The sequence below is a fragment of the Cetorhinus maximus genome, chromosome 8, assembly GCF_964194155.1.
Source record: "Cetorhinus maximus chromosome 8, sCetMax3.hap1.1, whole genome shotgun sequence".
In the NCBI taxonomy this organism is placed as follows: Eukaryota; Metazoa; Chordata; class Chondrichthyes; order Lamniformes; family Cetorhinidae; genus Cetorhinus; species Cetorhinus maximus.
Genome location: NC_135886.1, coordinates 45,200,215 through 45,272,303, shown reverse-complemented (window position 1 = coordinate 45,272,303; position 72,089 = coordinate 45,200,215). Strand labels below are relative to the sequence as shown.

General features: G+C 45.2%; 1 protein-coding gene across 4 annotated transcripts; it reads left to right on the top strand.

The window, feature by feature from the left end:
• Positions 1-21,536: 21,536 nt before the first annotated feature.
• On the top strand, positions 21,537-46,123 carry dclre1b (DNA cross-link repair 1B). Of its 4 annotated transcripts, none has more exons than XM_078546767.1 (5): positions 21,537-21,785; positions 23,084-23,298; positions 35,541-35,706; positions 38,703-38,885; positions 43,410-46,123. In XM_078546767.1, the coding sequence occupies exons 2-5, from the start codon at positions 23,110-23,112 to the stop codon at positions 44,654-44,656; spliced, it is 1,785 nt and encodes a 594-aa protein (XP_078402893.1). In that variant the 5' UTR covers positions 21,537-21,785; positions 23,084-23,109; the 3' UTR covers positions 44,657-46,123. The 4 variants fall into 4 exon arrangements, with proteins under 4 accessions (XP_078402893.1, XP_078402896.1, XP_078402894.1 ...); XM_078546770.1 differs by having other exon boundaries at positions 23,084-23,311; XM_078546768.1 differs by lacking the exon at positions 21,537-21,785 and having other exon boundaries at positions 22,966-23,298; positions 38,706-38,885.
• The last annotated feature ends 25,966 nt before the right edge of the window (positions 46,124-72,089 follow it).

Below are 72,089 nucleotides of genomic sequence, written 5' to 3'. Positions count from 1 at the left end.
GGGAAGTGGGATGCGGTAGGGTGGATGGATAAGGGTATGGGCATGGCAGGTGTAGTTCTCATTGGGAAGATCATTGAGGAGGACAAGAATAGTGGCATGGATAACAGGAGTTGGAAGGATCAGGGTGGACATAGGCACTGTGGCTGGTGTGGGCTCATCGAGGAGGGAAGGCATGTTGATGGTTATGGGATCCAGGGTGATGCGGGGAGGTTCAAGAGTTACAGAGAGGAGAGTAAACATCACATGGGGTGGGGTGGGGCGGGGGGGTGGTGTCAATGGTTTTTTGTTATTCATTTACGGGATGTGGGTGTTGCTGGCTAGGCCAGCATTTATTGCCCATCCCTAATTGCCTTTGAGGAGGTGGTAATGAGCTGCTTTCTTGAACCGCTGCAGTCCATATGGTGTAGGTACACCTACAGTGCTGTTAGGAAAGGAGTTCCAGAATTTTGACCCAGCGACATTGAAGGAAAAGCGATATATTTTCAATCCAGGGTGGTGAGTAGCTGCCGAAGGAGCCTTGGTGAGTTTCTGCAGTGCATCTTATAGATGGTACACACTACTGCCACTGTTCATCAGCGATGTTCATCAGCGCTCAGTGGTGGTAATGCCATTGAATGTCAAGGGGTGATGGTTAAATTCTCTCTTGTTGGAGATGGTCATGGCCTGGCATTTGTGTGGCACAAATAATACTTGCCACTTCAGTCCAAGCCAGGATATTGGCCAGGTCTTGCTGCATTTGGACGTGGACTCCTTCTGTATCTGAGGAGTCGCTGAACATTATGCAATCATCAGCGAACATCCCCACTTCTGACCTTATGATGGAGGGAAGGTCTTTGATGAAGCAGCTCAAAATTGTTTGAACCAAGGCTGTAATGAGGTCAGGAGCTGAGTGGCCCTGGCAGAACCCAAACTGAGCATCAGTGAGCAGGTTATTGCTAAGCAAATACTGCTTGATGGCACTGTTGATGACCCTTTCCATCATTTTACTGATGATGGAGAGTACACTGGTAATTGGTTGGGTTGGATTTGTCCTGCTTTTTGTGTACAGGACATACCTGGGCAATTTTCTAGCCAGGTAGATGCCAGTGTTGTACTGGAACAGCTTGGATAAGGGTGCGGCAAGTTCTGGAGCACAAGTCTTCAGTACTATTGCCGGAATATTGTCAAGGCCCAAAGCCTTTGCAGTATCCAGTGCCTTCAGCCGTTTCTTGATATCACGTGGGGTGAATCGAATTGGCTGAAGACTGGCATCTGTGATGCTGGGGAACTCTGGAGGAGGCCGAGATGGGTTATCCACTTGGCACTTCTGGCTGAAGATTGTTGCGAATGCAGCCTTAACTTTTGCACTGATGTGCTGGGTTCCTCCATCATTGAGGATGGGGATATTTGTGGAGCCTCCTTCTCCAGTGAGTTGTTTAATTGACCACCACTATTCGCGACTGGATGTGGCAAGACTGCAGAGCTTAAACCTGATCTGTTGGTTATGGGATCGCTTAGATCTGTCTATCACTTGCTGCTTATGCTGTTTGGCATGCAATTAGTCCTGTGTTACAGCATCACCAGGTTGATACCTCATTTTTATGTATGCCTGCTGCTGCTCCTGGCATGCCCTCCTGCACTCTGGTACTGGGTGGGAAGTTGGTGGATGACAGGAGGAGGGTAAAAGCTTGTGGAGAGAGTTTGAAAAGTGATACGAACCATCACGACAGAAAGGCTGCTCAGTAGTAAGGCAACACCCTCGATGTCCAACTGCGAAACACCGAGGTGGGAGGAGGGCCTTCTTGGGGGGTGGAGCTGAAGGTCAGCACAGCTGGACAACTAAAGGGAATAATCATGGGGGGACTGTATCAGAGCTTTGTGCTTTGCAAATCCTCGCTGTCTGGTGAAGGACACATGACAGCAGGTCTGGCCCAGAGAGTTCTCATTATAATGAGATGCCAGCAAGGTGTAGAGCTGCTGTTCACTCTGAGCCATTGGCCATCAGCTCTCGGCAGGGTTAGGGAAGAAGGGAGGGAGGGAGAGGAATGTCTACAAGGGGCATGCAGGTTAATGGCAACCAGCTCGCGACTACAAACCTCCATCCTCCGGGGGGAATGGACGTGCCTGACCAGGACTCATGTGGTTCGTCTTTCTATTAAGACAAGGTGAAGGTCTCTCTATAGAGTCTTGAGGGCAGTGGATGCAAGTGGAACTGTGTGAGAGGGAGGCCTCTCGCACATGGCTTTCATCACCCTTGTCAAAGAGCGATGTCTCCATGTGCAGGCATATATTAGGGAGAGGAACACCCATCCTTGGTCTCCCAGGATGTCCTTCACCTGAAAGGGGTGGAACGTGAGTGACCATTAAAACAACTAGCAGCAAGAATGAATCCAGGAGACTTTCAATCAGTGCAATCTAACATATATTTACAAGTACCAAAACTATATACAATGATTATACACCCATGCCACCGGTGTTCATTCAAAACTCCTAAATTTTTTTAACTCTACCATTCATCTGAGTGTGTTCCCGACATCTGCAGCAGAGGTGGAGGCAGCCTGCTGACTACTGTGCCCTTTTCTCTGTGATGACTTTGGTGGGCGTCCTCTTGAGGCCTGAGGCCTGGAGGGCCCCAGCCTACTTTGGGTTTCCTGGTCAGAGGCAGGTGCTCTCTCCACAGTCTAAGCAGCTGGAGCTGATGGGATCACAGGCAGGGGGAATTAGGAACACCTCTATACCCTTGGAGTGTCCAGGTCGGATGCCCCCGGGGTGTTCCCTTGATGCTCCTCCTTCCTTTGCGTACCCAAGGGCCCTTCCCTGACTCTTTGAGGAGAAGGAGCTCCTGGAGGGAGGACATGGTGCCCTGTCCCCCTCTCGCCCAGCCACTGCTGAAAAGCACCCATGGCTAGGATAATGGAGTGCAGACCGAAGCGCATATCTGGCAGAAACTGCACATTCTGTTGCACCAGGGTCTCCATGGCATCCACCATCCTCCCATGGAGTCTTCCATGCACTTGCATGCCAGAGCCACAACAACTCAGAGCATGTGAACACACTCCTCCGTCTCTCGTGCTGCTCTGTTGAGGGCCTCTGACAGCTCTGCCTGATGTTCCCCTGCGTCTCTTTGATGCTCCAGCATCTTTTCCATGGCCGCTTCCACAGGCTCATCATCTGACTCAGACTTAGCAGGAGCCTCGTCTCCAGCAGTGCTCCGAGTGCCAGAGACCTCGGCTCTCACTGCCTCTGCCTGCTGCGGACACGTGTCTGTGAGATGACCACAAGAGTGTGAGCCTGAGCCTAAATTAGATATATGACCCACCGAGGCGTGTATCTGTAAGCTGGTGGAGGGTGATGGCTGTGCAGCTGTGAAGTCTCATTATCTTCTTTCTCCAAGGTGTTCTGGAGGCTGGGGCTTACTTTTGGGGCAGAGGCTGCCCTCCCCCTCTTCCTGCTGGCACCTAGAATGGAGAGAAGAGAGAATGAGTGACTGCCCAGGCTGGCTCAATATTGAAAACATCAATCACCTTGATTTTCTGAAGTTCTCGGAATAATGATGCTTCCTCACTAGATTCTTGGGAGGGGCTGATTTCGCCTTCGGCACAGGCATGGTCTCAACCTCACCTGCCAACTCAGCAGCCTACTGCTCAAATAGCGTGAAGGGTCAGAGCTCAGGCATCCCACCTCCTGTCTTCTCTCTATCTCTGTCCTGTTGTGGGCTGTCTTCTTCTGCATAAAGACAGGCAGATGGATTGTGAACACGTATGATGAAAGAGCAGGTCATAGGCTGCTAATTCTGTGGCTAATAGCTGACCTCCCTGACTCCCCAAAGCTGGACCACCATGTACAAGGCGCAAATCAGGAGTGTGATGGAATACTCTCCACTTGCCTGGATGAGTGCAGCTCCATGAACATTCAAGAAGCTCAACACCATCCAGGACAAAACAGCCCATTTGTTTGGCACCCCATCCACCATTTTCAACATTCACCCCCTCCACCACCAAGGCACAATGGCAGTAGTGTGTACCATCTACAAAATGCACTGTGGCAAGTCACCAACGCTCCTTCAATAGCACCCTCCAACCCCGCGAGCTCTATGAGCTCGAAGGACAAGGGCAGCAGGCACATAGGAACAGCACCACCTGCAAGTTGCCCTCCACTCTGCACCCCATGGCTATGCCTTCACTGTGTCTGGGTCAACACCCTTTCTAACAACACACACATGGACTGAAACTGTTCAATGAAGCAGCACCCCATCACTTTCTCAAGGGCATTGAGGGATGGGCAACAAAAAATGCTGGCCTTTACAGTGACACCCACATCCCATGACAGAATCACAAAATGAGTGCTGATGTCAGATTGGAGTGAGCAGATGGTTCATTTATCCTAGCGGAGCGGATAAGGCCATTGACCCATTTCCTGCATAAGGTGGTCCTCCTATGGGCCCCACAGGCACTGACCATCATGGCGATCTCCTCCCAGACCACTGTGGTCAGGCGAGAGGGCCACCTGCTGCCACCCTATGGAAAGAGGATGTCCTGCCTTTCCTCGACAACCTGGAGGAGATTCTCCAGGGAGGCATCACTGAACCGTGGAGCTGGAGGTTCCTGCCTTTTGCTGCGCATCTTTCTGCAAGGGTCCTGGCACCGTTAATGAAGGGCTGTCCTTTTAAATATGGCCCGGACATGACAAAAGGGCAGTTGTCTATGTCCGCCCTGCCACGAGACTCAACGCGAACTGCACTAATGCATAAATAATGAGGCAGGAAGCACACGATTGCTTGTAATCACCCAATCTGTTCATCAGCAGAAGGCACTCCAACTTCCCGCTCCCGCCATGGAGTTTAGGCCCAGAGCGGAAGATTCCGCCTATGACGTACGTTTATTATCTACTATTCCATCATTGTACATTTAGGTTTGCAGTAGAAGGAATGCATTGGTTTGATGGGCCAAATGGCCTCCTTCCATGCTGTAACTATTCAATGATTCTAAAGCAGATTTCTTGGTGTGAGTGTGCTTTCGCTGGCGGCAATGTGAGTTAAGACATTGGGCAGAATTTTACGTCCCGCAGGCAGACATGCGCCCGGTCTGACCGGGCGTAAAATAACTTGTGATGATGTCGGGTGAGCATCCTGAAGTCATTTCGCACTCACACGATATTTCAGTCGTTCGGGGTGCACAAGAGTTGGCAGCGCGCCCGCCAACAATTAAGGCCATTAATGTATTAATTAAGAGCGATTTTTTGTTGCCCATCCAACCTTACAGGTTGGCAGGTGGGAGAATCGGCCAGGCGGCCTTTGGATTTTTGAGGAAACTACATCCATGGGCGGGATGAGGTTTCCGAGATTAATTTTAAAAATTAATTTAAAAAATTAATTTAAAGAAAATGTTTTGACAGAATTTTTATCATCTATATGTTCATCTATATGGAGCGAATCCTATGTGGGGACATTTTTTTCGCATTTTTTCACAATTTCATAATCTTTATTTTTGTTTTTAAAATTCTTCAGCTCCCTGAGGTAGCTCTCTGCCTCCAGGGAGCTTTTATTCTGCGTTCCCTGCGCCTGCGCTGATGTCAGCGCTCACCCTCTTCCCGGCAGCGCTGAGTTTTTCAGCGCGCCTTTCATGCTGGCCATTAATTGGCCAGCCAGTTTAAAAGCGTGGGCGGCGACCCATTTCCAGACCACACCTGCACCCGCCCACCGCGCCCGCCCGACGACCTGAAAATTCGGCCCATGGCGATAATTTGGTTGCCTTTGGATTCTGGGGATGAGTTAGGTTTGTGGTACAGGGCTTGAGGACAAGCTCTGTTTGTCATTGGTTAGGATTGTTGCTCTTCATCCTCAGTGGGTGGTCTGCTAAGTCAGGGGATGGGGTCTGCTACTTTTAGGTATTGAATCACTGTGCTTAATCATGTTTTGCTGGTCACTCTGGACAACTGTTAGCTCCTCTAATGTATCCCATAAGCTTTTGGGGGCAATATCCCTCCCTATGCATTGCAGTTGCTTTTATTCTGGCCCAGGCAGAAACATCTGGCTGGCAGATGTTGCTGGAAAGTACAATTCTCTAGTACATATACCAGCACATTTATAGAGGAATTGAGGGAGGCAACACCTTCTTCTTATCTTGCATTAGTACCCTGGGGTCTCCTGCCTCACAATTCCAAACTTCAGCTTGTTTTCTCCAGAGCACTTTACATTTATTGGCAGGAAGTTTGCATACCAGTTATGGCATTCAAAGAGGCTACCAAGTTCTTTGAGACTCCAGAGGTATTTGTCTTTTGTGGAGCAGCAGCTGCTTTATTTTTGACTCACAACTGTGGAGAAGAAACTGATTCTTGTTAATTTAGAAAAAAACTAACTACAGCCCCTTCTGCAAGTGATTACTCAGATATGAATGCAAATTTGCAAATAGCAGGACTGGTCTTGTGTTTCTTGTATTTCCATATAAAGTCAGTCCGTGGTGTTTGATAGTTGATTGAGACTTTGGCACACTTGCCCAAACTGTGCGTCATGTTTAACAAGCTACAAATGGAATACATTTACTACTTGTTTTCGTAGGATTGGGCCAAGAGCTATATTTGTGCAAAATACAAAGCAGACTTTGCTTCTTGCCGAAAACCTTGACTTTTTTTTTACATCAAAACTGCATTACTGCTTCTTAAATTTTGCTCCCTACTTTCTTCACTCCTTTTCTGCTGGAACCAACTCTCACTGGATGGCTACCGGTAGTATGAATACAACTCAACAAGATGGCCATTCCCAATTTGTGATACTGCGCAGTGACAGTAGGTGAATCACAGTTTTATTGCCCTGTCAATTCTCGCCCACTATGGTTCAATAAACCTCTGGCTTAGTTTCCCCTTTATACAATAGAAGAACCATCATAGATTTCAGCAATAAAATGAGATGAGGCTGCTAGCATTTGTGACAGTCAACCAGCACAATTTCAGAATGAAGGAAAGGTGCAGAACTTCCAGAGTGTCAGCTGTGAAAGGTTCTCAAAATTCCCACATTTTTCATATCATCAACAAGGATATGACTTTTGGACTTTTACCTGAAACCAGACAACGAGAGGAGACAGAATACGCATTCTTCCCTGTTAAAACAATCAATCCAGAGAAAGACACAAAACTAAAGCCCATCAAAATCTTGCATAAATAATCGCTACTAACTACTGAGGCAGGAAGACAACAATCAATGCAATTATACGAACCCATCAATACTCCATACATACAATGGCTTTCAGTTCAAGACTAGTTACGGGGGCAGGAAGACAATGATAAACATCATGCGAGCCTATTAAAAACAACGAGACAACAATCACCTGGGGAAGCTCACTAAAATCAAACAAAGAACTAACCTTGATTTGGATTGAGATAAGAAATTCAAAAATAAACAGTATAACTGGACCAGCAGATCTGAAGTGAGCAGTTTTTTTTTGGGCAGTGAGCAGGAGGGTGAGCGGTTTTGCAGAGTTTAAGCAGGGAGCTGAGCCAAGCGGAGGAAAGAGATCTGGAGGTTTGTAGGCCTGCAGGCAACATCACGGCGAGGGGCACGGGGTGGCAGGCTCAACCGAAGACAAACAAGGCCACAACCGCAGCCCTCCATGAAGATCGACCACCCACAACCGCGTCCTCCACCCAACTGAAGAACTTTCACAGATTCTACAGACCAGGACCACGTGAGGACGGCAGGCCCCAGAGGACACAAAGAGCGTACCCCAAAACTGCAACTGGCTTACCTGGCTGGATTTCGAACTGTCAAGGAACCCTGATTGGTGAGCATGATCTCTCCTAGTACAATTTAGTTAGGTTTTTGGGGTGGGACAAGGGTAAGGGGATTAGTAGCGTGATTTTCCCTCATTATGCCGTGTGTTCCCCATTCTTAACTAAGTGTATTTTGTAGGTCTGTATAATCTCAGTGTAATCCTAATGTTATAAGTTCATTTGTGACTTCAATAAACTCAGTTTTTTTTCTTACACCAAAACCAGTTGTCTGCTGCACTTTGTCACAACCCCCAAATAAGTCCAAGGTCTAGAACCCAGGGAGTGGGAGCGATTCAAACCGCTCAGAAGTCAGAGGTGAAGCTGACACACACACCACCACCCCCTACATAAAGCTGACAACTTTCTGTAAGCTCAGTTGATGAATTCACTGTAGGCTGAGTAGTACAGCTCTCCAAGGCCCCAGATTCCATTCCCAGTCTGTGTTCTTCTTAACCAGGCAATGGTAATGCTGAAAGAGTTAGTGCCAGTACCCTTGGCTCCGAAGAGGAAAAGAATAACCAGGGTTCCTGCTCCCGATTCCTCTTCAGTGACCCCTGTGTAGATGTTGGGTTACAGACAGGATCAAACTTGACTGTGGCACCTTCATGGTTTATAAGACTTTTTGGACTCTAAATAATCCCTCATATGAAAGCTATCATTTGGGTGAGGCATTAGGGAACATCCAACAACTCTACAACATACCCATCACAAATCACCACCTTCAGGAGACAAGTAGAAGGAATATGTCTTAGCTAAAGTCTTAGTAAACAAATGCAGAGTCTTTGGAAAATTGGGCATGCAAAGTAAATTTGAAAATTTACCTTTGAAACACTTTGGGAATGTGGTTTGAATAGACGCTCAGCCAAATATGTTACCATAAATCTTACATTTACAAGAATGATGGTGCACCTTCAGACTTATGATGGTTACACTTTATCTGTTCAAGAGGAAATTCCCAGGTGAAAGAAAATGAAAAATGCACTGATTGTACGCAGATATCTGGTTGCATGATTTGAGGAGGAGGACTACAATCTTCGCCAGGGTGGAATACGGGCAATTAGAGTATCTGCAGCCTGGTAGAGCCTGTCAGCCGTGGGATTAGCATTCCTTTGATGTCAATTTCAACTGAAAGCAATGGAGCCTTCTCATTCCCTTGGGACTGTACCAGGCCACCTGCCAAAATTGTGATGGGAAATTGGCTGCATATCCATAGAAAATCAAAACCTTTACCTCGATAAACATTAAGATATAATTCTTGCAGCTTGATTCATAATGGTTGACATTTAATTCATTAATTGCTAAGAGAAATAAAAAGGCAGAGAAGTCTGTTAGTAGCACTGCTATTTTGTTTATCCACCAATGTGGACATAAAAACAGCTTAGTTAAAAAGGGTTTGGGATTCTTTCAATTAAAGCTGGAGGAAGACACTTCTTACTGATATTAAAACAGAAAATGTTGGAAATGCTGAGCAGGTCAAGAAGCATTTTTGGGAAGAGAAACAATTCATGGCCCAGTTTTTCAGAATCGAAAATGGGAAGTCCTGACCCCATTTTTGATAGATCCCATTTTAGCCAGTAGGGGAAAGAGGGCAGGGTGTGACTTATGCATGACAGAAACCTAAACGCATCAGGGCTATTTGAACTCAATGCTGAGTTCAAACAGACCCCATTTTCACTGTAGTGAGGGTCTTAACCGCAAGGTGAGAGTTGCAGATTTTTAGAGTAGTCATAAATGCCATAGAAAGGTGGGTAACGTCTGTACAACTGTCAAGCTGTTAAGTTATTTAAATTCACAGCCCTTTAGAATTTAGAAGAACAGCCTGCTTGTGTCAGTGAGACGTAAAAATTTAAGCCATGAAGTTATTTAAATTGCCAGCCCTTTAATTAAAAAAAGGCCATCTGTGTAAGTGAGAGCTGAAAAAATCTAGCCTAGCAGTTACAATAGCTGTTTGTTGACAATATCCCAAAAGTAATCATTATGTTATGATTAACACTTGGGCCTTTCCACGAACTATCATTATCTCAGTAGGGGATCTTAAGTTCACAGTTTGATTGACAGCTCAAAAAGGTGACTAGAAAAGCTAGTAGAATGTTATCATTTACTGTGAGGGGAATAGAATACAAAAGTAGAAATGCTATTCTTCAGAAATACAGGGCTTTGGTGAGACCACATCTGGAGTACTGTATACAATATTTGTCTCCTTATTTAAGGAAGTGAATTGGAAGCAGTTCAGAGAAGTTTTACTAGACTATTAGCTGGAATGGGTAGGTTGTTTTATGAGGAAAGGTTGGGCAAGCTATGCCTTTATCCACTGGAGTTTAGAAGAGTAAGCGGCAAATTGATTAACACATATTTAATCCTGAGGGGTCTTGACAGGGTGGATGTGGAAGGCATGCGGTCCAGAAGACAGGGAGGAAAATATATATACCTACATCACCCTGGCTACACTATAAAATTATTATTTTTAAAAATGGACATAGACTTTTCCCTGACTAGCCATCACTCATGCCAGAGGAATACCTAGCCTTCAGGAAACAGCAGAGACCTCATTATCTTTAAAGAGGCACTAATGCCCTGTGACTGCAGAAAATCAAATTCCAAAGAAATGCACCCACACCATTTACATTTCTAAAGCAGAGCTGGCCAATGGAAACTGTGTGACTGAAAGGACAAAATGGACTCTGGCTCCTCTATTGAACACCTCTAGATTCCAGACCTGGGAATATACATCTTTTGTCCAATGCCCAGGAGAAGAAGTGGGAGGTATGTCACATGACCTCCACAAGCTGCTAGAACCTATAATATTGTTTTGTGGAACTGAACCCAGGCAATCTACTATTTTACCATCCAACAGGTAAAGAGCCTGGCCCTAATCTATACTCTGAACTATTGGAACATCATAACTCCTGTATCTGTGCCTATAAGAGTCATCCATCTCTACGTGCCTTCTTTCATTGGGGAAGTCATCACTTCTGGGAAGATGGATCACCCTGCAACAGTTTCAGCCTGATAACCTCTGAAGAAATACCCCATTGAACATTTGATTCTGGACTCTGGACTCATATGAAACTATAACTCTTATTTTTACTGTGGTCTTTCCCTGTGCCCCTTTCTTTCCCTTATCCCTAATTTATTGGGCAAAGGTATGAGGGCAAATGGGGCGGACATTGTGAAACCCCTTCCCGTGTTTTGTGCACAGCAGGCTTAAGGGTGGCCTACTCCTGCTCCTAATTCGCATATTTGTATGAAAGGTTACTAAAGGATTAGTTGTCTTTGATGTGCAGAAGGCCATAATAGCTATTTAGAACTTTACAGTGTTTCATCTTAAAATGGTTCCTGAGCCTATGGTGGATACTAGTGAGTTGGCAAGGAGGGTGTAAAGCCAAAGGGTGGTGGGTGGGTTGGCATGAGTTGGCTTGAGTAGGTGGTAAACTGGTATAGGGCTGTAAGGGGCCATTGGGGTGGGTGACGGGACATTAATCTGGCATGGAGGGTATGAGGGGCCATTAGGGTGGGTGGGGGAGCATGATGGCACGGAGGGTATGAGGGACCATTGGGGTGGGTGGAGGCCATGGGGAGTGGGTGGGAGCATGGTTGACATGCAGGGTATGAGGCGAAATTGGGTTGGGGGTGTAGTAGTAGGGTCTGGTACCTAAAGGGTTAACGTGGGACTGAAGACGGTACCCCCCATACAGTGATGTAAGAAGGCACATGACCCAGACCTTGGGTCAGTTTACACATGGATAGTGATGTGTAAAGGCCTAGTATGGTGTCCCCTCCATACCTTACCTTCTACTGTAAATATGTATATAGGTAAGTGTTGTTAATAAAGACTTGCTGGTAATATACTAAAGACTACAAAGACTGCTTCATGATGTCCAAGCAGCATCCTTTCAAGGTAGTGATGATAGAATACATCAGGTGGGGGGCATGAGTTGGCAAGGATGGGGCATGTGTCAGGGTTGGGTGTGTGAGGGGTGAGGGCTAGAGGGCCTGATATTTAGCAGAACAACTGGGATGAAATTCCAGAGAATCAAGGTGTGCCTTGGCACTCTGCCTCCCCTGTGGCCATCTCCGATCTGCATCTAGGAACAGCAGGCCTGACTCCATGCTGCCACCCCCCTCCCCCCACCACCACTCCCAGAGGGAAGATCCTGCCATTCAGGTGAGTTTCCCCTGAGGCAGGTGTGGTGTGCCAGGAAATTTCCCGACTCCCACTACCAGACTCAGGAGCAAAAATCCAGGCCAATATTTCAGGTCGATGGCATTTTGCCAGAACTGGAAAGTGTTAGAGATGTAGCAGGTTTTAAGAAAGTACAGTGACAGGAAACCAAGAGAGGGGAGGAAAGAGCAAAAGGGAAGGTCTGTGATAGGGTGGAAGGCTAGAAAGAATCAAAATGAAGGTGGTGCAACCCAAAATGAGATGATAATGGGACAAGTAAAGAAACAAATGAGGGTCTTTGGGAAAACAGAATCATTACCAAAAGCTAAAAGCAAAATACTGCAGATGCTGGAAATCTGAAACAAAAACAAAAAATAGCTGGAAAAACTCAGCAGGTCTGACAGCATCTGTGGAGAGGAAGACAGAGTTAACGTTTCGAGTCCGCATGACTCTTCATCAGAACTGAAGAGAGATAGAAATGAGGTGAAATATAAGCTGTTTAAGTGGGGAGGTGGGGGGAACAGGTGGAGCTGGATAGAGGGCCAGTGATAGGTGGAGGCAAAGGAGAGATTGTCAAAGGCGTCATAGACAAAAGGGTGTTGATGGTGGTGATATTAGCTGAGGGATGTGCTAATGGTGACATTAAGGGTAGAATGCAGGATGAGCAAGTGACAAATAGCCCTAGTGGGGGTGGGGTGGGGGAAGGGATCGAAATAGGCTAAAAGGTAGAGATAAAACAATGGATGGAAATAAATTTTAAAATAATAATAGAAATAGGTGGGAAAAGAAAAATATATTGAAAAAAATATATAATAATTATTAGAAAAAAGGGGATCGGAAAGGTGGTGAGGATGGAGGAGAGATTTCATGATCTGAAGTTGTTGAACTTCAACAAATTCAGATCATGAACTCTCTCCTCCATCCCCACCCCCTTTCCAATCCCCTTTTTAAAAATAATTATTATATATTTTTTAAAATATATTTTTCTTTTCCCTTTTGTCTATGACATCTTTGGCAATCTCTGCTTTGCCTCCACCTATCACTGGCCATCTATCCAGCTCCACCTGTTCCACCCCCCTTAAACAGCTTATATTTCATCTCCTTTCTATTTCTCTTCAGTTCTGATGAAGAGTCATACGGACTCGAAACGCTAACTCTGTCTTCCTCTCCACAGATGCTGTCAGACCTGCTGAGCATTACCAAAAGCTGCTGTTTGAAAAAAATGGGGGGATTGGTTATGATCTGAAATTGTTGAACTTAGTGTTTAGCCTGGAAGGCAGTAAACAAAGTATCTCAGCAAAAGCTGAGGTACTGTTCCTCAAGCTTACATTGATTTTCATTGGAACAGTGTTGGAGGCCAAGGACAGAAAGGTCAGAATGGCGGATTGGGAGTGGGAAGAAAAATTAAATTGACAGGTGATGGGAAGCTTTGCATCATGCTTGCAGATTGAATGGAGGTTTTCAGCATTGCGGTCACCCAATCCATGTTTGGTCTCTCCTGTTTAAATATGGACTCAATGTAACTGATTAATTTAGAACTGCATGCCATGACTATAGTTATGCCTGCTGTGCTATGAGAATGTACATAAGGGATGAGCTATTAAGTTGAGTTGGTCATTGTTGAATTTGCTACCTTGATCTTTGTGGGAACACAAAGGTTAAAGGGGTGGAAGATAGAAAGGAAAACTTGGGCAATTCACTCAGTATGGAATGTCCTGTGTCCTGTGTATGCTGCATTCCTAAGACAGGATATAGACAATAAAATGACCAAAAGCTTGTACTATAAAAGATCAGGTACGGGGTCTGTTCTTATTGCAAACATTTCAATAGTACAAATACCTATGATTATAAAACAAAAACTGCAGGATGAACATCATCAAAGGAACCCTGAAACAGTGTGAAGGATACACCTGGGTGATTGTCAACGTATGGAATGCTAGGCTTCTTTGGAAGCTTGTAAGTCAATAAAGGACATTTTGAAACAGGTTATAGGGACTCTGACCATGAAGAGTAACACCTCTCTTGACTACTCACAGAGCTGACCATTCACGGAGTAACCAATCCCTGATCATCACAGGTTCTGAACAGAGGCCTCCAAGATCATCTTCCGGTCCAGAGTCCGCTCCGTGGAGCAGGATGAGATGTGCTCACATTTCTTCTTCCAAAAGGTACACAGAGAGAGCTCTGTGATCAGCAGCTTGAAGGAAGAAGACGGCTCAGTAAAGTCATCGCAGTCTGACATTTTGAGGATCAGCAAATCCTTTTATGCCGGATTGTATGACGTGAAGCCCACAGACAGTGCGGCCTCCCAGTCCTTCCTATCCTCTATCACAGAGGTCTTAGACAACAGTACACGGGAGGGTCTGGATAAACTGTTAACTCCTGATGAACTGACTAAGGCCCTTGAGTCCTTCGAGAAGAGCAAGACTCCTGGAAGCGAAGGCTTGCTGGCTGAGTTGTATTCGGCTCTCTGGGACTGGATTGGCCCAGATCTGCTAGAAGTGTACAGGAGTATGCTTCTGGACGGCAGCATGTCAGAATCCATGAGGAAAGGCATCATCACCCTCATCGACAAGCATAAGGGGGAAAGGGAGGAAATTAGAAATTGGCGACCCATTTCACCGTTGAATATGGACCATAAAATTCTGTCCAAAGTCATCGCCAATCGGGTCACGTCTGCTCTGGAATTGGTGATCCACCCTGACCAGACCTGCACTGTGCCTGGCAGGAAGGTCTCTGACAGCCTTGCGCTACTCAGGGATACGATTGCCTATGTGCAGGACATGGGTGTGGACACCTACCTCATCAGCCTGGATCAGGAGAAGGCCTTTGACAGAATATCGCACACCTACATGGTGGATGTGCTCTCCAAAATGGGGTTTGGGGAGGGAATCCGCATCTGGATCCAATTGCTCTACACTAACACCTCAATCAATGGGTGGGAATCAGATAGCTTTCCTATTAAATCTGGAGTCAGGCAGGGCTGCCCTCTCTCCCCTGTCCTGTTTGTGTGTTGCATAGAACCTTTTGCTGAATCCATCAGGAACGATCCGGGCATAAGAGGAGTGACGATCCCAGGCAGTGGAGGCACTCAGGTCAAAGCCTCCCTGTACATGGACGATGTCGCTGTCTTCTGCTCAGATCAGCTGTCGGTGCGCAGACTGATCCACATCTGCGACCAGCTCGAACTGGCCTCAGGAGCCAAGGTAAATCGTGGGAAGAGCGTGGCCATATTCTTTGGGAACTGGGCTGACCGATCCTTTGTCCCCTTCACCGTCAGGGCTGACGGCCTGAAGGTGATGGGGATATGGTTCAGAGGGACCGGGGCATGCGTTAGAAACTGGAAGGAGCGAGTGGCTATGGTGGAATGAAAACTGGGTATGTGGGAGCGACGCTCCCTCTCCATTGCAGGTAAGAATCTGGTCATCAGGTGTGAGGCACTCTCGCTGTTGCTGTACATGGCGCAGGTCTGGCCCATTCCACACTCCTGCATGATGGCGATCACCCGGGCCATCTTTCGCTTTATCTGGAGGTCAAAAATGGATCGTGTCCACAGGGACACGACGTACAAGCCTCTAGATAAAGAGGGAAAAAAACTTGCCCAACATCGCCTTCATCCTGATGGCCACCTTTGTGTACGGCTGCATCAAGCTGTATGTAGACCCTCGGTACACAAACACCAAGTGTCACTACGTGCTGAGATTCCACCTGTCCCTGGTGTAGTGAAGGATGGGTCTGGCCATGCTGCCATGGAACGCTCCAAGTAGTTGGACCATGCCGTACCACCTGTTCCTCGTGGAAAAATTTATACAGAGAAACGCCTTTGACCACAAGTCCATCAGGCTGTGGTTGGCACGTAACATCTTAGAGGCCCTGCGGGAAAAGGGGATGGTGGATCCTGTCGGATGGTTCCCTGAGCCGACTGTCAAAGTCATCTGGCAGAATGCCTCATAACCAGAACTTTCCAACAAGCACCAAGATGTAGCTTGGCTGGTGGTGAGAAAGGCCCTCCCCGTCAGATCCTTCCAACACACCAGGAGTCTCACCCTCTCTGCATGTTGACCTCGAGGTGGCTGTGGAGGGGACGAGACCATTGTTCACCTCCTTGTGGAATGTGCCTTTGCAAAGAAGGTCTGGAGAGAGATGCAGTGGTTTCTGTCGAGGTTCTTCCCAAGCAGTTCTGTGGCACAGGCTGCGTGCTCTACAGGCTGTTCCCAGGGACACACACCAAGACAAACATCAGCTGCAGCTGGAGGGTCATCAACTCGGTGAAAGACGCTCTTTGGTCTGCCCGAAACTTGTTGGTTTTCCAGTGCAAAGAGTTGTCCCCAACCGAGTGTTGCAGACTGGCACATTCCAAGGTCCAGGACTACATGCTGAGGGATGCACTAAAGCTTGGGGCAGCCGCCGCAAAGGCCCAATGGGGAAAGGTCGCTGTCTAAGACCTTTCTGCCATAGTGCATTGAGGGGCTGGGAAAAGTATAGACCCCTCGGGCTGTACCGCTCACAATGAATGTATTCATTGAACACTAATTGTATTATAATTGTATTGAAGCACCTCAGAGTGCAACATGATGTATGTCGATAACTCCAATACTATTGCACTGTCTGACTGTCTGTAATGACCATATTGAAATGATTGTAATATTCATTGATTGTATTGAAGCATCTCATGATCCGTAAAAGTTGAATCTGATTGCACCTTTTGTGATGGCGATTTAGAAATGTTTTGTAATGTTCTTCCAGATATTTTATGAATAAAGTATATTTTTAAAAAAATGTATAGAGGGTATAAGAAAGGGGTACCTTCCGTTATTCCTCAGTGTATAGTTGGACATTGACCAAAATGTCAGGAGTTACATTTTTTTCCCGTGGGCATCTGATCAGTGCTCCAGATATGAACGGAGAGTAGAGGGGAGCAGCATGTCTGGGTTAGAGGAAAGCTGGTGAGTATCGTGCAGGGAACGTGTAACTCTTCAGCATCCTAGTTGAGTTGAAGTGGAGAGCTGAAGGGAAAGTGCCAGTTTTTCTATAGTTGAGTTAAAGGCAGAATGCCTGGGCGAAAGAGACCAGTTTTTCCATGGGTCGAAGTAAAGAGATTGAAGGGAAAGGCTGGGGACTGTGTGGGAGATTCAGCTCTGTGGATGTCATCCAGACAACTGGATGTGTTAACCTTTGATCTCACAGTTTAAAGACAGGGCAGTTGTCCTGTGGACTGGGAGGATTCAGCTCCTGTGGGGTACTTATAAGATGAGGACACAGCTGAATCGAAAGTGATCAGTTTGTGAGTTTTGTTTTTCATTAGTGGGTCCGACATGGTGTTATTCACCTGTTCATCAGCTATCAGTGTGCTATTCATGTTCTTGTGATTTTGAAACACACTGTAATAAAATTAATCGGAGAATTTTGTAATCCTATGCCTTTGCCAGTGTTGTTATTTATTCTATTCACGTCTGAATTGTAGTAACAGCTCACTTGTTACACCAGTGCAGAGGAGACTGCAAAATGAGCAGCAAATATGCACACTGAATTGAAAAAAAGTACAATTAAATTATTGTTTCACCTGGTAGGAGTGTTTGGGGCCCTGGACAGTGGGAAGGGCGGAGGTAAAAGAACAGGTGCTGTAACTCCTATGCTTGCATGAGAAGGTGCTGTGGGGATGGGAGGGGGTGTTGAGGGTGATTGAGGATTGAACTACGGTGTCGCACAGGAAAAGTTCCCTTTGAATGTTGAAGGGGGAGGGGAAGACATGTTTGGTGGTGAGAGAAGAAGTGTGGGAATTGGGACAGGTGGCCGAGGTCCCTGTCAACCATCGTTGGGGGGAATCCTCAGTTGAGGAAAAAGCAGGACATATCAGAAGTAGGTTTGTGGAACATGACCTCATCTGAACATATGAGATGCAGGTGAAAAAACTGGGAAGAGAGAAGAGAATCCTTACATGAAGCAGGGTGGGGGAAAGTATACACAAGATACAAAATGCATGGAGTCAGTAGGATGATGGTTAATATTGACCAACAGTCCATCCCTACAAATGGAGACAGAGAAGTTAAGGAAAGGGAAGGAAAGAGTTGGTGATGGACCATGTGAAGGCAAGGGAAAGGTTGAAATTGGAAGCAAAGTTGATGACATTTTCCAGTTCAGGGTGACCACAGGAGATGGCATCAACAAGGTCATCGATATATTGGAAAAAGATGCGGGGGAGAGGCTGCCTGAATGGAACCAAGGATGTTCCACATATCCCACAATTAAGACCCAAATAAAAACAGAAAACGCTGGAAATAGCAGGTCTGGCATCATCTGTGGAAAAAGAAAGTATCAACCTGATAACCCAGGGATAGGTAGGAAAGTAAGTTGTGAAGATGACATAAGGAGCTTACAAAGGGATATAGATAGGTTAAGTGGGTGGGCAAAAATTTGGCAGATGTGGGAAAATGTGAACTTCACTTCAGCAGGAAGAATAGAAAAGCAATATATTATTTAAATAGAGAGAGATTGCAGAACTCTGAGGTGCAGAGGAATCTGGGCTTCCTGATACATGAACCACAAAAAGTTCGTATGCCGATACAGCAAGTGATTAGAAAGGCAAATGGAATCTTGTCGTTTATTGCAAGGGGAATGGAATATAAAAGTAAGGATGTTTTGCTACATTTGCATAGGGTGCTGGTGAGACCACACCTGGAGTATTGTGTACAGTTTTGGGCTCCTTATTAAGAGAGGATATAAATACATTAGAAGCAGTTCAGAGAATGTTCACTTGACTGATAGCCGGAATGGGAGGGTATTTTATGAGGAAAGGTTGAACAGGCAGGACTTGTATTCATTGGAGTTTAGAAAAATGTGAAGTGATCTTATTGAGACTTATAAGATCCTGAGTGGACTTGACAAGGTGGAAGCTGAAAGGATGTTTTCCCTTGTGGGAGAGAATAGAACTAGGGGGCCCAGTTTAAAAATAAGGGGTCTCCCATTCAAGACTGATGAGGAGTATTATTTTCTCTCAGAGGATTTTAGTCTTTGGAACTCTCATCCCCAGAGAATGGTGGAGGCAGGGTCATTGAATATTTTAAGGCAGAGGCAGATAAATTCTCTAGTAACAAGGGAGTCATTGAGTATTGGGGGTAGGCAGGAATGTGGAGTTGAGGCCACAATCAGATCAGCCATGATCTTATTGAATGGTGGAACAGGCTTGAGAGGCCAAATGGCCTACTACTGCTCCTGATTCATATGTTCAAACCATCATAGAAAAGTTGAATAAGAATAAAACTAGCACTATGGATTACCTACTCCATGTAGGTCCAAGAAGGCGGCTCACCGCCACCTACTCAAGGGTAATTAGGGATGGACAATAAATGCTAGCCTTGCCAACTATGCTCACATCCCATGAGTAAATTTTAAAAAGCCAGTTATATCTTCATGGATGAAAGCATAATCTTTGGGATTTCACTTGCTAACATGGTGAGGTTGGCAGCATTCTGATGGGATTGGGAATGGGGCCAACATAGTGGAACCAGCAGATGTGTAGATAGTCCATGAGGCAGCAATGTCTTTGACAGGAGACTCAAGGAGTCTGGCAGTATTCTTATGGATACTGGTGGTGAACTCAAGGACATTGGAATTAGATGCAGTGATACTGCAAAGAGTGTTGAAAGACTGTTAGCTTTAGAGCAGGCTTTGAATTGCCAATAGGAAGCCTTGCCATTGACCCCAGTTATGGGAAATTATACTTTGTAAATTCAGTCTTCGGTTTGGGTATCGCTTGCAATGCTGGCATTTGTTGCCCATGCTTAGTTGCCCGTGGTAATGGTGCGTCACCTCCTGGAATCACTGCAGTCTGTGTTATGGCAGTGTCCCAGAATGCTTTTATGTAGGGTGTTCCAGGATTTTGACACAGTGGCAATGAAGATTCATGGAAAATATATTTAATGAATGGGAAACCTTGGTCACAACTTTCTGGTATGCACTTCCCACTTGTAGTACAAGCTCATAGAATTGTTTCTGTGATTCGTATTGAGTTTACATTGCACTAGTACAATTCCAACTAAGAAATTATTCTTCATGTGTGAAACTAGGGAGCAGGTGGCCAACACTGGTAGGTGTGCCTTCAACGGCCTAGGTCCTAAGTTCTTGAATTCCCTCCCTAATCCTCTCCACTTTTCTATCTCTTTCTTCCTTTAAGATGCTCTTTGAAACTTTCTCTTTGACCAAGCTTTTGGCCATCAGCTGAATATTACCTTATGTGACTTGGTGTTGTTGTGGTGTCTTTGATGTACGGACTACAGGAGACTCAGGTACAGGTTACAATCGTTTATTCGAGCAATTGCAAGGAGGGCACCATCTCTATGCAGCTTGAGACAGTACTCTGCTAAGCTACAAGTGTTCACCATATTTACACATTATTGGTCACATACAAGAACATCCTCCAGATTCCGATCTTGTCAACATATAGGTTTATATTAAACAGAGAGGTCTCTGGTACAAAGGTAACCCTACTTTCACCCAGGCAGAGACCTACCTTCCTATCTAAGCTGGGACCATCTGTCCTTCCCCTATCTGTTGAAGAGCACACTTAATCTATGTTATTGCCATCCTCTGACTCCAGTCTAACTCCCAGGACCTTGCTGGTGATTGCAAACCCTGAGGGTGTACAAAGTTTGAGAGTGTGTAAGGTTCATCTGGTTTAACTGTTTAATTGTTGATTTACTGATTTGCACTGGCCTGCCTATAGATTCTAATTTAAATAATTAATTCCCTTATAATGAATTCTTCCTTACCATAAATTCTCATTTACTTTCTTCCCCCTAACAGTGTCAAATTTTGCTTTATAATGTTCCTGTGAAACATCCTAGGGCATTTTCTTACATTAAAGTTGCTATATAAATACAAATTGTTTTTGTTGTTGAGTGACAGCCAGTAACATATTTAAGCAAGGAAGACGTTGAATGTGAATTTTTGCATATCATTTCAATACATTAGTTAAGAGTGCAATAGAAAGAGTTCCAGGTTAACTATTATTCAGGGGTTGTACAGGTTTTCTGACACCACATATGGTATAGATTAGCTTGCACATGATAACAGTACTTGAGTTTGTTTCCATGAAACTACATGTGCCAGAGAGGGCCGCAATTATAGTGTTTACGCAGTGGAATGCAGGCCAATTAATTTAGGGAAATGTTGAACACAATGCAATTAAGCTACTTTGTTCTTGCAGCCAAAATATTTCCTTCCCTTTTGAATGTTTAAAGTTACCCTAGAAGTTGTTCAGTTTGATTATTTCTATTTACCGATTTTTAAAAAATCAAGCAGCATTACTTTGGTGCAGATCAATATGATTTCTGTGAGGTACAGAATATTTTCCTATTTTCTGCAAGCAGGGTCAGAACCATGCATTCTGGGTGCAGAAGTTAATACAACGGCCTCCTGTTGGTTCGAGATTCTGCTTGGCTTGCTCCCCTGTTGATCTCAGTCGGGTGCAGTACCGGCTGCCGCCAAGTCCTCCGCAACAGGGGGCGCTGATATCAACACTGCTTTCAAAGGGGGACAAACGCACGCCTTCCGCTGCAGTCCCGCCTATTGGCCCTCTTATTGGACAGTATTTCTCAAAGCCGCACACTGAGTGGTCAATGTAGGTGTCAATCAAACACAAAATGCAGCCCGGGTAAGGCGGCGGGTAATGGGGAAGAATTTCCTGTTAGAATTCAGTGACGGTTGGAAAGAGGCGGGAGCTCAGGAGCTGGTCCATTAATTTTAATGGAACCGTGTCTCCCGGACTCCCGGTTTAAACAAATATTCAGATGATTGGAAAGCAGCACCGCCCCCCCCCCACCCCGGGGTGATAGACAACGCGCTGAACTCACCCACAGATGCTGTCTCTTGGGATGAGGAGGTACTGGTAGGGTATGTTTTATGGTGCTGGGTGCCCACTGGTGGGGTGTCATGGGTGCTGGGTACCCAATGGTGGAAAATGGGTTTCGGATGCCCACTATTGGGGTGTGTTTTATGGATGCACAGTGTCCACTGCTAGGGTATGTTTTATGGGTGCTGTGGCCAGTGGAGGGGGGAAGCGCCTATTTTATGGGTGCTGTGCCCACTGGTGGGGGTGTGGCAGCTCCTAAGTGCAGACTAGCTACTGTGGGATGCTTTTTATGAGTGCAGTGAGTCCACTGGTGGTGTGTGATTCCTGGCAGTGCTGAGTGGCCAGGGGATGGAAATGTGGATCATGGATGCATTGTGCCCACTAATTGGGTCTGGCTCATTGCACTAGTGGGCATTCAGGATCCATGAGCTGCACCTGACCTGCACTGCAGCAAAAAACCATCATCAGAATGGAGGCTGACAATTTCCTGGGTGACACAGTAACACTTGCAACCGGGGATCTGGCTATGCACTGAAAATGGAACAATTGTCCCCAAAGATCTACTGGGTTTTGGGGACAGAGGGTAGGGATGGAGAAAATGGTAACTTATATTGCCATTGACACTGGTCCTGCTGCTCAGAAACAGGATGTAGTAGCTCAATTACGTGAGGATGGGAGAAGTCAGTTGGGAACCAACATTGACTTTGGTGTTGCAGGACTGTTTAATAGGTGGTTTCTGCTTAGCATTGTTCCACTTCACCCCATGTAAAAGAAGATAAGGTAAGAAATAGGAGCAGGAGCAGACCATTCGGCATTTAAAGCTTGCTCTCCCATTCAGTATAATTGTGGCTGATCGCGTACTTGTTATTGGGGGAAGTGGGGAGAGAGGCAATTTTTACAGTTGTCTACGTAACATTTATGGCTGCCGAGGTGGGAGAGAGCCAGGTATCAAAGATTGTGTGCCCAAGGGAAGCATTAGCCTTGGCAGGAGTCAAAGTCCAGTGCTTAGGAGTTTTAACAGGTAGGAAATTTTGACTTTTCTGCCTAATGTTACTACAACATCTTTAATCTGATAGTCTGAGCCAGACATGAGACTTTTCATTTTGAAATGGAATCTTGAAACCTACTCAGTGCTTTTATTCTATAATAGATAGATAAGTAGGAGCCTGGAGAGATGATTGGACAGCTTAGTTAGCATGCTAATTGCTAAATTGAATCCAATTGAGACTAATCAGGTGAAGGGCTACTTTGTATTGGTCCAGCAAACTACAAGTTAATTTTTAGTTTTACAGTGTGATAGGGGTTAAAATGTGTCTTATCTTGTCCAGGTGCTGGCTTTGAGGAATAGTGAGCAATGAATGGAACATTGATCCCAAACACTCCATTTGCTGTGGATTTCTGGCAGATTCGGAAGTGCAGCCATGTCCGTTTGTTTTTCCTGTCTCACTTGCACAGTGATCACACGTCAGGTCTGTCCTCCACCTGGAGCAGACCCATATACTGCTCTCCCATTACTGCCAGGTTGTTGCGTTGGAAGTTTCAGGTGAGACAAAGAGGTGAGGATTTCAGGGTGTTCTATGTTTCTCTTCTCTCGTGTCATAAAGATTTTAACCCATGCTACTATGGCACATCACTCAAATAACTTCTATGCTGGTGAACCCTGACCGTGAAGACCAGCCGTTCAGGTGGGGACAGCAGATTCCTTTCCTTGAAGGACATCAGTGAATCAGTCGGATTGTTATAACTATCCAGTAGCTTTTATGGTAATTTTCTGCTATTAGCCCACAAATCCCCAGCTTTATTGGATTTGGTTTTACAGTGTGCTGTGGTGGTATTGAAAACTCAGATCTCTAGGCTGCTAATTCAGTTCCATAACCATTAGACCACTAATGTCTGTCTGTCCCTCTCTTACCACCCACCCTATCCATTATTTCTTCACCTCCCTTATATGCTAAATCTCACCTAGACTCCAACTGCTTTTTCTCTCTGCTGAACTTCTTTCTCTGCATTCCCAAGTTCCATTGTGAGTCCTGCTGAGATTCAGATTACCAAAACTTGTTTTTTCCACTCCATCTCTTTATTTCTTCTTTCCTTTAGTTTCTCATTCTACCACACTGAAATTGCCATGGGCTGCTCAAATTTGCTCCGAATCCCACTTTGGCCTTTCCCTGAGACTTTTGACTCTTTTCCACTTGTGAACATCTCACCCTTTATTATTATGTCCAGCTTTCCTCCAGAATTCTCCACATCTGTTTTCGTAAGGCCCGTGGATGCTTTCCTTACTAAAATTTTCTCCTTTGTGCCCTCCCTCAGTTTCTTCACTGAGTGACTGTTTTATCTTCAATAATTTCAAGCTCCAGCTTCCCTACAAAAACTGATTTTCTTGCATCCTTCAACTTCACTTCCAGATTGACTCTGCCACCATATGGATGACCAATCCCTAATCTTGTTATCATACAGGCTTTAAAGATTGCCCAGACCTCTCATTGATAGAGTTCCATCTGACTATTCACCTCATGCATCTCTTTGTAGCCAAACCTATTTTGCGCCATTTAAAAAAAAAACAGCTCCAAACCCTTTCAAATTCCAACTTTCTCTTTTCTGGTTTACCATTTGTTAAAATTTACAATTTATTAACCTCTATAATTGCCCAGGCTCCCTGGCTAATGCCCTCATCGTCACTAGATCCTAGTGTCTCACACCTGACACTCCCTGCTAAAACAGCCACACCTGATTCTAACATATCTGGTTTGTGACATGCTGAGTAATTCACTACTACATCAGCCTTAAACCCTTCATTGTTTACTGCTGTGCACTCTATCACTGTAAAATGTTCTTGAATTATTCCAAGCATTTGTAAATTCCTATTGTTCACTACCAGATGTAGCCCTTTCCTTTTCTCTTACCTCTTCCCCATTTCCTTTATTCACATTTTGAATGTTCTTTGTCAAAAATCAAAGCCATTTGTATTAGTGTCTCTACCTGTGACTGACTAATACTCTGGTCCTTCCATCTCCGCTCCAATCACTTGCCTCTACCTTTGCATCTTTATTTCGTAGTTTTTCTTCCATCTTCTCTATTAAGGGCCTCATCTTGTTTGTGAAATTTACCACTATCTGCCTTGACCCCCTTCTCTCTCAATTCCTCACCACACAGCTTTCCCACTCAGCCCTTGATTATCATCAACCAATTTCTATTTTCTGTCATGATCCCAATTTCTTTTAAAATATCTGTTATCGTTCCATTAAAATACTTTAATCCTGTTTCCCTATCTCGGATTACCGTCACATCCCAAAAGCTCCTGTCATCTAGTTGTGCACCTCTCCTACAATTTCAAGTTGCAATCTAATTTTCTTCATGATCACAACACAGTGTGGGCTATAATAAAGCTGCATTTTTTTGAGATTGTCTCACGTTATCTTGCTTGCTGGTAGTGACTCTGTCGGCCATTCAGTCCTCAATGTCTCCCTGGCAGTCCAGCTTTGTGGTCTGCCCTCTCCTTGTTTTGTTTATACTTATCCAGACAGTCAGGGCCCTACTTTGGCCCCATCTCATCTGGAAGCAGGGGATAAATTTCTGGCAATACAGAAGTTCATCACTGCTCCATCCCTTTCAATTCCAAGGCTGTTGTATGATTTTCCTACTGCTTGACCAACATTAAGGGTGGAATTTTCCATTCTGGAGACTAATTGCGAGAAAGTTGGTGTGATTCCCACTGGGCGGGGGGGATGGCTGAATACACGCGATCTTCCTCTTTTCAACTCCTTAATTATGCATCAGCGAGGAGCTTGGCATATCTCATGGTGGGGCGAGCAGGAAGTTGCCAGCTCTGCCATTACCTCATGAGGTCGAAGATCCTGGTGCCATATTTAAATGGCATCCAGACTCTCACTGGAGCCCAGGTGTTTTGGCGAAGAGGAAAGCAATGGCGCTGAAGCAACGCAACCCTTCTGCACCACAGTTCAGCAAAACCTCCCTGGGAATCCTCCAGGCCATCCAGGAAAGAAGGGAGGTCCTCTTTCCAAGGGGTGGGAGCAGGAGGATCTCCCACCTGATCATGTCATTCTATGCTGAGTTCTTACTCATCCCCATGCATGATCCTGAACTAGGGAAGTAAAGGTCAATCAGAAAACTTACAAATGTCTGCAAGAGGGGTGTGATGTCAGAGGTGTGCGCTCAACTTGATGAAGCTGCCTCCTTACCTGCAATAATATTACACTGGAACTGGACAGTTGCTTAGCAGTGCTTTTCGTGCTCCTTGTGTAAAGGTATTCATTGCATGACAGTGCTCTCATTGACTTAGGGTATATGGAAAGGAATGGCTTTTTGAGAGCTGGACCATGTCAAGGACTATTATGCTCTGAAAGTGATGCATTTGCAAATCTAAGTCCTCAACAGGGTCTATGAAAGGAAGATGTTGTCATTGGCTACTGTGTCAATAATGAATGGGCCAGGTTTGTCCCGAATGCAAAGGTCATCCAGGACTCAAACTTGTCAGGCCTCTGACGATTTCAGGGTCCTGAGTGTTTGGTACCCATCAAACCATTGAGGCAGTCTCTGTGAAGACAATGCAAACAAACCTTGCAGCTGTGGGACATGATGTAGATTTTGAGGTCACTGCATCTCGATTTGCAAAGGGCGATTGGGGTCATTAGCAAGATGATGGCTCTGCATTATACGTTGATAAGAGCTGCCGATGGGACAAATGGAGCTCTCCAAATGCTGCACCCTCTTGAGAAGTGCCAGTGCAAAGCATTAAAGAGTGGTATGTGTGCAGGGCAACCGTACCAATCACGTATCATAATGACATGAGTACATCCCCATCTGATTTTGCATTTCAGCCGCTTAAATGCTGTGCGCACACTGACTTGGTGAAATTACTGTAATATGTGGAGTCGCTTAATGCTGTGCGCTAAGGGAGTGCTAATCACATTCCACAGTGACCGCATGTTGTAAAGGCTACTTTTCCTTCCAAGGATGACCCCATAGGATCAGTGGGGTGGCTAATGCTATTTTCGTAATCAATGAGATTTTTGACCTTTTGTGAGATGTTCAAGCTGAGAATGAAGGTGTTGGTGTGTCCCATTCATTGAAGGTAATTTTGGTGATAATTTGTCTTCACCTTAATCCTCCTGGAATCTTGTAGCTACAAGGTTGTCATGGGCATGTCTGCCGCATCGTGTCCATGCATTAGAATCCTCGTGGCTCATATGAATTCTTGCCCTCTTCAGAGCCAATCCCTTCAACGTCCTCCTCATCCGAGGAGTTGTCCAGCTCCTCAATGTCTCCTTCAGGCAACACATCCCACCCCCCACCAAATTTGCAACGCAAGGTTGTGTAGGGCGCAATGGTGATGTTGATGAATATTGGAGAGCCCTGCCTAACCGGTCCAAACGTTTGAAACACATCTTCCAGATGCCAATTGTTTGGTCTATTAAGGACCTTGTGGTAGAATGTGCTTCATTGTATCTCTCCTCAGATGCACACTGTGAATGACAAATGGGCATCATTAACCATGTCTTCTGGGGATATTCTTTGTCCCCGAGGAGCCAACACTTCAAAGATCTGTGGCACCTGTGAGTGAGTCAAGATGTAAGAGTCATGAGCGCTCCCTAGGTACCTTGCACAAATATGCAGGATCTGCTTTCTGTGATCACAAATTAGCCTGACGTTCAGAGAGTGAAATCCTTTTTCTAATTGCGGATCTCACTGGCTGCTGCCAGGGAGCTCTCAAGATCACAGGTGTGCAGTTGATGGAGCCCTGCACTTGCAGGAAACCTGAGATTCTAATGAATCCCACAGCTCCGGCAGCCTGGGTTGCGTTATCCATGCTGTCACGACTCACTGGGGGTGGTGCGCTATAATATCAAGCCCCACTGCTGCCCCAGCCGAGATAAATGTGAAAAGTTTGATTAGACTACCAAATAGCTCCAATTCTAGCTAACTGTCTAATTTAGGTTAACAGAATACGAGCACCAGGTTTGTAAACTTAACAAGTAAATAACTTTATTAAACAAGTTGTCTGTAACCAGTGGCAAAAGAAAGAAATATGAACAGCTAACTTGTAACTCTATAACTTAAACTCTACCCCTTTCTTAACCCCTATACACAAACACAAGCACATACACACAAACACAAAAGATTGTTTTAAGGGTGAGGTAAAACAGTTCAATAGCACCAATCCGGAATATGGGATTAGATGTGTTGATTTTGATTGATGTCTTCAGAAATTCCTTGCAGTTTTGTTGTTAATGATACGAGATGGTCTTCCAGCACTTTCAGTCTGCAGTTCACTGGTTGAAAACTTGCTTTTCAATGTCTCCACTGGTGATTTTCCCCCTTTTTTCCCCTTGACAGAGGGTCTTTTCAGAGAGCAGATTAGAGATATCAAGACACAGCTAGCTAGCTTTGCAGATTTTCTGGAATCTTACACTTACAGGAGAAAGAGAGGTTTTTAGGTGTGTTCCCTTTGCAGGCTAGGATCTCTCTGCTCACTGCTATCACGCATGAGCTTGATCACCTGATCAGGAACCAATTAAAGCATTGTTGCTAGGCGGTTCCCCATTGCAGCCACATGCTGTCCAACCTGGCACACTCTGTTCCTGGAGATCGCAACATTGTATATTCCACATCCTGTTCCAGGGACAGGTCTTTCAACTGCAGCCCTGGTAGTTTTAAAGCCACAGTCCAAGAAAATAAATGATATGTTATTGACAACAATCCAACAGAAATAAAGAGATATGTTCTTTACAGTGCGGATCTGGACATAATGGTGAACTTTATTGAAAAGGGCATTTGTCACCTCCATTATGCTTTTGTGTTTTGCTGATTGTGATATTATGCAAAGGTACCCATTGGAGCCCTGGAAGGACCCACTGGCAAAAACATTTGGTGTGGTGGCCACCTTCAAAGCAACTGGTATGGGGCGCTCTCCAAGTCCTTGTGACATGAGTTCCTCATGTAGAAGGTGGAAAACGTGAGATACCATATCCTTAGATAAGCGAAGGTGCCTGCAGCAATGTCTTTTTTATCTCCGTGTATCAGTTGCGTTTTCTATAGACCCTTGGTCGTATGTTCATGGATTTTGCCCCTCGGCAGCATCTGGAACTTCCTGGGGCCCTGCTGCCTCTTGTTCCTCAGGCTGATAGTCTTCCCGGTGATGGGCCCTTCTCCTCATTCTAATCATAGCTATCAGTAAGGCAGCGTTGCCTGCAGCCTGTATTCTCCACTCCTTGTATCTGTGAAAGAGTAGAATAGAACTGAGAAATCATTGCCACTTCCCCTTGAATGGTCTCCCTCCATCTCCAAGCCAGGAATGCAGTCCTTGGCCTGCCTTCAGTCTAGACATGGCATTCCCAGGCCACCCCTTGCTGGCTAATGGCACCTTGGAGGTCCACAGGTGGCTGAGCATTCACAACAAGGGTCTTGATTAGGGTCAATATAACCATGTGCTATAGCCCTCAGTCAAGCTATTGTCAACTCACGTCCAGTAGCCTAGACATTAATTATTGAGACCCTAGCCTTGTCCTTATGTCATGGCTGTAAGCATGGTACCTTGTAACCCATGACCAGTATAATGGGATTATCGAGGCTTGCAGTGTCCATTTAGCTTCTGTGCAGCAGCTGTGGCCCTTGATTGTTTAATCCTCCTTGCCTTTTCACATGCCTCTGTCAGGAACAGATGGCCACTAAGACCAACTGTACTGAGCACCAAGACTTAATGGATTCATGCCTGAATGTGCACCATTTATAAAGGAGCAGAGCTCATTCATTGTACATTAGACCCTCAAATCCAGCAATTACCTGAGCCCTGTTCTCTGTCTTGAGCATGAAATTAATAAGGTGTCCCTTCAATTGGCCCAAAATAGTTGTGCTAAACTCCTCCCACACACCAAGACCACTCCCATATCATTTTTCAAGCTTGTTTTTCTAACTGCATCATTGATCACTGACGGCAAACATGGTGCTCATTAGATTAGTGAGTATGACCAGCTTCCAAACTCTCCCATCACCCACCAAGCTCCTCCCATCCTCCTCCATAGTCACTGCCTCCTAATTCCCATCCCTCCTGTATCTATCCAGCCTTCCCTGTAACCCTTGACCCCATCATTGTACATGCCGATGTTCCTGTGCTCTCCCCGATCCCTTCAATGTTGATGTCCCCACGTCCTTTGTCGATCTGACACCTCTCCTTCTCGAGGCCCCATGCATCCTTACTTTTCAATTCGCACATCCCCCCCACCGAAGACTCTTCAGTTGCTGACGTACAGAATCTAGATGCCTCTCCTGAATGTTACTGTGCCCTCTGTCTCCCAGTACTATGATTCTAACTCCCAGGACTAAATGCTTTAATTCATTGACCATGCTCTACAGAGCATTCTGTGCATGACTGTCACTGTCCAGCGAGGCCATCCCCCGCCCAAGATCGGGACCAAGACCTGCGTGCCATGCAGCGCCCTCTATCATGGTTGTGCAGCTCCAAGACAGCCTATTAAATATGCCCCTGATAGTGTGCCCTCAGCCCCTAGACAGCCTCTTAAATATGCCCCTGACAGCGTGCCCTCAGCCCCAATGCAGTCTCTTAAATATGCCCCGGATTGCGTGGCATTATCCACAGGACAGTCTCTCCAACTTCCCCAGACAGTCTTTTATCCCCAGTCTTTCACTCTTCCCTTCTGTTCCTTGCTCCCCTGCCCTCCAAGTTCTGCCCACATCTTTTTTTTTTGAAAAATATACTATATTCATAAAATATCTGAAAGAACATAAGGTTAACTTGCAGGTTGAGTCGGTAGTTTGCAGGTTGAGTCGGTAGTTAGGAAGGCAAATGCAATGTTGGCATTTATTTCGAGAGGACTAGAATATAAAAGGGATGTGCTGCTGAGGCTTTATAAGGCTCTGGTCAGACCACATTTAGAATATTGTGAGCAATTTTGGGCCCTGTATCTCAGGAAGGATGTGCTGGCCCTGGAGAGGGTCCAGAGGAGGTTCACGAGAATGATCCCAGGAATGAAAGGCTTAACATATGAGGAACGTTTGAGGACTCTGGGTCTATACTCGATGGAGTTTAGAAGGATGAGGGGGGGATCTGATTGAAACTTACAGAATACTGAAAGGCCTGGATAGAGTGGACGTGGGTAAGATGTTTCCATTAGTAGGAGAGACTAGGACCTGAGGGCACAACCTCAGAGTAAAGGGAAGACCTTTTAGAACAGAGATGAGGAGAAACTTCTTTAGCCAGAGAGTGGTGAATCTATGGAATTCATTGCCACAGAAGGCTGTGGAGGCCAGGTCATTGAGTGTATTTAAGACCGAGATAGTTAGGTTCTTGATTGGTAAGGGGTTCAAAGATTACAGGGAGAAGGCGGGAGAATGGGGTTGAGAAACTTATCAGCCATGATTGAATGGCGGAGCAGACTCGATGGGCCGAATGGCCTAATTTCTGCTCCTATGTCTTATGGTCTTATGGTCTTATTTATAAATCACCATCACAAAAAGCGCAATCAGATTCAACTTTTACACATGGATCACAAGGTGCTTCAATACAATCAATTAATATTACAATCATTTCAATATGGTCATTGCAGACAGTCAGACAGTGCAGTGGTATCGGAGTTATCAACATACATCATGTTGCACTCTGAGGTGCTTCAATACAATTAGTACTCAGTGCACGCATTCATTTGTGAGCCGTACAGCCCGAGGGGTCTATACCTTTCCCAGCCCCTCGGTGCACTATGGCAGGAAGGTTTTAAGACAGCGACCTTTCCCCATTGCGCCTTTGCGGCGGCTGCCCCAAGCTTTAGTGTGTCCCTCAGCACGTAGTCCTGGACCTTGCAGTGTGCCAGTCGGTCGGGGACAACTCTTTGTACTGGAAGACCAACAAGTTTTGGGTAGACCAAAGAGCGTCTTTCACTGAGTTGATGATCCTCCAGCTGCAGTTGATGTTTGTCTCGGTGTGTGTCCCCTTAGTCTATTTTCCCAGCCTGCTTTAGACAACTCTTTCTTCATACCTCTGTAATTGCCCTTATTAAATTGAGGACACTGGTTTGAGACCTGAGTTGCTTGCCCTCAAACTGAATTTGAAATTCTACCATGTGATTGCTACCCTCTAGAGGACCCTTAACTACAATATCTCTTATTAATCCCACCTCATTACACATCACTAGATCTAAAATAGTCTGTTCCGGGTAGGTTCTGCAACATATTGCTCTAAGATACAACCCCTGATGCACTCTACGAATTCGTCTTCCATGTTACCCTGCCAATCTGATCTGTCCAGTCAATATGCAGATTAAAATCACCCATGGCAATTGTAGCATCCTTCTTATTTCACCTCCATTATTTCACGATTTATACTTTGTCCTAAAGTGAAGCAACTCTTCGGGGGCCTATAGATGACTCTCACCCGAGACTTCTTCCCCTTGCTATTCCTTATTTCCACCCAAACTGATTCCACGTCACAATCTATTGCACCTATATCACTATTCACCACCACACTGATACCTTCCTTTGTAACAAAGCTACACCACCTCCTTTTCCTTTTTGCCTATTTTTCTGGAACGTTGAATATCCTTGAATATTGAGTTCCCAGTCTTGGTCATCCTGCAACCACGTCTCTAATAGCTATCAAGTCTAATAGCTATTTATTTCTATTTGTGCTGTCAACTCATCTATCTTGTTACAAATGCTGCATGCGTTCAGATAAAGAACCTTAAGCTTTGACTTTTTGGCCATTATTACTCATTCTGGTTCTAATTTCTGCTGCAATCTTCTGCTTATATTTTCTGCTTCTTCCTGTCACACTATGATTATGGTTTGCCTCTTCACTACCCTGTACCTCTGCTCTCTCATTTCTTTTTGATTTTTTAAACCTCCCTTCAATTGAACCCTCCCCAACCCACTAATTAGTTTAAAGTCCTTTCTACAACCCTAGTTACACAATTTGCCAGGACACTGGTCCCAGCATGGTTCAAATGAAACCCGTCCCAATGGAACAGCGCTCTCCTTCCCCAGTACTGGTGCCATTGCCTCATGAATCAACCCATTTCTCCCACACCAATCTTTGAGTCATGCATTTACACCTCTTCTCTTATTTACCCTATGTCAATTTGCATGTGTCTCAGGTAGTAATCCAGAGATTATTACCTTTGTGATGCTGCTTTTTAATTTAACCCTGAGCTGCTCGTAGTCCCTCAGTAGAACCTCTTTCCTAGTCCTACTTATGTCGTTGGCACCCACATGGACCACGACAATTGGATCCTTCCCCTCTCACTCCAAGTTCCTCTCCAGCCAAGAAGAGATGTCCTTAACCTTGGCACCAGGTAGGCAACACAGCCTTCGGGACTCTGTCTTTGCTGCAGAGAACAGTATCTATTCCCCTAACTATGCTATCCTCTATTACTACTACGTTTCTCTTTTCTTTCTTCCCCCCCCCCCGCCACCAATTTAAATGGCGCCCTGTACCACGGTACTGTGGTCAGTTCGCTCATTCTCCCTGCAGTCTGTGCCCTTGTCCACACCGGAATCAAGAACCTTGTACCTATTGGACAAGGGCACTGGCTGAGGCTCCTCCAAAGCTAAATTCTGGATCTTCCCTCAGTGATGATCTTCAACTTTTGTCACTGTTTGGCTCTTTGACGGCTCTGATACTGGACTACCCATTGTTCCCATCCTCTTCACTCCATCATTGACGGCCGCTTTTTAGCCACAATGTTCCCGCCTTCTGGAAATAATGGGATGCGAATGTGGCTGGCAAGGCCAGCATTTGTTGCCCATCCCTAATTACCCTTCACTGAGTGTCTTGTGAGGCCATTATAGAGGGCAGTTAACCACATTGCTGTGGGTCAGGACTTACATGTAGACCAGACTAGGTAAGGTTGCAGATTTCCTTCTCTAAAGGACATGTGAACCAGATGGGTTTTTTCAAAAATCAATGATAATTTAATGGTCACCATTATTGAGCTTATCCACCTAAAGAATGTTAAAAACTGACTAAAAGGAAAGAATATATGTATATTTGGAAAAGAACAAGAAAAAGAGAAAAAAGAATAGAAGGGAGAAAAAGTAGAAGGAAAGAAAAGCTGACATCACCTTCCCAAACGAAGTGAATGTTACCCCTCACAGCCACTGTACTATATTCATACCTATCTTACGAGTGTGACTTGAAAGGACAGCCCACATTAAAGCAATATACAATCAAATATCCCAAACAAAAGTATTGTAAAGCTCAGCATACGTTAAACATGGTGCAAAATCTGTCCAAAGCAACAGTTTTGTAATACGTTATAACCCTTGAGAGGGAGAATATAACGAGAGATTCAACTGTCAAAGAACTCAATTGCACATGTGGTACAAGGTAAAAAATAAACACCCATAGGGTTTATGTAAAACATCTGGCGATTAGTGCAGTTTGGACATAAGATACAAAGAGGTTTTGTTGGTTATACCAATCATGTAACAGAACCATGACACATAGTTACCTAATTAAGCATTGAGTACCGTTTTGTCCTCGGTGGAGCCAAGATATGTCATATTAAGAGAAGATAAAATTGTGACCTTGAAAAAGGCTGAAGCTTCTTGCAGGGTGTTGAAAATTTTATTCACTCTGTTGAAAATTACACGCAGGAGAGCTGGGTGAAGTAAGCCATATTTAAATCCGGCTTCACGAAGTTGGGCTTTAACAAATTTATAGTCTCCATGACGCTGGGCTTGATCCACACTGAGGTCAGGGTAGATGAATATCTTACTTCCACAAAAGTATAGTTGACCCTTTTCTTCAGATCTATAATTTGCTCCTCACTCTCTAGTGATGCAGTCTTCATGTTAACGGCCTTGGGGGCTCGCTATGCTTTAGCCGCAACGCCAGAGTGATGGATTCGATCCACTATTGGCAGTGAATTGAAACTCTCCTTGCCAAAATCCTCAAAGTATTGCCTCAGTAAAACTTGTAGGGTTTCCCTGTTCCACACCCTCGGGCTCTGGGAGAATCCTTAAATTTTGTCTTGAACTGTGATTCTCCAGGTCATCCATCTTCATCAACAATTTAGTATTTTGGGCTTCCAGCTGGGTGCAGAAGGTCTCCAGAGCCGCAATTCTGTCGCTCAAGTCAGTAGCTGATTTGTTCGACATCCCGCAGTCTTTGATTGAAGGAGGTGATAGAGGCTTGTAGAGTAGCAACAGAAGAACGCAGTTCCGAACGGAGTCCAGCGAATTCAGTGACAATAGTGCTCCATAAGTCAGCAAGTGTGCTAACAGAATTAAATTCAGTGTGGGAAACTGCTATTTTATTACCAGCTGTAATATCGGACACCACACAGTTGATAAAGCATCAGGCCCGGTTTCATTCTGATTGCGTTTGCCTCTGGGCTTAGACATTTCAAATGTATGTTGAGTATCAGAGCAAACCCCAAAACACTATCAGTCAAAAAGCTGAACCTTTCAACCCAACATCAGCAACTTCCACAGGGATAAACCACAGAAATCATGGGGGCTGTTTTCAGCCACGTCTTACTCCATCCCCATCATATAATCCAACACTCCCTCCTAGCAACTTTCTTTTAACTGCCCTTTTCGCCTCACCCACTTAGAGTCCATTTCATCCTCCAGTCTGTGAAGTGATTTTTTTGTAAGGAATGCTATATAAATTGTATCTCACCGTCTTTGTTGTGATGCTTTGAACTCATTTTAGTATTACAGATGCGATTTTAGAATGTGAAGAAAAGTCCAGTTGATTTATAATTGGTTGATATGTCTCCAATATATCAGCTGTTTGTTTTTTTTCATCAGGTGGATGAAGTATGGATTCACCCACTGGAGTTAGGGGACAATCACCTCTTGAATCTTGATGAAGTTGGAAAAGAGACCATGACTGTGACACTGATTGACAGCAATCACTGCCCAGGCTCTGTCATGTTTCTCTTTGATGGCTATTTTGGCACAGTTCTGTACACGGGTATGGCAAATATTTTTACTTTTGAATGTATGCAGTGGTTATCCATTAAGCTTGTGGTAAATCATTTACATATGCATCAGTTGAAAGACAAGTTATGCTTATGTAGGATAATTGTTGCTAATGTGACAAGAGGAGCAAATGCAGGTTGAAATCCCTATCTAAGCTGCGTTGAATGGAAGGCATTAATCAGAGGCTGTTGTGTCATTTAGCAGAGGGGAAAGGGTGGGAAGTCCTTGTGAACCTGAAAATAACCTATTTGCCACCTGTTATGAGGGTGCCTGGCTAAGAAATTAGAGAAGCTGAAACTTCCCAGAAAATGGAAAATATTGTATTTATCCATTTTAAGTGCAGTTTAAATTTTTGAAAATCAGTGGCTACGGGTTAAAAAATGGGTGAAGTTTTATGTCCTTCTAAATTAATTATTACTACTATACTGTTGTGAGAAGGCCATTACTGGAGGGTGCAGGCTAAGTATTCAAGTTGCCAGTCCCTGTTACAACTCTTTTGTTCTCCGCCGACGCTGCCAGACCTGCTGAGTTTTTCCAGGTAATTCTGTTTTTGTTTTGGATTTCCAGCATCCGCAGTTTTTTGTTTTTATCTCTGTTTAATTGACTGCCACTCCTCTTCAAGAAATGCCTACCTTGAAGAAGTACTGCTCTGCTCTCCGACAAGATTTCCGTATCTCTCCTTTCACTACTTGCTTGTCCCTACAACCCCCACTGCGCCCCCCCGGCCAACTTCTCAACCGCCCCCCCCCCCCCCATCCCAACCTTAAACCAGCTTATATTTCATCCCTCTCCTAATATTACTCAGTTCTGTTGAAGGGTCATGAGGACTCGAAACGTCAACTCTTTTCTTCTCCGCTGATGCTGCCAGACCTGCTGAGTTTTTCCAGGTAATTCTGTTCCTGTTAGCTTGGAACTTGTCCCAGGGCATGTCATACTGCTCCATTACCCCTTCAAATATGATGAAAATTCCAATCTTTTTATTCATCCCAGCAAGGCTGGAAAATATTACTTTGCAGTGTGCCAAAATAAAAAGTTATTAAAACTTTCACCCCAAATAAATCCTTAAAAATATATAAGACACACCCTTGGCAGGGCTAAAGAGATAGCTGGCCAGGAAAGAATTCAAGTGTGTTGCAGTACAAGGGATGCAGCTGGATAGCAGAGACATCAATAACAAAGGACTGGGCGTTGGGAGATAAAGTTATTTTAAGCAATCTTTTCCAGATCACTGCAGATTTGAAAGTAACTGAACGCTGTAGAGCTGGTGAATCAAATTTTCCTGAAACCATGTAGAAGAGTCATGGTATCCATTGCGGATTTTTTTGTTCAGAAACTTCACGAGCAGATGCAAAAGAAAATGTCAGCAGTTGGCCTAAGTAGATTACGGTGCCCTGCAGCTCATCTGAGAAAATGTAGCCTCCTCGCTCATTAATGCATTCCTTTTGTTCGTTGTTTAAATATCCTTCCAGGAGCTCCACCTGATGTCTCAGTGGGCCACTGCACTGCTTGACGTGGCATATATTTGATTCCCCAGTTTCTCTTCAGTTCGCTGATCTTAACCAGTCAGACTGTTGGAATCTCATAACTGGCCTTTTCCCATGCACTATATGAGGGAGAATCCAACATTTTTCCTGCCTGCACCACACCCCCTTCCACCCAACAGAATCCTCAAACTGCTGATCACTGCCACAAAGTACATGTATTTGAATGTTGGTTTTGAACATGGCCAATTGGGCAAACAACCAAAAGACAATCAATTACTGTAAAAAAAAACTCAGCACAAGTCAGTGGGGTCGAGTGGAAAAGATTCGAGGGAGGTGAGATTTACATTAGAAAGAATATTGGTAACTTTTTTTGCCTTCTAATGGTAAGTAGGACAGTGAAATATTTTCACAAATGAACACTGATGTTTCCTAATTTCATTTAGCTTTTCTTTTTTAAATAGTAATCCACGTTTATTTTAAAAAAACTTTTATGATTTCTGTTTTTACTATTGTTTGGTAGAACATTTCATGGCCTAACAGATCTGTATATATTAAAAAAAAACTTTGGTCTCTCACTTCGTTCTTTTCATCTATGCCCTTTCATTACAAACGCAATAACCAGTGGAAATAGCTTTTTCCCGATTTGTCAAAACCTCTTCCCATTTTTAATGACTTTATTAGAGCACCCCTTCACCTTCTTTGTTTTTATCTTGTCTGTGCTTATGTCCAAAGCCTTCCACCCCTGGCCTCACCGGAGATGTTGGACAGTTCACCTGTACTTAACTGGATAGTTACCCAGGAAATGTTAGACAGAAAAAATCCTAGTCTAACTCCTGGATAATAACGCAATTGATCACCCCCCACCCCCAAGCCCCCAATCACTCTCACTGACCTTTCTGACATCCCCTACTTAATCTGGCTACCCCCACCGTCCTTTTACTCCCCTCCGCAACCCCCCCCCCCCCCCCCCCACCCCCAATCAGCACTGACCTGAACTAACAAGCCCCTGACCTGACAACCTCTCCCGACCCGACTACCTGCTCCCCTTGACCTACCTACACACCAGCTCCCTACCACCCTCCCCACCTGCCCACCCACCATAGTTAGTGCTGTAAAAAGGGGGCATGGCTTGTCTTCCCTCGCTACAGCGATTTGATGTAACTCTTGGATGGGCACTGCGTTCTGCACTTCTGAAGAAGCCAGGCTTGAAAGACTGGACAGAAGTGCAGAGAAACATCGGGGCGGGCCAAAGTATGAGCAGGGCGACAATCCCAGTGACTATGATTGCTCCACGGAGGATCTGGGCCAGTTTTTTAACCACAGCAAAACCGATGATTAGTATATTTAATGGTACTTTGACATTTTTCTCTGGAAAATCAAACCTATGTTTTGCTTAAACTGTATTATATTTAAAATAAAATATGTGAGTAATACGGAAAAGCCAAGAGATGCTTAAAATCAGCCGAAGGACACTGATGGAGATTTTGTTTTTTTTTATATATAGCAGATTTCCGTTACACACCCACCATGTTTAGCCATCCACCACTGAATACAGAAAAAAGGATAGATATCCTATATCTGGACAACACAAACTGTGACCCTGAGTCCATGGTGCCTTCTCGTCAAGAAGCTACTGAACAGATCAAAGCAATAATCAACGCACACCCAGAATACAATGTAGTAATTGGTAAGAATATGGTAACTCTTGAGTTCCCTGGGGCTTGTCTTGATTTAAAAAACTCAGCACCTTTCCTAGAGTCATTGTCACGTTGACTAAATATCAAATATGGATGGCTGATGAAAATTGATGGCCAATGTCAGGTCTCTAATTTGTTTGGATATTTGAATGAATAGAATAGACACAGGATGCATACATGTTTATCAAAAAAATCCTCAGTATCTCATGTCTGTTGAAGAGGGATCCTCATTTTTGTCATCTATTTTGCCTTATTCACCTCCTTTCTGAGCTGTCACACTACGAATTTGGGTTACACAGGCAGGCAGGGGATGCTGTATTAATCTTAATTTAATTGACAGTGTCTGGGGGCCAGTCCCCAGCTAAGAAAATTGCTTGGTGACAGACCAATTGTGGAATTATTCCTGGCATGACTGACTGTCTTCAGCAGAGGAGAACTTGCTGCAGGTTAAAATAATCCACAGACAGTTGATGAATTATTAAGATCCCCTGTCTGAGAGAAATTATTGGCTTCTATGCTTGTGCTGCACCTTTATTATGGATGGTGTGGAGGCAGTGATTCACACTTGGCTTGTGGCAACAAAGGGTAGCAGTTGATCGGAACTTAACTGGAAATTAAAAAGTTGGCTCCCGATCAGTTCCCAGAAAGGCAAGGATTCTGACCTGTCGACCAGCCACTCACTGACTCAGCACATCACCGACAATGCCTTGTCTTAATTGGTGCTTTTAGGCATCAAAGGCAGCTCATTTAAGCATTAAAGCTGCATTTAACTGTTAGCAGGTAGGTTTAGAAAGAACTGCATGTGAAAATATAGAGCTACTACTTTAAAAATATATTGCCAAAAATGCTGTTATTCAGTTGTTCAATAGTTGGCCTTGGTATGATTTTGTGAGGGAAGGTTCCTGCCCCTGATCTTTAGCAGATTATTGCTGGAAAATGTCTGTATGAACAGCTGGGTGAGAACTGAATCGGGGTTGGCCATGATGCTCCAATGGTTGAATAACCGGCAGGCACTCACTAGTCTGGATTTTGTGAGGCGGCAGGGGTGCCATGACAGGGCCAAAAACAAGGGGAGGCAACCCGCCACCTAGAACTGCTGGCCCAATCAGAGGGCTTGCAGCTTAGCAGCGCCGCCAGGAATGCTGGTTGCTGCTAAAGCAGGCAGGACCTGGGGCCTACAGCAGATAGTGAAAAAATTTTAAATAATCACAGGGCCAAGTGCTTGAGGGGAAATCCCTCTGAGGAAATTGTTTGGGCTCTAGGAGCTGCCTTCACTGTCCATGGCCCTCGCTTTGTTGCATAAGACACTCCCCTCCCCCGATGGCTGCTGGAGCCTGCCGCCTTTCACCTGGTGGCCTCCTCACATGGTGGAAGTTTGCACCATTAACAATCCTCCTCGGTAGGCTGCATGTCCACTTCGATAAAATGCCCTGATGGTGGGACCACATTGGAGATCCTACCCTGGTCCCTGCAATTTTACCAGGCTCCCAGCCCGCCTCCTGGTTAAATTCAGCCCCCTGTCTTACACCACACATAGGTTAGCTGCTAGATTGAGACACTGGAAGGCATTCTGAATTTTTAAAGCTGTCTCTTAGCATCAGTTGCTGACTTCAGAAGGTGGAGTAACATTAAACATTTTCAACTTAAAATATGGGGTGGTATTTAATGGAGGCGATTGGGGCCTTGTCCACCAGCTGGAGAGCCCCGCGTCACCCCATTTAATGACGGCCCGCCACATTAAATGCCACTCATGCACTTGTTAGGGGGAAATTAAAAATGCTAAAAGAGAATACAGTAAGAATTTACTGAAAAACCCCTAAAATCTCCAGACAGACATGGCTGCTAAACATATTAAGAGTTGAAGATTACCAGATGAACATTGCACAGACTGGAGACAAAAGTATGACATAAATTAGATTAAGTGCACTCCCTTCTCACATAGGGAAGGGGCAGATGGTTTTAGCTTAGTGTTGGTTACAGATTGGATATATTCAAATGTACTCAAATTTGTTATGATAAGAAAAGATATAAAAGTAGTGAAATGTAATCAGTCAGGGAGCTGGGTCTTCATTCTTAAGAATGATTGCGGCTCCCTTGCATATGCTTGAATAAAACCGGTTAAAAGGAAGCCTGAGTCTCTGTGGTCGTTGCGGAATCAGAGAGTATAACCTCTCCTCTTCACGCTTGACAGATGGGCCTTCCTTGGAAATAAGGAACCAGGGGGCAGAAGGCCCACCTGCCGAGAGCTGCCGGCCAACCAGAGGCCGGCATATCTATTGGACGGCAGCGCCACAGGGAGACAGTGGCTGCTGCTTGTACAACACCCACCCAATATCTGGGATTGTGGGTAAACATAAGCTGCAGGTGAGTGATGGTGGGTGGGGTTCACGGGAGAGGGAGAGTAGGCAGATTGGCAGCAAGGGCAGCGGGTAGCTCTCAGCAGGCCCCCACTTCCCAATGCTGAGTCCCTTGATCATGCAGTGAGTGCCTTTGAACAAAGGAATCTCGCCCATCCCAACCAGAAGCCGGCAGGCAACCCTACACGAGTTTGCTTGACATGCTCCCATGACTCGGGTTAATGCAATGGCGGTGGGATGAGACCCTTAAGTGGGCATTAATTGCCCACTTAAGGACCTCAGTTGGCAGTTGGGTGAGAAGGCTGACCACGGGCCTTCCCGCCACGGACTTAATCAGGGTGCAGGTGGGAAGGCGACGGTATCCACCCGCTACCCTCCTGCCCAATCAAACACTTCTGCCAACAAACTCTTTATTGGGATGCTGGGGGGTGGGGGGAAGAGATTAAATTCTGCCCATAAACTTTGTTTCCCTCTCCACAGATGTTTCAAGACCTGCTGAGTATTTGCAACACTTTGTTTTTGTTTCAAATTTCCAGCATCTGCAGTATTTTGTTTTCACTAAAGCTGTAAAGGGTTGGCTACTATTCCTCCCAGTCATTAGTTCACTCCACACGAGAAAATAGGCCACAGTTCAGTACTGTTTGATTCTAATTTGATGGTTTCATTCAATAAATGCAATAGAAGCATCTTGGGTTGTATTTTACGGTGGCGGTGAGAGTCGGATGGCTCACCCCACCCCACTCCAAGCCCGGAAAGAAGTCAGCAGCTATAATATGCTGTGGGTGGGCTAAGTTGCCAAACAGTGGGACTTTGCCCCTCTCTGTGGAGGCCCTTGGGAGCAACTGGCCAATTAGATTGACTGGCAGCTCCAGCAGTCCCAGCAACGCCAAAAGCTCAGTAGTCGACACTGCCGGGCCTGCAACCAATCTCAAGAAGGCGGCCTAATGGATCCCGGAGTCAGGTAAGTCCGAGTTATTGGGTGGGGAGGGTTTGACCAGCTTGTGGGGGGTTGTTGGGGATGGGTTTTGGAAAGCAGGCGGGTAGGAAGGAAGGGGGTTTACTATCTTTGGGGGGTACCCTGATGTGCAAAGGGCACCTACCCACCCCTCGCTGCCCGAAGATAGTATCCCCTCTTTGTTCCACCCTTTTAAAAACTTTTTAAAAAAAAAACAGCCTCTCCATGCCAACTGTGTTGTGGCGTAGGCAGTGTATTATTGGCATTAGTTGGCTTGTTAACAAGCTCAATTGACCCTTAATTATTTTTTAAACATGGCGGTCGGGTTGCTGATTTCAGTGCCTGCCCACCTACTGTATTACAGGGGCAAGCTCGGGGGGTGGGTGGGAAGGTGGTGGGATGGGCACTGCCCTATTTTATGTGTGTCCTCACTGAAAACACACCTGGCGGGGACATGTAAAATCCAGCCCCTGGTGTGAGAAATGGAAAAATCACATCAGTGATTGTAGGGAATCTTTCCTGGATTAGCCATTGTGGAAAGAGATTCTTATTTTATTCAGTGATAGCACTCTTGCCACTGAATAAGTAGGTAATGGATTTGAGTCCTATTCCAAAGTCTTGAGTCTATAGTCTGAAACTTTAGGGAGTGTTGCACTCTTGAGGTGCTGTCAGTTGGGCGAGGTGTTAAATTAATGCCCAGGTAGGCATCATGGCACTAAGAAGAGTTGTACCATGAGCATGGTGTCTTGCCAGTAATTATCAAATGTTACCAAAACCAGATTATGTGAATAGTATCTAATTCTGTTTGTGGCTATCATATTACTTACATTCCAACTGTGACTACACTTAAAAGTCACTTACAAAAATAAAAATACCTGGAAAAACTCAGCAGGTCTGACAGCATCTGCGGAGAGGAATTCAGTCAACGTTTCGAGTCCTCATGACTCTTCAACAGAACAGTCATGCGGACTCGAAACGTTAGCTGTATTCCTCTCCGCAGATGCTGTCAAACCTACTGAGTTTTTCCAGGTATTTTTATTTTTGTTTTTGTTTTGGATTTCCAGCATCCTCAGTTTTTTGCTTTTACCTTAAAAATCACTTCATTAGTTCCTCTTTTTGTCCTTTTCCTTTTCTCTTTTTCTCTTCAATTTTAACCATTTAAGCACATTGTATCTGAGCAATGGTTCTATCTATAATTACAGGTCTGTACAACCTGGGCAAAGAATCCTTATTAATAGAGCTGGCCCTGGCATTTAAAACCTGGATTGTGGTAAGTCCTCGGAGACTTCAGATGTTTCAGCTCTTGGGACTCTGTGATGTCTTCACTTCAGAAGTGGGGGCGGGAAGAATCCAAGTGGTAGACCAGAACCAGATTAACTGCTTCAACATGGTCAAATGGAATCAGATGTGGCCAACGATTGCTATTATCCCTACAAGCCGAAGAATGACGGTCTGGCACAGAGATGTACATGTGGTTCCTTATTCAGATCACTCCTCGTTTCAGGAATTGCAAGAGTTTGTGGCCAGGCTGAAACCCTGCACAATTATCCCTGTAGTGAAAAATAAGGCATGTGAGGCATACTTCTACCAGTACCTTAGTCCATTTGATGAGTTAAAGCAAATCCGAGTTCCAGAAACAGTAAAAAGATGTATGCAGAAGAATGAAAAATGCAATAAAAGGCTGCTTCAACAGTACATAGGACTAAGAGCTTTGGACGTTCCAAAGGGTGTAGTGTTTGAGTCACCAGAGAAGGTGCGGCAAGATAGCAGTAGAACTGACAATCTCAGTATAGAAGGGCTAAGTTCTGACAGTAATGAGGAGCTATTCCAAAAGGAAGTGAATATCGACAATATACAGTTCCCACCAAAACGTGTCTGGCAGGACTGGAAAGATGACAGCAACCCAAGTACAGAGGAGCAGAGTTCTGATATCAATAAAGATAAATTTTATGCAAAAAATACTACCAAACAAAAAACCAAAGTTCCTTTGCTTGTGGAACAGAAATCAAAGGCATCTTTGATTGGAGTGCCAGTAAAGACAAGACAGACTTCATTGCTGAAGTGGTGCCAAGATGGGAAATCTGCACATCATCCCCATTTAGGAAGGCAACCAACTGGAAACAATGGTCCAAGCCTGCAACAGTCCTCTAGACTATCACTGCTGCCAGCTATGAATGCAAGCACATCATTGACAGCACCCGTGCCTTGTTGGTCACCAGATATTTATGAGGGACAACAGAATGGAGAACCTCATAAATTTGAAGAATCTGGGTCAGCTTCTATTTCACCTCCAGGCAGGACCTGTAAAAGTAAACAGAGCTCAACTGATGAAAGCTGTGTACCAACAGTTCAGGGTTGGTGTTATGCCAGTCTGAAATCTTTCGATGCCATAGTTGAACAATATTTTAAGAGAAGGAATAAAATACTTGTGAAAAATACAGTGGATTAGACTCATAGACAATAGGTATGACATGAGTGTATACTGTTTTACCAGCAATCTCTGCAATTTGGTGCTTTGCAAAGGGCATTTATTCTCCCTCCTGATTGCCCATGGTGCTAGTTCACAATTCCTGGGTACTTTCTAATAGTTTGTGGTGACTGGTGGTGTGTATACATAACTGGTTAAAATTTCTCAAATGCAGCAAAGCTCGGCACTTCCAAATTAACAAATTTTACAAGAGAGTTTTGCACCCTTTGAATCCATTTTGATGATTCCTGGTCATCAAAACAGATTCTTCATTTCTTGAGCAGCTCTGATAAATGTGGTTTTGTTGGTGCACAGTACTGCACACCCCCACCAACCTCCATGTCTACCTTATTTAGGAGTATATTTTCCCCTCTCCATTAATGTCATTAAGAAAGTGTACATTGATTTAGAGATTATAAGTATAAATGGCCTTGCACTTTTACTTCATGGCACAGTCTGTTAGAGCATGGATCTTTGAGCATTGGAAAAAGACTACTGCATGATATCATAAACCTGTGACTGTTTCATTCGTTATTGCTGGGTCAGGGATTTTTAAAACTTTTTTAAACCATGACTAGCCTTACTATCACTTCCTCTTCTACCCAGCCAAGCATACAACTTTGAAGACAATTTACCACTCTGGGTTAAATCATTATAATCAAAAACTTCATTTTATTTGTTCAGTTTATGATTCTTTTATTTATAGAGTGAAGAGCTCAATACTGTTATTTTGATTTTCTGTAATCAGAAAATACTACAGCAAAGCGAGATAAAAGATTGAAGTATCGATTAGAAAACCCTCATCAAAGCTGACAGAGTAAGAGAACTGAGCCCTATTATAAAACTAACTAAACCAAACAGGAGGGGATAGCAACTGATAAAGTCTGAGAGTACCAATATACCACCTCCTGTTCCAAAGATGTAGCTGATGGGGTTTGATAAGATCATGAATGGATTTATTTTTTAAACTTGATTTTCTGTGTCTAGATTTTTGTTGAACAGTTGATGTGAACAACAGCGAAGTAAATCGGTACATCACTGGAAACTGCTGTCTTACCTCCCAGCCTTTAGCTTGAGCTGGTTATGCAAAAGCTGATCAATCTGACTCACCGTTTAGTTATTTCTCTTACTCTCTACCAGCATCTTTTTGCAAGATGATGCAGTCAATTTTGGAAATTTGCTATGTTGAACGGTGCTATCCTACCACTAAATCATTAAATATTATGATGTGACAGCACACAAAGGGTCACTGTAATTTTCTGAATATAGCAAACACTTTTTACCTAAACATTTATCTGGAAGTTCGGTTGTGTATTAAACATGTTAACAAGTCAAAACGGTTTTTTTTTTGCAGCTGGAATTATAGACTTAGTTTCTTGATCATTTATTTCAAAAATTACTGGTGAGTCTTGTAAATAAATATAAAGGAGAAAAATTTCATGTATAGAAGCCTTGAAATGCTTTGCCTGAATCACTGTCCTTGATTAGTTTACACAGCTCCTCTACTGCCTCTTCAACTCTTTCATCATTGGAGACATTGTCTTCATCTTCGTCGTCCACCTCAGCATCATCATCCCAGAGGATGTCATCTTTTGAATCATCCATGGCATTTGTGAAACAGCAGGCGGAATTTTCCTAAATTTGCACCAAGTGCGGTTGCGGGCGGGCAAAATGGCATTCCACCCACTGATGGCGATGGCAGGTTTTCATGCCGTATTGTCCCGAGCCCGCCACATTGCTTATGCACTCCCAGGAAACACGCCGTTTTCGGGGCGGGCGGGTGAGCCCGCCCGCCATCACCCCGCCGTTGCATCACATCATGTTTAAAAGGCTGCCATGTTTAAAAGGCAGCTACCAGCACAGTGCAAATCGCCACCAGCTCACCACCGCTGCCTGGGAGACATGGCTGGCAAAGGAAAAAAAAACGCAGTTCCTGCTTCAACGACAGGCCCCTCGAGCGACTGAAGGATGCCGTGGAGGCCTGCCGGGATGTCCTGTACCACTTGTCTGGCAGGATGGGCAGCAATGTGACCAATCCAGCTTGGGAGGCGGTGGCAGCCTTCAGGCTGAGGTGATAGCGCCGTCATGCCAATGCACCGAGGCCAACACTAGTAGGGTAGCAGCTGCTAAGGAGACCTGCTGTGCTGTGTGACTGCCCTGCGCCACGAAAGGGGCATCTCCCCAGTTGCGATACTGTCCCCCAGGATCCCTGCATAGTCTTTCCCCAGGACGTCCCAGAACGCCCTGAAGAAGCCTGTCCAACCCTGGGGATTAGCTCCTGGCGAGGCTGTCGAGGGTGCCGGTCAGCTCCCCCAGACTTATAGGGGAGTCAAGCTTCCCGGCACCCTCTGGGCCGACCTGCGGCAGGTCCTCTCACAAAACTCTGCGAGCATCCTCGCTGGACGGATCCGGAGAGAACAGGGCAGTGTAGTAGGATTTAGCAATGGCCCTGATGCTCTCCGAGACAAGGGATCCATCGTTGGCCAGCAGCGTAAGGAGCTGCTGGTGGATCGCCTGCCTTTTTTCCAGCAAGTAGAATAAGGAGGAGCTGCGGTCCAGATCCCGGAGGAACTGGATCCGCGAACTCATGTACGCCGCGAGACCTGATGAATTGCAGGCCCCACAGCGCGCCCTTCCCTTCCTATGCCAGCCGCAGGGCCGGGTCCGCATCCGGCTGACGGAGACCTGCCTCCAGGTCAAGCACCTCCTTTTCCAACTCCTCGACCCTGGATTTTCGCCTCTGTCGACCCCCTCGCGTACTCCTGACAGAAGATGCGGACGTGAGCCTTGCCCACGTCCCACCATAGCCTCAAGAAGAGGAAGCCTCCCCGCTTCCTTCTCCAGCTGGCCCAGAAGCGAAGGAACTAGTCTGGGAACCTCTCGTCCTCCAGCAGCAGGTTGTTAAAGTGCCAGTACACGGACCCCGTCCGAGCGCAGAACGGAGTGAGCTCCGCCCAGACAGTGGTCCGTACACGGCACCCACCGCACAGAAGCCGACAGAACGCAGGACATGTACGCCTTCGAAATGTAAAGACGGTCAAGTCTGGACGCTCCGACTCCAGGTGACACGAAAGTGAAAACGCTGGAGTCAGGATGGAGATGTCGCCAGACGTCCACCAAGTCGAAGGACCCGACCAGGTCCTGCAACTTACTCACACCTAGCGTGTGGTGCTGGGTACCGTGACAGTCCTGGGCCTCGAGGGTGCAGTTGAAATCCCTCCCGAGGATGATACACTCGCCCGTGTCGATGGAGCCCAGATGAGTGGACACTTCATCAAAGAAGCTCGCTTGCTGCTGCGCGCCCAGGGGGGCGTACACATTCACAAAGTGAAGCACCGTGTCCCCCAGGCGCACAGTAAGGTGCAGCAACCAGTCTGGCACCGGCTGTTTGGTCCCCAAGATCTCCGGCTGAAAATGTGGGGCCAACAAGACAGCCACCCCGCCAGAATTGGAGGCTAGGTGACTCATGTAGACCCCCTCTCGCCACTCCAGGAGCCACGTAGCTTTGGCTCCTGGAACTGTATGGGTTTCCTGCAGGAAGCACACCGCATACTGTCCCTGAGGACCGAGAAGTTCTGGAACCTGCGCTGTGTGTCCCTGCTGCTGTTGATGTTGAGGCTGGCTATGTTAGCCTTCATTGTCAGAAGTATGTGCTACCATCACCTAAAATAAAAGGAGGAGGGGACTTGTTTATGTCTTCCCCCTTCTTCAGGAGCTCAGTGAGAAATGTATGGACCCTCCACCGGGCGTTCCTGTCCAACTCGGGGGGCCTTTAGGGCCTCGCGGGTAGACCAGAACAACAGCAGAAAAGAATGCCACGAGTCCATTGCCAACTGGACCCTGTCACGGTGACCGCGATTGCTCGCTTAAAAAGTCCCGGAGTTCCCTAATGGGGATGAGGGGAGAATCAGTGGGGGGCACCAGGGTATCCACCACCTCACCTGATAATGACTCTTAAGTTGTCCCCCATGCTCACCACTGAAACTCCTGTCCTCCTCCAGGTTATCATCTCCAGCTTCCAACCCCTCCCCCGTATTGAGTACAGGGGCTGGTTCGGAGCTGCCAGTTGGTTCCACCTCCACCTCGACCCCACCCCCCAGGATCAAGGGCAGAGGGGTCCTCTCTGACACCCTCTTGGAGAATTGGGTCAGAGGGCGGCAGCGGCTCAGAGCCCCACTCCCCCTCAGGCACCGGATCATCCGGCAAGTCTGGAAAGAGCTCCGGACCTAAGACTGTGATGCCCAGTGCTAAAGGTTGGGAGGGAGCAGGGAGGCCTTCTTCACCACCGCCACCCAATGACCCAGTTATTGGGGCTAAAAAGGGGGTGCCGCAGTCCCCTGGTGGGGCAGATGATTTCTCGGGGGCATAAGGTGGGTTGGGGTGGGGCACCTCCACAAGGGCGGTCCCCTCAACGACCCCCCGAGGGGCCCTGTTCAGGAGACTGTAGCAAGGTAACAGGGGTAACATTGGTGATGGGGTAGGGGTTTGGGCTCCCCCCAAGAGGGCAGAGTGAGGACTTGCATGGCGGAGACGCCACCACCTCTTCACAGGGGGAGAGGACATACCCGACCTCATCAGTCGGAAATCCTCCCCCTCCGAGGGGTCACGTCGCTTCCGGGGTAGGCTGGGGTTGGGGAAACCTCCATCTGTGAGGCCCCCTCCGCCTCGTCCAACCCTCCCAGATGCTCCGCCCTCTGTGGTTTGGGTAAGTCCACCCCCTTCACTATGTTCACCGGCTCTGGGTTGCACGCCTCAATGCCACCGGACCTGGGAACCCGCGCGTGCACGACGCTGGGCCCAGCACATGGTGCTGAGGCGCACACGGGCCCAGGAGCACGTGCGGACATGACGCCGGGATCGGATGTTTTTGTTCCCCCTGAACCGGTGTCATCAGGGGCCTGGTGTTCAGGGTGATTTTGGGGGTCTTGGGGAGTCTCGGGGGCCACCCCCATGTTGCGGGTCTTCCTCTGTGCCTTCTTATGGTGCGGGGGCTCTCCCCCAGCCTCACTGGCAGCTGAGATGGTGGTGGCTGCCGGCGGCACCTCCCCTTGCCGGGAGGGAGATGGAGTGGTGGCGGGGTGAGGAGCGGCGGTGCCAGCTGCGGCTGCCTGGATGGTGCTTGCGGCCTTGGAGGTGGGGCAGTTCTTCCGCACATGCCCCACCTCCTTACAGGCAAAGCACCGCACACCATCCGAGGTCCAAAAGACCTGGTAGGCGGCCCCCTCGAATTCCAAATTAAAGGTCCCCTCCACGCACTCCTCCCGGGCTAGGCGGACGAAAACCTGGCGCCGGAAGGAGTGCACGTGTTGGAGGGCTGCGTCCTTGAGGCCGAGCGGGATCGGTGCAACCGCTGACCTGACCTCCCCTCCCCGAGTTGATGGAGGCGGGGGAGGAGGAGCTCACTAGGGACAAAGGGCGGGAAGTTGGATATAATGGGCCTCTGGGCAGTGGCCTCAAGGGGGTCCACCGCCAGAAAGGTCCCACCATCCTACCCTTTGATTCATTGAGCAACTAGAAGGAGGTCTGTTTCCTTCTGGCTGTTCAATTGCGTAAACACATGTACTCCAGAGTAGACCCACTTTTGCATTACACTTTTGGTGCCACTGATGTTAAATGGTTGGTTGTAGCTGTTGCCCATTACCTGCAACTGGCTTGTCGTGTCCCTGTCAATAAGCTTAAGGTCTGTTTGATTTTCACTGAGCATATCCTTGATGCATGACATTTGATGACATATAAAATTTTGAGGACTAGCATATGACGTTGTGCTATGCAATTTGTCATATTTTCATACTGATTCATGTTGACGGACGTTCGCATCTTTTGCAGCCTATGGCATAACACTTGTACAGGCATAATTTGTCTTCAAAATCATCAGGCATGAATTATGCGATTGAAGTGTGTCAATGTTTGGTTACGTCATGCCCTCACATGAATAGGTAGTACCATTTTGAAAATAATTTAAGGGTGCTCTATAGATCCAAAACTTATGTGATACAAAAGACTTCCCAACAAATACAGTGCTGACTGCACATGTACTTGTTCAACTTTGTTAAATATATTTCAGAAATTGTTGCTCGAGCTGTGGCTGCTGAGCCTTTCTTCCACGCCCAGGAGCCTTAGCTTGCTTACACTGGGACTTTGAGGTATCTCAAAGGACAAGCTAAAGTCTAATGTTTGCCTTGTCAACATTGAATTCCTACACTGCCCACACCCTGTCAACATTGTTTTCAGCAAGTTTTATCACCTTAAGTTTAAAGGCTGCAGTGTAACTTGCTGTTTTCTCGGCCATATTAATGGTTAGTATGAAAAATCCTACCTTATGCACGTCACATGCTAAGCTCAGTAGATTGATAAGCACATGGGGGCCGGCTGCTTAGCCATCCAGGGTTTTTAGGGACCCTTTAGGTAATGGCTCTAATTCTGCATACTGGTATTCATATTTCAATTTAACATAATTTATTTTACCTTATTACAGTATCTGATTGTGGGGCGAGCAAGAAAGAACTTTTTTTTTAATGCATTTCTCTCTGGTTTAGACACAACTGGATTGGCATTTCAACAAAGCGCATTTCGCCAGGAATTTTTCCTTTTTTAAAAAAAGAGGGATAAAATGAAAAAGATAAGAGAAAGTGAAAGACAGGAGAGCAGAATTTTGACTAAAATAAAATAAGCAAAGTAAGACAGGGCATTTTATATTTTTTGTCTCTTTTTATAGGTAGAATATTTTATAGGTTCATTGCTAATTTGGAATCAATCCCTTTTATTTTAGCTGGGTTTGCTCATTTCTTTTGTCAATAATGCGTCACTTAAACCACAGCATTGCAAAGGTCTAGGCGTGTATTTTACAAGGTAATAAGACAATTTTGACTTTTTGACCACAAAAACCTTGGTGTGTATTATATTTGGGGGTGTATTATATTCAGAAAATTTATGATATAAAACTGTCACTTAGTTAAAAGAATAGGGCGCTACCTCCTGGTCTGTGGCTACTGCCTAAGGAAGTTACAGAATTGGGCATTCCTTTGCAAATTAATATGCCCAATTGCAATCAAGCATTTTGACTGGCAGTCAAATTTATCTAACTTCAGATGAGAATGCTACTCTATCACAGTAATCTTAGTTGACAGCGTTGTCACTAGGTGTGATTAATATATTGGTACCAATAAACTGTAGCACCAATAGAACTTCACTATACTTTAATGTTGTGTAAAATGATTCCTGTATGATAGCTTTACTTTGTTATCGTAACTGTTTAGATGGCCTCGTTTCTACCTCGGCGGTTTGTATTGAGGTAGACTTTTTCTGTAGTCCATTGACTTAGGGACTAGCAATTGCAATTTGCATGGTGGCCTGCTACATTAGGCACAACTGTGGGGACGTTTTTTATCCGGGTCGCTTCCCAAATGGGCCTCTCTGACCCACAAGGGCCAACCATTTCTATATGTCAAAGCTGATCTCCGCAGATCACCACCAACTTTCTTTGGAAGGTAATTTAGCCAACGAAACCTTATCTATCTGTGCCAAGCTGAGTAACGGGTGTTGTTGTTACCAGCGGGAGCCACGAGGCGGCACGACCAACACTGTGAATGCCGAGAACACCAAACCACCACAGGTCATGTAACTACTCCAGATGGACTCTCTGGCGAGGCCGCCCCCAAGAGAGTCATAATTACCCCCGCTAGGCTGCTGACCCTTGACTCTGATGAAGATGCTAGGGAAAAGCCCTATTCTCACTTTGATGAGGTCATCACTGGGGGACTTTAATGCCAGGGTTGGCCCTGACTCTGATTTCTGGAGAGGAACCATTGGAAAAATGGCGTGGAAAAAGCCAATGCAAATTATGTCCAAATAGTCATTTGGTAGTACAGAACTTGAGTATTGCCGAAAAAAGAGATACGTCTAAGCTTTTCGTCTTGCACTCATCAGGATACTTGCAAGAATACCAATATAAGGGGAAGACAACAATTTACACTGTATATGAACAGAGTGCTGGTTGGTTGGCAAATGGCATTGCTGTGGAGAATGCACCACTGATGGTGACTGATAGTTAACTGCCAAGCATTGTTTGAAATTTAAACCAGGCAGTTTGACCCTGATTGGTCAAGGCATTGCTTTGAGGAATGAGTCAGCGAATGGCTGTCACTTACATTGTGCCTGTTTCAGCTAAACAAAATATGTACATGTTCTTTCTGTCTGCAAATAACAGGGCTATGTGTATTGATATATGTAGCTTCCGGTACGTGCAAATGTGCCACACTGCGAGCCTGACTGATGACCTTAAATTGGTTGTCAATGTAATTCTTAGCACATTGAGGATTATTCAGCAAATGTTGTCCAATCGCGGATTCATGTTTAATGTTGGACACCGTGTTTTGAGTTTTGCAAACATGGGTTGGTTGGGTACGATCTGTACCCCGCCCGTTGTGAACAGCAATTGGGACATGCTGTTTGATACGATCCGCCAGCCTTTGGGACATATGCGCTACATACCTAGCGTTACACTGGCACTGAAATTCATGTACCACATTATTCATTTGTATGATAGGCAGAACATCTTTTTGGCTTGATGGCAACTTCCTGTTAGTGGCGAATACCACTCATGTTTGTACTGCATAGTAACAACATGAAACAGCTAGTTTCACCTGTTGCTCAAATTTTTGAGATAGCTTGTCCTCGACGACGAATGTTTCCATAACTCACCTGGATGTGGTTCTGATGCACAATGGGGAACTCTGCAGTCCACCTTACACCGGGTACACCTGTAGCTTTGCGAAGGACCTGCAGGGAAGAGGAATGGACAGCAAAGTAGTGAGGCAGTGTAAATACTGATTTATTGCATAGGATGCACAGGAAACGCTGGTGCTGTGAAAGCTGCATGGATGATTATAATAAAACACTTGCTAACAGTGGCTCTTGCAGGAACCAGAGCTGTTTGTGCTGCTGCATCCTCTGTTTCCTTAACCTACCCAGTGACATCCTCTGTCTGCTGTGCAAAGGACTTGTGCTCTGCCTGCCCCCTTGTGGATATTTAATTGAATTGTGAATTCATAGAGAATGCAACAGAACATGATTATACTGGAAATGTTGGTTGGGCTCTACTGCATGTTCGCATGTCAGTGCAACTGAATAATTGTTTAGCCATGCCTCTGTTGTGATTGATTGATGTGGTAAATGCATGTGCTTAAGTCTTTCCATGCCTAATTGCATGTCATGGATACCACAGACCAGATTGTGTAACAGGCATCCCTGGGATCCAACCTCTATTAACACACATGAGACCGTGGTGGATTGCTGTGAAATTAATGTAGCATTACTGCTGACAGGGAGGGGAGCATTCAATTACCTTAATATGTGCAGGTGGTCATTGATTTGCATAGACATTCTTGTCCATGTAATGGACTCTTGTGTACATTTCTGGGCTTGCTTCTTGTTTTAATTCAACTTGTTACTTTAAACAGCAGAGTATGCACACATCAGTTATGACAGTGCAGGGTCAGATCTTTCAGAATTTCAGTATGAATGCACTGAATGATGATTTGCTAATACTTAATACTAGTTTTCCCTTTGCTCATTTCATTTTAACCATATTATCAATAAATCACAGTGAAAAGAACATACATGCGAATGATGGTACACTCAATTAGATTGAAGCTAAGATGAATGACACAAAGATATATAGGGCAGAATTTTACGGCCCCGTTTCGGCGGGGACGGGGCTATAAAATGCGGCGAGACATTCTAAACCTCATTGACTTCAGTGGGAACTTAAAATCCCGCTGCCGTAAAATTCCGCCCATAGAGTTTAAACAATTACATAGTGAAACCAAGAACGGGCAATAAATTGTAACTAAAGATGCATACTGTCATGAACACTTTAGTCACAGAAAATAGTTCATCTTCCAAGGACTAAGAACATTCTGGAAGAATTTGTATTTTAAAAGACACTGTCCCTTAAAAGGTTAATGCAGGACTGAATGCTATTCCTGAAAAAGCATCATTTTACAAGAAAGGGTAATTAAGCAGTTGAAAAAACTGTGAACCTCTTGACCCTGGTAAATTGTGTACAAAAGGGGGTCACATGGGTTTTATGGCTCTGGAAAAAAAGCCATGCCTGGAAGACGGTGTTTTAAAAAATAGGTTTGGTTCTGCTTTGAGAAGAGAAGGATTTACTGCTTGAGAAGGAAGACAGCAGCCTTTTTGCGGTCCAGAGCCAGTCCACAGCTGGAAGTGAATATAAGCTGCTCCTGAGATGCTCTACATGCTGGAATAGAGTCCCCTCGAGTATTCCTTGAGTCTGCCTGGAAATCAGTGCTGAGACACCAACCGTATAAACTGACTTCCATTCCTAGAACTCCAATGTCTATCCTTTGCCTTTGAACCATTGACTTTTGACATTTGGCCGAATTCCTCAATTTTGACTTTTATTTCATTGTTGTGTGTGAGAGAGAGAGACTTAAGAGTGATTAGTGTAATTTCATATTCCATACTGTAAGGAACATATATTTTTATTTCTGTTGGACTGTTATAAAGAACATATCTTTTTATTTTCTGTTGGACTGTGGATTAAGATTACAATGGCTGCAGTTTGAAAGACACGTGCACTGGAACAGGATGAGAGATGTGTACAATGTCGCAGCCCTGGAACGGAGTGTGCCATGAAAGACAGGATGGTGCCAGAAAGGAGTCCTGGACCGAGGGAGCTGCCTAGCAACAACGTTTTAATTGGCTCCTGACCAGGTGACCAGGTTTTATGTGAGGACTGTGCAGCAGAATAGCTCCTATCCTGAAAGGAACAAGGCCTAAAACCTCTTTCTCTTGTGTGTGGAAGATACCAGTAATTCTACAATGATAGCTAGCTGGATTTTTCTCTTCATGTCTGTATAACCTGCTCTCTCTGAAAATCCCTGTCATAATGCAAAGGGAAAAATCACAGAGACATTGAAAGGCAAGTACTCAACCAGTGGACTACAAACTGAAAGTGCTGAAAGACCACCTCGTGTCATCAACAAAGAATTGAAAGGAATTTGGAAGACATCGATCAAAATCAACCCATCGGATCCTGTACTCCAGATTGGTGCTATTGAATTGTTTTATCACACCCGTAAAATCCATGTTTTGTGTGTCTTACGTGTCGTGTGTGTGTATAGGGATTTAAGAAGGGGTAGCGTTTAAGTTATAGGATTAGAAGTTAGCAGTTCATATTTCTCTCTTTGCTACCAGTTAATGACAATTTGTTCAATAAACAGTTATTTATTTATTAAGTTTACAAAGCTGGTGCTCGTATTTTGTTAACCTAAACAGGTAGAATTGGGATAATCTGGTGGTTTGATCAAACTTTTCACATTTGTTGCGGCTCGGGGAACAGTGGGGCTTCATATTACAGCGCACTATCCCCAGTGAGTTGTGACAATACTGTATGTTGATAAGCTTTACCTTTCTGTTTCACAAGATTGGTTTCATGGTAAACTAATAAGTTTGTTGTTTATTGAAAGAAGCCTGGTTAAAGTCTCTTTTATTCTGAGTAACAGGAGTGAAGGTAAATAATTGGCCATTTTGGTGAGTAAATTAAAATTTTCAACTAATGGTGTGATCTAGTAGTGGGGCTAGATCAACTATGCACTCCCTCCATCCCAGCACACAGACCTGTGCTTCTCAATCCCTTTCAATCATCCCACTACCATGGTTACATCACCTTCGTTAGCTCAGTACCACTTCTCATGGATGCCAGTGATCATATAGCTTATTTTTAAATCATTAGAGACATAGCTGAGTACCTACTTTCAGACATTCCATTACCCCTTATTCATAGAGGCCCTTTTTCTATGTGCCCCTTTGCACATGGCTTGCAATCCACATTCAGTCCCACAGCTCCCTATTCAACAGAAAACTATTTTAACTCATTGTGTGCTGATCTTAATATAATGTATACTGTGCATAGTGTAGACTCTTGCTCCACGTACAAGTACATGTTGAGCTGCATGTGCAGCCTTAGGAAACTTAGGGCTTCCTCCAGTGTGGAAAATAATGTGATTACTGGCCTGTGTAAATAATTCATCAACCACCTGCTTTATGTATCAATGCACCATAGGTTAATGTTCCTGTTGGCAGCCTGGAAAGATCCCATTCACTGTTATTGTGTCCTCAGCTGGAGTCCCTCCTGGAGTATTTGCATAACTGTCACTTTAAAAATAAGGGGTCGCTCATTTAAGACAGAGACGAGGAGAGTTTTTTTCTCTGAGGGTTGAGTCTTTGGAACTCTCTCCCTCAAAAGGCGGCGGAAGCAGAGTCTTTGAATATTTTTAAGGCAGAGCTAGATAGATTCTTGATTAACAAAGGGGTGAAAGGTTATTGGGGGTAGGCAGAGATATGGGGTTGATGTTACAATCAGGTCATCTGTGATCTTATTGAATGGCGGAGCAGGCTTGAGGGTCTGAGTGGCCTACTCCTGCTCTTAATTTGTATGGTTGTATATAATAAATCACTGCCTCCCTGGTGCACCAGAAGCTTTAAATGCAGTTCTCCACTATCCAGTCTCAATAATTTTGCCAGGGCCATTTGTATTTGATTGGCAGGGTAATGCTGAGTAGGAGTTTATTTTTTGCAATGGTCATTCACTTCTCTGCAATCTATAATCTGACCTTTTCTCCTCCTCTTCCTCCAAGTAAGACTTTAGAATTGTATTTACAAGGCATATACTGATTGTGAAAAATGGTATAGTAGGGGTAGCAAATGGCTACCCCAAAGATGATCGAAAATTCTTGGCTTTTCCAAGCACACACAACTGCACAATAGAATTTTTAAAATTGCTGCCAAAAATGCCCAAAAATGATTTCAGCATCAAACTTAAAGCTGTTGCCTGCCTCATTAAAAACTGTTTGGTTTCAAGATGGAACCTAGCAGCTAAGTTAAAGAGTTGTATTCCCTGTATTGTTGCAGAAAATGTCATAGAAATATTATTTGACCAGTTTGGTGTCACTTACATTATTTGCACACTCTTACTTGCTTTAGGCAGAAGCTTAGTGGACTTGCAAAAAAAAAATGCTTCATGTCCAACCAGGGCAATGATCTGGCAACAAGGCATTGGGGTCATATGGGGTCATTATGGCTCAGAAGGACACTATTCACCCTATCTGGTCCATATCAGCTCTCTGTAGAGCAACCAAGCAGTCCCATTCCCCTGCTCTAGCCCTGTAGCCTTCTGAGTTTACTTCCCTCAAGTGCTCATCCAATCCCCTTTTGAAATCATTAATCATCTCTGCTTCCACCACCCTCATAGGCAACAAGTTTCAGCACTCACTATGTAAAAAAAAAAGTTCTTCCTCTCATCCCTACTGCACGTTTTGTCCAAAATCTTAAATCTGTGTCTCCTAGCCCTTGTACCATTAACTAAAGGGAACAGCTTATCTTTGTCTACATTATCCAAATCTGTCATAATCTTGTACACCTTCATGAAATATCCCCTCAATCTCCTCTGTTCCAAGATGAACAACCCTAGCTTCTCCTTGTAGATAAAATCCCTAACCTGGGAATCATTTTGGTAAAGCTCTGCATCTTCTCACGAACATTCACATCCTTCCTAAAGTGGTGACTGGAACTGGACGCAGCACTCTAGTTGGAACCTAACCAGAGTTAACAGCTGTATAACTTCCCTGCTTTTGCCCTTAACACCTCTATTTATGAAGACCATGATCCCTTATACTTTGCTAACTAGTAGCTCAATATGATCTGCCACCTTCAAAGATCTATGCATGTTAACAGGTCCCTCTGTTCCAGAATATATACTGTCCCATTAAGTCAGTAGTGCCTCTCCCTATCATATTTGCCAAAATATAGCACCTCATACTTCTTTGTATTAAATTCCACCTGCCACTTGTCTGCCCATTCTGATAGCCTATGTCCTGGTGTATTTGATCAGTATCATCCTCACTGTCCACCATACCTCCAAGTCTGGGATCATCAGCAAATTTTGAAATTTCACTTTATTACAATACCTATGTCATTTATATCTATTAAAAAGCAGTGGTGCTAGCACTGAACTGTAGGGAACAGCACTGTCTACCATCCTCCAATCCTGAAAAACAGCATGAACCACCACTCACTGTTTTCTGTCCTTAAGCCAATTTTTATCAAAGCTGACACAGACTCTCCTATTCCATGAGCTGCAATCTCCTTAGCTTGGCATTTATGTGGTACTTTGTCAAGCGCTTTCTTAAAATCCATTTGACAACATTGTGTCCCCTTCATCAGCCTTCTCTGTTGCTTCATCAAAAAATTCAATTAGATTAGTCAAACACAATCTGCATTTTACAAATCTGTGCTGGCTCTCTTTAATTAACTCAAACTACTCAAAGTTCCTGCTGATTTTTTTCCCCCTGATTATTGTTTCTAAAATCTTTCCAAACACTGATGTGACACTGACCGACCTGTAGTTAGTAGGAATGTTCTTACACCCTTTCTTGAGTATAAAAATGTCATATTTGCCACTCTCCAATCCTCTGGCACTTCCCCCATATCTAGGGAAGATTAACATATAAAATTGGAGCAGGAGGAGGTGATTTGGCCCTTCGAGCCTGCTCCACCATTCGGTATGATCACGGCTGATCCTCTATCTCAATGCCATACTCCCGGTCTCTCCCTACACCCCTAGAGTCTAGAAATCTATTTCCTTCTTAAATATATTCAGTTATTTGGCCTCCACAGCCCTCTGTGGTAGAGAATTCGACAGGTTCACCACCCTCTGATTGAAGAAGTTTCTCCTCATCTCAGTCCTAAATGGCCTACCCCGTAACCTGAGATTATGACCCCTTGTTCTAGACACCCCAGCCAGAGAAAACATCATCCTGGCATCCAGTCTGTCCAGCCCTGTCGGAATTTTATACGCTTCAATGAGATCCCCTCATTCTTCTAAACTCCAGTGAATACAGGTCTAGTCAGCCTAATCTCTCCTCATACGACAATCCTGCCATCCCAGGAATCAGTCTGGTGAAAATTCACTCCACTCCCTCTGTGGCAAGTATATCCTTTCTTAGGTAAGGAGACCAAAACTGCACACACTACTCCTGGTGTGGTCTCACCAAGGTCCTGTATAGCTACAGTAAGACATCCTTGTTCCTGTACTCAAGTCCTCTTGCAATGAAGGCCAGCATATCATTTTCCTTCTTAAATGCTTGCTGCACCTGCATGCTTGCTTTCAGTAATTGGTGTACAAGGACACCCAGCTCCCTTTGTACATCAACATTTTCCAATCTATCACCATTTAAATAATACTCTGCCATTCTGTTTTTCCTACCAAAGTGGATAACTTCACACTTATCCATGTTATACTGCATCTGCCATGTCTTTGCCTGCTCACTCAACTTGTCTAAATCACCTTGAAGCCTCTTAACATCGTCTTCACCACTTACATTCCCACCTAGTTTTGTGTCATCAGCAAACTTGGAAATATTACATTTGGTTCCCTCATCCAAATAATTGATATATATTGTGAATAGCTGGGGCCCAAGCTCTGATCCCTGCAGTACCCCACTAGTCACTGCCTGCCATTCTGAAAGAGACCCATTTATTCCTACTCTGTTTCCCAACTGCTAACCAATTCTCAATCCATGCCAATATATTATCCCCAATCCCATGTGCTTTAATTTTGCACACTAACCTCTTATGTGGGACTTTATCAAAAGCTATCTGAAAATCCAAATACACCTCATCCATTGGTTCTCCCTTATCTATTCTGCTAGTTTCGTTCTCAAAGAACTCCAGTAGGTTTGTCAAACATGATTTATCTTTCATAAATCCACGTTGACTTCATCTAATCCAGTTGATATTTACTAAGTGTCCTGTTATCACATCCTTTATAATAGGCTCTAGTGTTTTCCCTACCACTGATGTTAGGCTAACCGGTCTGTAATTCTGTGTTTTTTCCCTCCCTCCTTTTTTAACCTTCCCCTTTCCCCTTTTAACCTTATTGTAATTGCCCTGGTTCACACTTGAAGAATTCATCTGACATGTATCACACACCCTCTATTTGTTTTTTCATCATATTCACTATCTCCTTCATCGTCTAAGGAGCTTTTGGTCCTCTGCCTTTCTCTCTTGCTGGAATGTACCTAGCCTGTACCTGAAGCATCTCCTCCTTAAAAATTACTGATTATTCAGTTAGAGATTTTTTGCTGTCAATCTTTGGTTGCATTTTGCTTTAGCTATCCCTTCTCCCCACTGAAGTTAGCCCTCTTCCACAGAATCACAGAATTTTTACAGCTTGGAAGGAGCCATTCGGCCCATCATGTTTCCTCAGTCGTCGCAGCCTCACCGGATGCAATGGGCACTGGCAGAGGGGCGGAGGAGCTGTCACCCTCATCCGGAGCGCCCTGAGAGGAGCCCGCAGAGACGACAGGCAGCTGCTGCGCTGGCGTGAGGTCGCTTCGGACCTCCCTGCTCACTGTGGATGGATGGGTACCGAGCTGGGAAACTTGGTGTCCAGACCATCTCCCACATTGGCACTGACCAGCTGAGGTCAATGCCAATGTGAGGGCTTGCTGGTCAGAGTGCATCCCCAGGAAGCCCTGATGGGTCTCCTGGAGGAACCTCTCCACGAGAGTCGCCACTCTCTCCATGGAGGACGCATGGCGCTCGGCCATGAGGCTCATTGTTTCGGTGACAGTCCGTGTAGACTCTTCCACCATGGACACCAAGTGAAGCATAGCCTCATGTATCTCCCCCAGATGCTCCCGCACACGCAGCTGCATTTCCTGCAGCTGCTGCGTCGCGGACGACTCCAGAGGCACATCATCAGGCACCGACTGAGCATGTGTCTGGTCCCCTGCAGCCCTCTGACTGCTGGCGCCATGGGCACTGTCTGTCTCTGCCAGCTCCTCCAGCGACTGTAAGTGCCCTCACTGCTGTGCCCCGGGACACTAGCTGATGTTCTAAGTCCCACCAAGGTGCTAGTATCTGCGCTGGTGGCTGCCTGGCAGAGATGGTGTGTTGCTGGTGAGACTTCAGGGCCCTCGGGTGTGAGAGGGGGCCTCTGCTGCACCTCTCTGCTGATGCTGAAAGGAAGAACAAGGACATTGGATCAGTTAACGTGGAGACAATGTCAATGTGCATCCCTGTCCCCCGGATCAATATGCGCTCATCTTTGCATAAGCAATGGTCAAGCCATGTTGCAAACATCAATCACTGAACATTTAGCACTGCCGTGGCTGTTGGGAGAACAATGGTGACCTCACTGCTGGGCATACATACCTGCCCATGGCACCCCAGCCTCATTGACACCGGTGGACCTGGGCGCATGTCGCCTCTCCGAATCTGGGGCCTCCTGCTCGAAGGAGCTGAGAATTGCCAACTGTGCTAGGCTGCCGCCAGTCCTCAGCCGCTCGGCGGCAATATGTGCACTCTTCTCCTGAAAAGGAGAGAAGAGCATTGATTAGTGCTACTTGTACCTGGACTCTCTTCGCAGACTGCCCACCCCAACCAGAGTGGGACATTTCAGGGCTCCAGTGTCTCCTCACCCCACTGCTACCGAACAATCACACAAAGATGCTAGGCCTGCCCACCCACCACCGCCCCCCTCACTCCCCACCCAACCCCTTGGCCAAATGCTGCCTAAATCACATTAGGCAACACAAGGTCTAACATTCCATGGCAAGGGGGCGCAAGAATGTGGAGTGCAGAGTACAGCAGATCAATCAGTGCCAATGCCATCTTGAAGCTCCCCTCCCAGCATGTCATCAGCCTGACTTTGACATGCTGGCCCACCCAGCCAAGGACACATGCCGTCAATGATTCAATGCAGTCACTACACTCAGACTTTGGTGGGGGTGGGGGAAAGCCTACCTGCTGGGCTAAATGACCAATGCCAACATGGTACTCACCCTTCCTGAGTGCAACAGGTTGTTGATGCGCTTGTGACACTGGATCCAGGTGCGCTGCAACACGTCGCGGGAGCTCACCACCTCCTCCCAGGCACGTTTGGCCATGTAGGGGGGCCTCCTCCTCCTGTCAGGGGTGCCAGGACCTCCCACCTGCCACCTCCTCGAGGAGGGCAGCAAGGCAATCATCCGTAAAAAGCGGGGCACTGTGCCCCCTGCCCTACCCTCCTGCCTGGCCTGCTCATCAGCAGCGCTCTGGGAAGCCCTTCCACTAGTCATGATTCGCAGCCTTTGAAAGGCTGCAGCAGCTTTTTAAAACAGGCCGCCAGGTCGCCATTGGACCCAGCTGCCATTGCAGTCCCGCCATCGCTCACCCACTCCCGCTGTCCTTGGGAGCCGCGATTCACGCTGGGCCCGCCTGAGTAAAATGGCAGCGCAGAGGTCCGCATTCGTTCCCGCTCCGTCCCCCCAGCCAGCCTAAAAATTCTGTCCCTTATTCCAGTGTTATCTGTCTCTCCCAGTATTCTGTGTACCTTTGTATTCCTCGCTGATACTATCTCTTGGTTCCCACATCCTGCCAAGTTAGTTTAAACCCTCCTTTTCCGCTTTACAAGTTTTGCTTTTGATTGTTCCTTGCGCTTCTCCATTATTAATCCTATTCTAATGATGATCACTTTTACCAAAGTGTTCTCTCAGAGACACTTAGTCCATTTGTCCTAAATACTTCCCTCGCACCAGATCCATCAATGCTTCCTTCCTAGTTGGACTGAGAACTTACTGTTCAAGGAAGTTCTCTGAACACATTTCAGAAATTTCTCCCCTCCTTCCCCTTCACTCTAAAATGATCCTATTTGATATTTGGGTCATTAAAGTACCCCATTATCACCACCCTGTAGCTCTTGCCCATCTCTGTAATGTCCTTTACCCTTGGGAACACACCTTGTGCGATTCACAATGATAGTTACAGGAATGCTTGTCTGTCTCCCCATGGCAACTGCATTTCTACTTATTGTTGTTCCCTCTTATACAATCCCTTGCCAATTGATGCCATGGTCTGGACTGCATTCATTTAAGGTGTTGTCACTCCCAGCAGTCTCAATGCAGAGTACTGGTCTGAGACTGGCACTCTCCCTGAAGGCCCCTGGAATTCTTGCCTCTTCCTATTCTTCTGAATGACCACCCATCTACTATCATGAACTTTTACTGCTTTTGGGGTAGCCACCTTCTGGAACGTACGGCTTAGGAAACTCGCATCCTTCCTGATGTTCTACAGTGGCTCCAGCTGTCTGTCAAGCTTGGAAATCCTGAGCACGAACTCAAGCAGCTGGAAACACTGCCTACACACATGATGTCCCAAGACATCAGGAGTGTCCTGAAGTTCCAACACGGTGCAGGAATTGCAAGCAAAAGAACTGAGCTGCCCGTTCAAGATCTAAAAGATCTCTATTCCCTGTTTTATCATTTAATTTAAATTATTAATTTAAATGATACTTGTTTTTTATTTTGCTCCTTGATGCTCACATTTGCTCTGTTCTTTGCTCTATCCATGAACTCCTCTCCTTCGGGTTCTCCGAACAACCAATCGTCTACCTGCTGTACTGTAACTTCACACCTTGATATTTTTTATTTTTTGATTTGTTCTCACATTGTTCTCTCTGTTACTCTCCCTTCCCTGCCGAATCTCATAGGCTTACTCTCTCTGTCTCTGTCTCTGTCTCTCTCTCTCTCTTTCTCTCCCACTGACTCCTCATGGCCGTTTTTAGGTGGGGTCGCTGGTACTGTTTTCTCTTGGGCTTGCTCTCTTTTGCCTGTCATTTTACCCTGCCCGTGCCACCCTGTGAACTGGCACACATGGACCATTAAAGACAGGAAAATTGGGTCCACTGTGTTTAAAGTTCAAAATTTAAAGAACATATTTTGGAAATCTAATATTCCAGTAATTCTATCTTGTCATGAAAACATGTTATTGGGTGAAAATCTCAGTGAGACATGAGAATTTCAATCAAATTCTGAATGGAATTTGAACATAATACTAGTAAACAATCTGTGTCACACCAACAGCAGCTGAATGGAGTTCATTTAAAATTGATAACTACGGTCTGCCTGTGCATTCTGATTATTACCCTGTACCATGTGAAACTAGTAGCTGCAACACATATGCAATGAACTATGCCCATTGCCCTATATCATGCAACACATGGCTGGGATACTATAACTGTTCCCTCCTATTGTTAATATATTCTATCTGACATTTGTTTCTGTATCAGTGTCTTTTAACTTAGTGCAGGTATACACACACTTGGAATACTGGCTGTAACTGTTATCTATACCATGTGAAACAGTCAAGTGGTCCACTTACCTGTGCCCTGACTTAATGTTAAGAGGTGTCCTTTTTGTCACACCTCTTAAGCCAGGTTTTCAATTTGTTATGAGGATGGGATTTTTTTTAAAGGAACTATTTCCAATTTTTATTTTACTGGCTGGATGGATTAAAAAATCCCAGAAACTCTCTGAAGACAATGGAGACTATCCAGATGGTTAGAATGTACAGCTTGCATTCCACCAGGTGGGATGAGAAAAAAGACATTCAGCCCCCTGGTGCTCCATGAAAGATCCCATCTCCTGTCGGCTTTACGCTATCTTGAAAATTTTCAAATGTTTCTGAGATGAGACATCAAAATGCAATTACCTGTTCCAAAACAATGACTGCAGTAGACATGGACTAATAGAATTTCGCTAGAATATACAGCCAGCGGAGTACTTCAATGAATTGTTTTACCAAGCAGGATAAAGATCAAGACAAATGCTGTACTGGCACAGGCTGAGGCTGTTTGCCCTCTTTGTCTGCCTGCCTGTCTGTCTCTCTCTCTCTCTGAAGTATTGTGACCAGAATTGTAAAGTAACCATCCTGAGAAGAGAAATCTACTGGGAATAAAACGTGGAAATCTGCTCCATACAACTACACCCAAGAAGACAACTGAACAAAATGACCACAATGTGGAATCACCGCATCAAGACCAGCCAAAGAACAGCTAACCGTGTACTCCTTGGTTTTTATCTTCTTCACAGACTGTAAAAAAATCCTTAAGCCTATCCTCTTATTCTACCATCTATTAGTGTGTCTATATGTGGGCCCAGGCAAATATGTGTGACGTATGAATGGTGATTGCGATTTACCTAGCTTTTTTCTTAATTTAGGAAATAGCTTCAATAAACGTATCCTGTTATTTGTTTAACCAAAGAAAACCTATCTGACTAATTCTTTACAATCTGAAAGCAAAAATAGTGGAACTCCTGCAGTACTGGCAAAACACATCCTCTCTAAATTCACAAAAAACCCTGTTATGATCAGACCGGGAGTGGTCGTGATAAATTTAAGAACATAAAAAGGAGCAGGAAAAGGCCATTAGGCCCTCAAGCCTGTTTTGCCATTTAATAAGATCATGACTGACCTATCATCTTAACTGCTTTTTCCCCATATTCCTCAATTTCCTTTTTCTTCTAAAATCTGTCAACCTCAGTATTGAATATACTCAAACATTGAGCAAACACCGTCCTCTGGGGTAGAGAATTCCAATGATTCATAATTCTGAGTGAAGAAATTCTTCATCTCAGTCCCAAGTGGCTGCCCCTTATTTTGAGACTAGGACCAGCAGTTCTAGATTCATCAGTCAGGGAAGCAGTCCCTCAGCAGCCAAACTGTCAATCCCTCTAAGAATTTTGTATATTTTAGTGAAATAACCTCTCAATCTTCTAAACTAGAGAGAACATAGGCCCAATTTACCGAATCTCTTCTCATTGGACAAACCTCCCATCCTAGGAATCAAACTTGTGAACCTTCATAGCTCACCTCTCTGAGGCAAGTTTTTAAAAAATTATTATTTATTCTTGGGATATGGGCATTGCTGGCTAGGCCAGCATTTATTGCCCATCCCTAAGTGCCCTTGAGAAGTTGGTGGTGAGCTGCCTTCTTAAACCCACAGTGCTGTTAGGGAGGGAGCTCCAGGATTTTGACCCAGTGACAGTGAAGGAACAGCCAAGTCAGGATGGTGAGTGGCTTGGAGGGGAACTTCCAGGTGGTGGTGTTCCCACATGTCTGCTGCCCCTGTCCTTTTACACGGTAGCAGCCATGGGTTTGTAAGATGCTGTCTAAGGGCCTTGGTGAGTTCCTTCAGTGCATCTTGTGGATGGTACATACTACTGCCACTGTGCATCAATAGTGGAGGGAATGAATGTTTGTTAATGGGGTGCCAATCCAGTGGGCTGCTTTGTCCTGGATGGTATCAAGCTTCTTCAGTATTGTTGGAGATGCACTCATCCAGGCAAGTAAAGAGTGGTGGACAGTCTTTGTGAGTTGGAAGGTGAGTTAATCGCCATAGGATCCCTAGCATCTGACCTGCTCTTGTAGCCACAGTATTTATATGGCTAGTCAGTTCAATTTCTGGTCAATGGTAACCCCAGGATGTTGACAGAGGAGGATTCAGCAATGGTAATGCAATTGAATGTCAATGGGCATTTGGATTCTCTCTTGTTGGAGATGGTCATTGCCTGGCACTTGTGTGGTGCGAATGTTACTTGCCGCTTGTCAGTCCAAGCCTGGATATTGTCCAGGTCTTGCTGTATTTGGACATTGACTGCTCATAATCTGAGGAGTTATTCAATGGTGCTGAACATTGTGCATCATCAGCGATCTGATCTTATGAGGAAGGAAGGGTCCTTGATGAAGCAACTGAAGATGGTTGGGCCGAGGACACTACCCTGAGGAACTCCTGCAGTGATGTCCTGGAACTGGGATGATTGACCTCCAACAACCATGCCATCTTCCTTTATGCTAGGTGTAAATTCAACCAGCTGAGTGTTTTCCCCTTGAGTTCCATTGACCTCAGTTTTGCTAGGGCTCCTTGATGCCACACTGAGCCAAATACTGCTTGAGGTGGAATTTTCTGCTCCCATTGGCGGGCGTGTTTGGCGGCGTGAGCGGATATTATGGTGAGATGGCCAAAAACCAGTTTTATGCCGTCAGGAAACCAGTTTGCGATTGTCTGCTCCACCGCTGCACGTCGGGAACTAATTTCAATACTTTAGCATCTCATTATAAGCCCTGCTCACCGGAATCAATCCTTCCACACTGGATCATCCGGGCACGCCAACGTGTTTCACAATTGTACATAAGCAACGTGCATCTGGAGAGCTGCACTTTGCTCGTAACTTTGAGGTTTATTTGCTTACCTTGCTTCAGGCACCACTCAATGTCATCAGCGCCAGGCTTCACAGGCTGCACCACATCACTTTTAGGGGGGGGCTCATGGGCATGTCTCTACCTACCAGACCCGGGTAATGCCAGGGTGGCTTTTCAATGGCTGCAGGTCTAGGGCTTGCTGGGGAGAAGTGGCCTCAGGCAAGGGAAGAAGCTGCAGGTTGAGGACTGTGCTGGGGAAGGGCTATCCCAGGGTGTGTGAGGGGGCACGTTGATCTGAGCAAGTGGCCTCAAGCTGGTGATGGCTGAGGAGGCAGTCTCCAGAGGAGATGAAGCCAAATGGAGATTTGAGGGTGTGAGTGGTGATGCCCCTTGAGTTGGCAGTGAGTGAGATGCCAGTGCATGTGTGTTGGCCTTGAGTGTGAGTTTAGAGTGATGAGATGGTTGCCTTAACCTGGCAGCACAAATGAGATCATTTATCCTCTTTCTGCACTGGGTAGTCAACCTCTTCTTTGCAGCATTGGCACTGACCACCACTGCCACCACCTCCTAAGCTGCAATGGTGAGATTGCTGGACCTCCTGCAGCCAGAGCAGGGGTGGAGGACATCATGATGGGCCTCCAAAATGCATTCCAGTGACAGGTCACTGAACTCTCCTTGTCTTTCAGTGCCATGTCTTCACTGGAGCAGCCCTGGGCTGCAAGCATTGAGAACTGTGTGTGTGGCTGTTTAGATATAGCACCCGGAGTGAGGAAACAGTGAGGTAACGACGGTGGTGGGCAATTCAGAGGTTGCCCGCCAGTGAGACAACGTGTGTCCTGTAGCTGCATAATTAATGAGGCGGGAAGTGGACGATGCGGTGCGAAAACCCGACACACTGTCTGGCAGGCAAAACGTCCTTTATCCCGCCAGCCACCGCACTTAGTGCTGTTCTGGGATGATTCCGTCCTTGATGTCAAGGGCAGTCACTCCCACCTCACCTCTGGCTGTAATGAGGCCAGAAGCAGAGTGACTCTGGCAGAACACAAGCTGAGATTCAGTGAACAAGTTATTGCTAAGTAAATGCCGCTTCATGGCATAGTTGATGACCCCTTCCATCACTTTACTGATGATATGAACATACGAACAAGGAGCAAGAGTAGGCCATTCAGCCCCTCGAGCCTACTCCGCCATTTAATAAGATCATGGCTGATTTGATAGTAACCTGAAATCTTCACCCCACCTATCCCCAATAACCTATCACTCCCCTTGCTTACCAAGAATCTATCCACTTCTGCCTTAAAAATATTCAAATACTCTGCTTCCATCACCTTTTCAGGACTCATGATCCTCTGAGTGAAAAAAATTTCGCCTCATTTCTGTTTTAAATGGGCGACCCCTTATATTTAAACAGTAACCCCTAATGGAAACATCCCCTCCACATTCACCCTGTCAATACTCCTCAGGAACTTATATGTTTCAATCAAATAGCCTCTTACTGTACTAAACTCCAGCATATACAAGCCTAGCCTGTCCAACCTTTCCTCATAAGACAATCCACCCATTCCAGGTGTTAATCTGGTAAACCTTCTCTGAACTGCTTCCAACACATTTACATCCTTCCTTAAATAAGGTGACCAATGCTGTACACAGTACACCAAACGTGGCTTCACTAGTGCCCTGTACAACTGAAGCATAACCTCCCTACTTTTGTATTCAATTACCCTCACAATAAATGATAACATTCTGTTAGCTTTCCTAATTACTTGCTGTACCTGCATACTAGCCTTTTGTGGTTCATGCACTAGGACACCCAGATCCCTCTGCACCTCAGAGCTCTGCTATCTCTCACCATTTAGATAATATGCTTCTCTTTTATCCTTCCTGCCAAAATGGACAATTTCATGTTTTCCCACATTATACTCCAACTTGCCAGATCTTTGCCCACTCACTTAACCTATCTATATATTTTTGTAGCCTCATGTCCTCTTCACAACTTACTTTCCTACCTATCTTTGTGTCATCAGCAAACTTGGCAACCATCCCTTCATCTGAGTCATCAATATAAATTGTAAACAGCTGAGGTCCCAGCACTGATCCCTGCGGCATACCACTTATTACATCTTGCTAACCTGATAAAGACCCATTTATGTCTATGCTCTGCTTCCTGTTAGCCAGCCAATCTTCTATCCATGCCAATATGTTACCCCCTATACCATGAGCTTTTATTTTCCGCAATAACCTTTGATGTGGCACTTTATCAAATGCCTTCTGGAAATCTAAGTACGTTATATCCATCGGTTCCCCTTCATCCACAGCACTTGTTATTTCCTCAAAGAACTCCAATAAGTTGGGTGAACACGATTTCCCTTTCACAAAACCACGTTGACTCTGCCTGATGACCTTAAGCTTATCCAAGTGCCCTGCTAAAACCTCTTTAATAATTGCTTCTAACATTTTCCCTACACCAGATGTTAAGCTAACTGGTCTGTAGTTTGCTACTTTCTGTCTCCCTCCCATTTTGAATAAGGGAGTTACATTTGCTATCTTCCAATCTAATGGGACCTTCCCCGAATCTAGGCAGTTTTGGAAAATTACAACCAATGCATCAACTATTTCACCAGCCACTTCTTTTCAGACCCTAGGTTGAAGCCCATCAGGACCTGGGCTTTTGTCAGCCCGCAGCTCCAATAATTTACTCAGTACCGCTTCCCTAGTGATTGTAATTTTCCCGAGTTCTTTCCTCTCTTCCATTTCCTGGTTTATAGCTGCTTCTGGGATACTCTTGTATCCGCTATAGTGAAAACTGATGCAAAATACCTGTTCAATTCATCCGCCATCTCCTTGTTTTCCATTATCAATTCTCCAGACTCACTTTCTATAGGACCAGCACTCACTTTGTTAACTCATTTCTTTTTAAAATATTTATAGAAACTCTTACTATCTCCTTTTATATTTCTGGCTAGCTTTCTCTCATACTCTAAATTTTCCCTCCTTATTAATCTTTTAGTCATGCTTTGCTGTTCCTGATATTCTGTCCAATCTTCTGACCTGCTACCTGTCTTTGACCAATTGTATGGTTTTTCTGTAAGTTTGACTTCTTTAACGTTTCTAGTTAACCACAGATGGTGTGTCCGTCCCTTGGACTTTTTCTTACTAGTTGGAATGTATCTATTCTGTGCATTCTGAAAAACCCTTTAAATATTAGTCACTGCATCTCTATTGACCCACCCCTTAACCTAATTTGCCAATTCACTTCAGCCAGCTCAGCTTTCATGCCTTCATAATTGCCCTTAGTCTTGGACCCACTCCTGTCCTAAGAGGTCTGACTACTTCCTGGTTCAAAGAATCCACATACCTTTCCGCCTCCCTCGATGCGTTGCCGTGTCTGTAGTTCAGCCTCCAGCTCATAAACTCTGAGCTGAAGCTGCTCAAACTTCAAACATTTACTGCAGTTGTATTTTCCCTGGATCAAACTGGTATCCAGGAGCTCCCACATGCTGCAGATATGGCACATCATCTGTCCTGAAATCCTAAATGTATTCTAATTAACTATTTAATTATTTTATTCAATTATATATTTTACTTTTGTTTTTATATATTTTATTAACCTTACTACCAGTTGCTAGACTATTTTGAACCTTAGGAATAGAATAAACTTTAGTCACTTACCAGACACTCACCAAATAATTAACTTCTTCCTCTGTAGCAGAGTACTACCACTCCCTGAAGGCTGAGAAAGTTAAAAAGCAGAAAGCAAAAGAGCACCTCTTTCCCTTCATTCCCTAATTCCCTTGATTACCCAACTTCCTATTCTAAGTCACACTTATTGCGGTAAACTTTACCTAAAGCTCCTCTTCCCCCCCAATGCACTGAATTCCAACATTGAACCAAATTCCCAAATATACTCACTTGGTTTCTGTCTCACTCAGGTCGATGGAGAGTAGACTGATGAGGCAGTAATTGACCGGGTTGGATTTGTCCTTTTTGTGCACAGGACATACCTGGGCAATTTTCCACATTGTCAGGTAGATGCCAGTGTTATAGCTGTGCTGGAACAGCTTGGCTGGGGTGCGGCAAGTTCTGGAGCACAAGTCTTCAATACTATTGCTGGACTACTGTCAGGGCCTATAGCCTTTATAGTATTCCATGTCTTCAGCCGTTTCTTGATATCACGTGGAGTGAATCGAGTTGGCTGATGCATCTGTGATGCTGGGGACCTCTGGAGGAGGCTGAGATTTATCATCCACTTGGCACTTCTGGCTGAAGATTATAGCAAACGCTTCAGCCTTATCTTTTGCACTGATGTGCTGGGTTTTTCCATCATTGAGGATGGAGATATTTGTGGAGCCTCCTCCTTCAATGAGTTGTT

Excerpts from the sequence above, each read along its gene's own strand:
- dclre1b (XM_078546767.1), top strand. The coding sequence starts at position 23,110 with ATGAATGGAACATTGATCCCAAACACTCCATTTGCTGTGGATTTCTGG. Across the intron at positions 23,299-35,540 it reads TGTTGCGTTGGAAGTTTCAG|GTGGATGAAGTATGGATTCA; the intron begins GTGAGACAAAGA and ends TTTTTTCATCAG. Across the intron at positions 38,886-43,409 it reads AGAATACAATGTAGTAATTG|GTCTGTACAACCTGGGCAAA; the intron begins GTAAGAATATGG and ends CTATAATTACAG.